This window comes from Rattus norvegicus (genome assembly GCF_036323735.1).
Source record: "Rattus norvegicus strain BN/NHsdMcwi chromosome Y unlocalized genomic scaffold, GRCr8 chrY_unlocalized_45, whole genome shotgun sequence".
NCBI lineage: Eukaryota > Metazoa > Chordata > Mammalia > Rodentia > Muridae > Rattus > Rattus norvegicus.
The window spans coordinates 41,044-113,132 of NW_026947406.1; the positions used below are offsets into that span (position 1 = coordinate 41,044).

Below are 72,089 nucleotides of genomic sequence, written 5' to 3' on the forward strand. Positions count from 1 at the left end.
AAAAATTCTCATTTTATTTTAGTAAGATGTTAATAATTCTTTCTTCATTCTAATGAAATGACTTAGCTATAAAATAATCTGAAGGCACCGAAAATGTAAGAAAAGGTGCTTTACATCACTATTCCCCTTAAACTATAAGTTGAATTTTTATTAAATAAACCTATGTAAATACACTTTGAAGGCTTTTCTGTGATTAGCTAAAGGGCTTTTACATTGTGAATTAAGAATGGTGAATTTCAGGCCAATCTTGAAAGGTCATCACTAAGGTGTAGAAGCATATTAAGCATACAAAATCAAATATAAAATTTTGCACAATAAAGAATGAGAACCTTTAATTGGTTTTCCTCTAATGTAAACACTTTCTTTTTGTTGAGTGAAGATTTTATGATTTGAACTAATTTTATGAGAAATACCACCTGCTTTCAGAAGATAAGAAACAGAGAAAGATGAGGAAAAACATATGCTAAGGAACAATGAACTGGGATAGAGTATTCTAGGTAATATATAGATCAATAAATTTGACCCGTCTGTTACTGGTAAGGTGGGGACTTCATTACGCATATTTATGTACTTAAAAATGTTTTCTTTTCTTCTTAAGTTTGTATGGTTGCTCTGAAAACACTGGGTTTTGTGTTAAGATCTTTGCATATTTAATGATAGTTTTGAAATATTATGTTATAATCAAAAGCCGTGCTTTGTACAAACTTTTTAAGCAACAAAAAAGAGAATTGTCGGCTTGAGTTTTATGAAGAAAGTTAGTATGTTAAACATGAATAAATTTTTCTGATATATGCCTTCTCTTCATATACCATGCTTATTGATGAATCCTTAGCACATAGGAATGAATAGTAACCATCTTAGTATAGTTTCAGGATTTTATAGTATATTGTTTGACATGTGCATTTCTATTAAAATGCTATCACTTTTCTAATTCTCTTAATTTAACTGAAGAGGTTTTCCATAACTTCTAGTCCGTTTTTAATTAATTTAACAGGTCTTTGGTGTTATTATTGAATTTTATGACAGTATCTTCTTAATGTTCTTTATTTTTAAGGTAAATAGGTAAATATATATATATATATATAACAAAAATATTTTATAAAAAAATTAAATTATTAGTGGAAAATCACTTAGTGATGGACAATTTTATAAACATTCTCTAAAGTATGAATATTCTACAATTTTAATTAGTATTAAAACATTATATATACCACAACCTTTATTAACCTTAGCATACACTGATCTAGTTAACATAATCACAAATTTTTATCTGTAAAATTTTTTTCTTAGTTTGTCAGTAATTAATCTTGACTTCTCTATCTGAGCTTTCTCATCATTATTCACAAAAAAATCTATTGTTGTTTTATTGAGAATAGTAAGGAATGTTCATTGATATGTAGATACATAAGAATATGACAATATACGAAATGGTATTTCATTAAGCCCTAGGAAAACTAAACTATCATGGTTTCAGGAAAATAAACATAACTAGAAAATATACCGAGTAAGGTAGCAAAGACTCAGAAAGGCAAATACCATGTGTTCTTCCTCATATAGATCATAGAATCTCCTTCTAATATACTTGTATTTATGTGAAGCTGTGGATGGTTTGAGTTTATTTAACTGATATAGGTCGCAGATATTAGAAAGTTGGGTTTTAAACAGTGTGCCATGGAAGATATTGAACATGTGGGATATGGATGTAGATGTAAGAATAATGAAGTGAGACTAGTATAAGTGGTGAGGGACATAGGACAGGAAGGAATAAAGAACTGAAAAAGCGAGGATGAGGTTGATTGTCAACAAGAATAAAATAAGACAACCTGTTACTTTATAGGTTAGGTTAAAATAAATATTAAAATTTAAATCTAATACCATTATGTTTAATGCTATATACATCATGTTTGAGGAAAAGTGCCAGCAAGTGATATCAAAATGGAAATAATATATTTATCTTATTTGATCTTAGTCAAATTATCCATAATTATTTGGTAAAAACATCATTTGTCTGCCAAATTTATTGTACCACTTAAAAAATTGCCTGTGATATAATCAAACTTTATGATAGTAGACAATTTTATTATTAGGTCAACTTTTAAAATCTGTGATTTGATCTATGTTTTAAGTTTTTTTTTACTTAAATTTGTTCCTCCAGACATTCACACATATTAAATTATCATTTTCAAAGTTGAATACTAATATAAAAGTATGATCCAGCAGGGTTTTTGAAATTGCTCAATTATAAGTAATATTATCCGTAAACTACAGGACATTCTCCACTAAGCTCATAGAGACAAAGAAGATACACAAGAAGAATGCCCCAAGTGCATATGATTGAGTCTCATGTAGAATGGGCATAAAATTGTCTAGGAGGCCGATTGAGGGAAGGAACTAGATGGGAGATGGAAGGAAGAGGAGAATGGATCCTGTGTGGGAAGGGACAGGAGATATGATCCAATAGTCAGGAGAAGGAAAGGAAATCTTGAACCTTTAGAGATGAGGAGGTAGGGGAAATCTCCAGGAAGAGAAAGAGTCCGGGATAATGAAGGTACGCACGAATCAATGGGGTTTAACGAAGCTGTGACTTACATTGGTGATATGGAACATTAAGAGGCCAACTCCTGTAGCCCGGAAGGACACCAGTGGAGGGATAAAGACACAAATACAACTACAAAACTTTCTAGGCAAAATTTTTCAAGCCTAAAAGAAATTTAGAACCGTATTCTAGGGTCTATGTTCTCCTTTGCTTTATTGATGGCTGGTAATTTTTGTATAAAATAAGGATTTGGGACATTATCATTAGAAGTAGGTATACAATATTTATATTGTTATATTCATGCTTTAGCTGGGCCCACTTTGTTGCCAATATCATTACAAAAATATAAAATTATAATTAATAATTTTTATAATTATAATTTTATAATTATAATTATAAAATTAGAAAACAGAATTTTTGAGTACACATTCAGGAATATATATAAAGTCCTCTTTCAAAGAATGTACAATAAGAAAATGTAATACAATATTCATTCAATTTAACGTCTGGAGGGAAAATATTGGACTTTAGGAAACAGAGAAAACCTAGGAACTTGAATTGTATGTCACAGGAATGGACGTGGAAGTGAAATTATTATCCAGAATATTCTCCTCCACACCATGTTCCTAGATCTTTTTTACCCATGCCAAGCCCCTGACCAACATTCTCTATTCCGAACATGTAAGTACTAATGAAGCAAAGAGAAGTCTCTAGCTTTAAAGATATATAATATGTAAAGGTTTCCAGTATGTCACAGGAGACACTCTTGGAAAGGGCACCCTCAAATCTGGTCCATGGGAAAGTTCAGTGAGTCTTGGGTACGTATTGAGTGGGATTGCAGAAGTAGTAGCCTTTATCTGAGCCTTCCACACATGGGAATCAGGTGCTGCGATCTTCTTAGAATCATCTGGACTTCCCTGCTTGATATGGTTCCTGGAAGTCAGAGCGTTTATGTAATCAATTTCTTCAATACAAAAGCCAGTTGTTGGGAAGGGCACATTTGTTCTTCTCAGAGCTCGTGGCTTTTACTCTTTTTGCTCTGAAGAAAAAGGTTCAAAGAAACAAAGGAAAGAAAAGTATGGTCTCCTCAGCAGTGTAAACACCTCCATGCTTTGGATTCCTATTGTGTAATTTGTTTATAACACTGATATCTGGAGGAGAAGAGCTTCTAGTGGAGACTTCATCATCTCAGTCTTTCCACTTGTATTACTCTGAATACCATTCTCTGACAGTGACTCTTTAGATTTCTGAGTCAATAGGTTTGATTAGCTGGCAGATTTCTTTTCTTTCTTTCATTGTTTTTATTTTTTATAAAATTTTATTGCTTTTTTAACTGGATATTTCTACATTTGAATTTCAAATGTTATTTCCTTTCCCAGTTTCTTTTCCATAATTAGCCTATACAATTCTGCTCCCCTTCTTCTATAACCCACCTTACTGCCCCCTGACATTGCCTTGAACTTGGAGTCAAACCCAATGACTTCTCCTTCCATTGGTGACCCCAAGGCCATCCTTTGCAACATATGCAGTTGGAGCCATAGTTCTTTCCATGTACAGTCTTTGAATATTGGTTTATTACCAGAAATCTCTGTTGCATTTGCATTGTTGTTCTTATGGTGTTGAAAGCACCTTTAGCTCTTTTAATCCTTTTTCAAACCCTACCAACAAGATGTCAATTTTCAGTTCACTGGCAGCATAGACTCCTTAGCTTCATCACTCTTATCTACATCTGGTTGCTGAATGTGTGTGTGTGTGCGTGTGTGTGTGTGTGTGTGTGTGTGTGTGTGTGTGTGCGTGTGTGTGTGTGTGTGTTTCTGTGTCTGTAGAGCTAAACAATGAATTCTCAAATGAGGAATATCAACATCCTTTGCCATCAGGTAAATGGAAATAAAGAAAAAAAATCCTGAGTTTGCACAGCACACCAATCAGAATGACGAGGATATATTTGGTCCCTTGTACAGCTATGGTGTTTGGTGGATTTTTAACATGGATTCTGCACTACTAGGTTAAGATTTTAGAATCCACAAATGACAATGCCATATAGACTCCTTCCTATTCTTATGAACCTAATGAAGTAGAAGATTCACTGGACTTCAAGCCACTCCTCTCCCAGCCCATGTCATGAACTTTATGTTTGGACTGAATAAAGAATCATGGTAAAACATCCAAAACCCTCAAATCTGGCCATGGAAACACTGGAAGGTAGATATTAGAGAACTGCTATCTAATGCCACTGCAGAACCACATTATATAGTCTATGTTGTCCTTTCCTTTACTAATGTCAGGTAATTTTTGGATAAAATAAGGATTTAGGAGTTTATCATTTAAGTAGATACAGAATATTTACACTATTATATTCACTTTAGAACTGGGCCCCCTTTTTTTCTAAAATCAGAGCAAAAAAATGGAATAGGATAATAGAACATTGGAGTACACATTCAGCAATATATATAAAGTCCACTATCAAGGAATGTACAATAAGAAAATGTAATAAAATATTCACTCAATTAAAGGTCTGTAGGGAAAATATAGGCCTTTAGAAAAGAGAGATATCTGAGGAAATTGAACTATAGGCCAGAGGAATGGAACTGGGAATAAAATTATTATCCAGTAGAATCTCCTGCACTCCATATTCCTAGATCTTAGAGACCCAAGCCATGCCTCTGGCTAACTTTCCCCATTCAGAGCATGTGACCATTAGTGGAGCAGAGATAAGTCTCTACCTTAAGAGTGATTGAGTACATAAAGGTTTCCAGTGTGTCACAGGAGACATACCTGGAAAGGACACCTTCGAATCTGGTAAATGTAAGGAAAGCTGTTTAGCATGTAGGAGATGGCCGTTCTCAGTGACATCATAAATAGGACCTCCATGACAAATTTGTTGTAACTAGGAGAGCCCTAGCTTCTTCTGTGATGTAACAATTACTGTCCTGACAGGAACTGCCTCTCACATATTCCCTCAGTAACTCTCCGGTTTGCTAATTGGCCACTAATTCAGAGTAAACAGCCATTTGGGAGTGAGAACAAAAAGGATAAAGAGATCAGAGATGGGGAGAAAGAAGCTGACCTTCTGTCTTTGTATGAAAAAAAAGGAAAAATAAGTGGAACTTTGAAAAGTTCAGGGAGCCCTTGGAAGGGTTGGAGTGGTATCGCTGAAGAGATAGACTTGATCTGAGACTTACACATATGGGAATCAAGAGCTGGAAGCTTCACAGAAGCATCTGGACTTCCCTGTTCTTATGGTTCCTGGATGTCAAAGGTTTTATATCATTCATTTCCTAATTACAAAGCAAAATTTTGAGAGGGCACAGTTGTTTTTCTGAGATCTATGACCTTTTTTTCTTTTTGCCCAGAAGAAAAAGGTCCTAAGGAAGGAGGTAAAGACAAGTATTGGGTCCTCAGGTCAGAGTAAACTCCTCCAAGCTTTGGATACCTATAGTGCATTTTGTGTCTGACACGGATATCTCGGAGAAAGAAGTGCTTCTAGTTGAGACTTCATCATCTTTGTCTTACTACAAGTATTACTCTGAATACCAATTTAGATTTCTGAGTAAATAACTGTGATTAGTTGGAAGTTTTCTTTACTTTTATTTCTTTCTTTTTTTAATTTTTTATCAATTTAAGTGATTTTTAAACTGGATGAGGCTATATTTACGTTTAAAATATTATTTCCTTTCTCAGTTTCCTGCCCATTAAATCACAACCTGTTCACAATCCCTTCTTCTCTAACCATAATTCTGCCCTTTGACATTCCCTTAAACTGGGAGACAAACCAAGGTAGAACCAAGGGCTTCTCCTTCCATTGGTGCCAAAAAAGCAATCCTCTGCCACATATGCATTTGGAGCCATATTTCTGTCTATGTTCATTCTTTGAATATTGGTCTAGTACCAGAAAGCTCTGGGTCATTGAGAATGTTGTTCTTTTGTAGTTAACAGCACCTTCAACAATTGTAATACTGTCTCAAAATCTACCAACAAGATGTCCGTTTTCAGTTCACTGGTTTGCCACTAACATTCACTTCTGTATTAGACATTCTCTAACTGTGTCTCTCAGGAAATATCTATATCCAGTTCCTGGTAGAATGCACTTCTTAGCTTCATAAATCTTATCTAGTTTTGGTGGCTGATCACCATATATATATATATATATATATATATATATATATATATATATATATATATATATATATGTGTGTGTGTGTGTGTGTGTGTGTGTGTGTGTGATATACGTATGATATATATATATATATAATGATATATATGTATATATATACATATATATATATATGAATATACTTTTGGTGGTTCCAACAGTTATGAAGTTAGGGGGAATTTTAACATGGATTCAGTGAAACTAGGTCAAGAATGTAGAATCCACAAATTGCATTGACATATAGATTCCCTCCTGTTCTTATGAAACTATTGAAGATGAGGTCTCCCTGATCCTGAAGCCATTCTTATCACTTCCTATCCTTCTCTATCTTATGTTTGGCCTCAAGAAAGAATCATGGTAAAACATCCAAAAACCTCAAATCTAGCCCTGAGACACTGGAACAGAAGAACCGAGATCAAAACGGACCTGAGAACCAAATTCTATACTACATGTGGTCTTATGCTTTACTTATATGTGGAAATGTTAGGATTTAATAGTAATTTGGTGTTTACCACTTGAAGTAGGTACACCCAATTTACAGTGTTATAATCACTCTAGAGCTGGGTGCCTTTGTTACGAAAATCATTGAAGAAAATAGAAGTGGAAAAAAGAATTTTCAGTACACATTCAGGAATATGTATAAAGTCACCTATCAAGGAATATACAATATAAATTGAAATACACATGCATTCAATTAAAGGTCTGTAGGGAATAACTGGCCTTTGGGAAAATAGAAAACGAAGAAAATTGAACTGTGTCACAGGAATGAACCTGAGAATGAAAATATTATCTAGAAGAATCTTCTACACTCCTGTTCCTAAATCTCATCGACCCATGCCAAGACCCTGAATAACTTTGTCCATTCAGAGCATGTAACCACTAATGAAGCAAAGAGAAGTCACTAGCTTTAGAGAGATGGAGTATGTAAACATTTCCACTGTGTCACAGAAAACATACCTGGAAAGGGCACCCTCAAATCTAGTCAATGTAAGGAAAGCTCTTTAGCAGATAGGCCATGGCAGGTCTTAGAGACATCATCATTAGTTCATTCATGAAAAATCTCTGGTATCCTTGAGAGCCAAAGCTTCTTCTGTGATGTCACAAGTATTGCTGTGACTGCAACTGATCTTCAGATGTTCCTTCATTACCTCTAGGGTTTACTAATTGGCCTCTAATTCAGAGTAAACAGTTATTTGGGCGTGAGAAAAAAGAAGATGAAGAGATATGAGAAGGGGAATAAGCTGGCTTTCTGTCTTGTTTTTTTTAAAAAAAGAAAGGCATATGTGGTCCTTGGAAAGCTTAGTGAGTCCAAGGTAGGATTTGTGTGGGATCGCTAAAGAGATAGCCTTTTTTGAACCTTCCACATATGGGAATCATGAGCTGCAAGTCTCTTAGAAGCATCTGAACTTCCCTGTTCTTATGGTTCCTAAAATTCAAATAGTTTATATCATTCATTTCTTTATTACAAAACCCAAGTATTGTGAAGAGCACAATTGTTTTCCAGAACTCATGACCTTTACTGTTTTTATCAAGAAGAAAGGTACTAACGAAGAAGGGAAGTACAAATATTGTGTTGCTATCTCGAAGTAAACAACATGCTTTGGACAACAATAGTGATTTTTTTGTCTGCCACTAATATTAACGTGACAGAAGTGCTTCTAGTTGAGACTTCATCATCTCAGTCTTTCCACTAGTATTACTCTGCCACTTCACATTTACGAGTCAATATGTGTGATTACTTGACAGCTTTTACTTTCTTTTATATCTTTCTTTTTTATTTTTAGCAAATTTTATTGTTTTTTTTTAACGGGATGTTTCTATATTTAAATTTCAAATATTATTTCCTTTCTGAGTTTCCTGAGCATAAGATCCCTACACATTCCCATTTCCTTTTTCTCTAACCAGCCTTTCTCCCGCATGACATTCCCTTGAACTGAAAGATGTACAAGGGAGGAAAAGGGCTTCTCTTTCCAATGTTGATCAAAAATTACATCCATTGCCATATATGAATTTGGAGCCATTCCTCAGTCCATGTACTTTCTTTGTGTATTCGTACAGTAAGAGAAAGCCCTGGTTCATTGGCAGTGTTGTTCTTATGGGGTTGAAAGTACCTTAAGCTCTTCTAATTCTTTTTTTAAGTTTACCAAGAGCAGGTCCGTTTTTAGTTCACTGGTTTTTTACTAGCATTCACTTCTGTATTTGACATGCTGTATCATTGTCTCTCAGGAAAAATCTTTTTCCCGATTCCTGGCAGAATGCAATTCTTACCTTCACCTATCTTATCTAGTTAGGTTGGCTGGTATATATATATATATATATATGCTATGATTTTGGTGGCTCCTACACCTATGTGGTTAAGGGGAAAGTTAACATGGGTTCTGCCCAACTATGTCAAGAATCTAGAGTTCACAAATGACAGTTTCAAATAGTCCTCTTGTGTTTACCTATTGAAGTAGATAATTTACTGTTCCTCAAGCCATGTTTCTCCCTTCACATCATCCAATATCTTAGGATTGGCCTGAAGAAAGAATCATGGTGAAACATCCTAAACCCTCAAGTCTGCCCATGGGAAAACTGGAAGCTATGTAGTCTAGTACTGATATCAAATGGGAGTAGAGAACTGAATTCAACAGTGAAAAATGTCCTTTGCTTTCCTGATGTCTGGAAATTTTTTGATAAAATAAGGATTTGGGAGTTTATCATTTGTAGTAGGTTCACAGTATTTACACTTTTATAATCACTCTATAGCTGGAGTCACTTGTGACCAAATTCATTGAAGAAAATGGAATTGGCCAACAAAATTTTTGAGTACACATTGAAGAATATTTACAAAGTCCCTTATCAAACAATATACAGTAAGAAATTGAAATACAATATTCATTCTATTCAAGGTCTGTAGGTAAATGCTGACCTTTGAGAAACGGAGAAACCCTCAAATATTGAACTGTGTGTCACAAGAATGAACCTATGATATATAGAATAAAAATATTATCTAGAAGAATCTCCTACACTCCATTTTCCTAAAACTTTTTTACCCATGCCATGCCCCTTAATAACTTTCTGCATTCAGAACATGTAACCACTAGTGAAGCAGAGAGAAGTCTCTCCTTTAGATAGATGGAGTACATAAAGGTTTCCTCCGTGTCAAAGGAGACACACCAAGAAAGGGCACCCTCGAATCTTGTCAATGTAAAGAAAGATGTTCAGGATGTAGGACATGGCATTTCTCAGTGACATGACCATTAGGCCCTCCCTGAAAACTCTCTTGTAACCTGGAGAGCCCTGGCTTATTCTGTGATGTCATAACTGTTGCCATGACTGCAACTGTCTCTCAGATATCCTTCAATACCTCTAGGGTTTACTAATTGGCCTCTAATTCAGAGAAAATTGGAGAGTGATAACAAAGTGGATGATGAGATAGGATGGGGGGAAGGAAGCTGGCCTTCTGTCTTGGTATAAAAAACAAGGAAGAAATATGTGGTCCTTTGGAAAGCTCAGTGAGTCCTTGGTAGGAATTGAGTGGGGTCTCTGAAGAGATAGCCTTGATGTGAGCCTTCCACATAAGGGAAATAGGAGTTGGGAGACTGTCAGAAGCTTCTGGACTTCCCTGGTCTTATGGTTGCTGGATGTCAGAGGGTTTATATCATTTATTTCTTTATTCCAAAACCAAGTGTTATGAAGGACACAGTTGATTTCCTGAGAGCTCATGACTGTACTGTTTTTGTCAAGAAGAAAAGGTCCTAAGGAAGAAGGGAAAAACAAGTATTGTGTCCCTAACTCAAGTTAAACTCCTCAATGCTTTGGAAACCTATAGGGCACTTTGTGTCTGACACTGATATCTGGGAGAGAGAACTGCTTCTAGTTGAGACTTCATCATCTCAGTCTTTATACTAGTATTAACCTCACTACCACTTCAGATTTCTGAGTCAATATGTGAGATTGCTTGGCAGCTTTCTTTTCTTTTATATCATTCATTTTTTTTATATTTTAACAATTTTTTCTTCTTTAAGTAGATGTTTCTACATATACATTTAAAATATTTCCTTTCTCCATTTCCTTTCCATAAGATCCCTACCCATTCCATTACCTTCTTCTCTAACCAGCCTTTCTGCCGCATGAAATTCCCTTGAACTGGGAGACAAACTGTGGAGGACAAGGCCTCTCTTTCCAATGTTGCCCAAAAAGGCCATCTCAGCCACATATGCATTTGGAGCCATAGGTCAGTCCATGTACTTTTTTTGTATGTTGGGCTAGTACGAGAAAGCTCTGGTCATTGGTATTGTTGTTAGTATGGGTTTGAAAACACCCTCAGCTCCTCTATCTTTATTCAAAATTTACCAAAAAGAGGTCCATATTCAGTTCACTGGCTTACTACTAGCATTAACTTATGTATTTGACATGCTATATCTGTGTCTCTCAAGAAATATTTATATCTGGTTCTTGGAAGAATGCACTTCTTACTTTCGTCAATCATATCTAGTTTTTTTGACTGATGTGTATATATATATATATATATATATATATATATATATATATATATATATATATATATATTTGATGGCTCCAACACCTAAGTGTTTAAGTGGAATGTTAACATGGATTCTGCCCACCTATGTCAAGAACATAGAATTCACAAATGACCATTTCAAAAATACTCCTTCCTGTTTTTATAAACCTATTTAAGTAAATGTTTAACTGTTCCTCAAGCCATTCTTCTCCCTGCCCATCATCTGGTATCTTATGTTTTGCCTTAAGATAGAATCATGTTAAAACATCCTAAAACCTCAAGTCTGGCCATAGGAATTCTGGAAGCTCAATAGTGTAATACTGATATCAAATGGGACAAGAAAACAAATTCATTAGTCCATGTTGTCTTTTGCTTTCCTGATGTCTGGTAATTTTTTTTATAAAATAAGGATTTGGGAATTCATCATTTGAAATAGGTACACCATATTTACAATGTTATACTCACTCATTACCTGGGTCCCCTTTGTGACCAAAATCATTGCAGAGAATGGAATTTGAAAACAATATTTTTGGGTACACATGGAGGAATATTTACAAAGTCCCTTATCATGCCCAACCTCGACTAACAAGGAAGACATGACCAATGAAGATCTTCTTCAAGCAGTTTTACTCAGGAACCTTGATACAATTTTCAGACACTAGGGAACCCCCGGAGCACACTTAAATAGCTAGTGCTGGCCAATCCCAGCAAGCAACGTGGGCCATGCCGGTAGGCTGTCACTATGCAGAAGCTAGCAGACCAGGCAGGGATAGACAAATAAGAACCTGCTTACTACAAGGAGAGCGCACCATTGGGAGGGTGGAAGGTGGAAACCAGTGCCATGTTTGAGGCGGACCAAACACCGCTGCCTATAGTTCCCCCTTTTATTTAATTAACCAAGCAGGCAAAGGAACCACTGAGCATGGTGACCCCCCCAACCACGTGTCTTAGGATCATCTCTTCATTAAACCAGTCTTAGGACAACTCATCTTCCACAAGTTTCCATGCCATAGATAGAAGGTAGGTTGCCCATCACTGTGCACAGTCACTCACACATACTCGGGCGTGAGGGACAACAAGGTCTTCTGAATGACCCTTAGACAGGCTTGAGGGGACTGTCCTGCTTCAATGGCTGCAAACTGTGTGCCACCTCTGAACAAACCTCATTCTAAAATAGAAACCACAGGCACACTAGGGAGACCAGCAGCAAGAGTCCAGCTAGGGTTTCCATACCCACCCATACCCTCAGATGATTCATAGCATTAGCAATCCAAGATGACAATGTTGTAGCCAGTCTAGCATCTGCACGTGTGGAGTTCATCTTCAGGATGGCTACATGTAGCTGATCCATTTAGGAGTCGAATTCTCCTGCCCAATTGCCTTGAAGATAACGTGACAACTGTTTAACCAAATTAGAGGAGTGGGCTTAAAAGTCATGACGTATCGGCATGAGTCTTGGGAACACCAATAGTATCCCCCACCAGGGCTCTGTTTGAACCAGCATTTGGGTCACACCGAGGAGTGTCAGCAACAGCAGGATCATCATTCTTGTAGCACCTCCTGGTCAATCTTTCAGGGACCTACAAAGGATCTTGCAGATCCGGAGGAAACACACAAACAGACCCTCTTGCCCATGCCAACATGGGATCTGGTCCATGCTATAAGCCAGTGATCACATCTTTCCCTTTCACATAACTTTCAATGTGCCCGCCCCACACTGATTTCGGTCAGCAGCAGAAAGGCCATCATCATTCAAAATTAAGAATAAAAGGGGCTAAGGATATCTGTTCCTTGCGGCTTCTACCATGGCCTATTCCCCTTTTTTGTTTAATTATGCATTCCTTCAAGGTACGATGTGCATGCTCAACAACACATTGATGTTGGGGATTATAAGGCAGGTCATGGCACATTCATCTGTTTATAAAAGGATTTGAAAGATTTGGCAGTTTATGCTGGGCCACGATCAGTTTTTAAGTGTTGAGGGTTTCCCCAAGCAGCCCAGGCTTAGAGGCAGTGTCCAACAACATTGGGTCCATTTTCTCCACTCGTAGGGGTAGCATGAATGACACCTCAACAAGTATCCACAGAAACATGAATGTATTTTAGGCTCCCAAATCCAGATATGTGAGTTACATCCATTTGCCAAACCTTTAGGGGCAAAAGTCCTCTAGGATTAACCCCTACACTATGGGGATGGTGAAAAGTGATACACTGTTGACATCCTAAAACTATCTGTCAAGCATCTGCTCAAGACAAGTGAAACTTCTGCTCTAAGGTCTTAGTAAGCACATTAAATTGTTTATGAAACTGTTGGGCTTCATCCAATGATGAGCTTAGGAATATGAACTCCATTCGGGTACATCTATCCACAAGATCATTTCACTCACTGAGAGGAGCAGGCAAACCTTTATGTGCTCTAATATTTTGGACAAAAAACTTGTGACCTCTTTCTCAGATCAATTTCTGAAGTTCCCTCAGCAGCTGGCATACCGTGCTGCTAATTTTAATAGGGCCAGCCACTTCTAATATCTTAACTGCATTAACATATATGACGAATCAGAGAGAAAATTAAAGCAAAGGAACAATTTTGTACACTTCCTGCACAATCTTGAATTCAATTATTTGTGGAGAGCCGGGTTGATATTGGCACAAAATTGTCTCTTGATGGTTAATCACATAAGCTCCACAGCCATTTTTGGATCCATCTGTAAAAATGTTTGGCGCCCCCTATATAGGAACACTGAAAGATCACGGGATGTTCTTTAAAGAAGGTTAGCAAAGAGTGCTTTGGATAATGATTATCTATCTCTCCATGGAATCCACAGCATGATATAGCCCAATCATCCACAGTGCCACACAAGATCTTCATCTGCTGACCTGTATAGGGCACAATGATTGAGGTTGGGGAAACAACAAATTATTGTACGCACTGTTGGATCGCATTCAGGGCTAATCATGCAACTGCTGTATTGTAATACTCTACTGATCTAGCTGGAGAAGCCTTGGGATAAACCCAAAGCAGAGGACCATCTTGCCACAACAATATTGTGTGCTGCCTGTGGGTGGCTAGAATGCATAGCACCCTCCTTCCATCGATGTAAAATTGTGCCTTGTAATCCTTTTTCAACCTTCTCTAAAGCTTCCTTTGCGTCATCAGTCAATTGTCTTGGAGATTACAAGGCCGAATCCACAACTAAAGTATTATACAATGGTTTTAATTCATTATTTGGTAATTTTAAATGACATCTGACCCAATTAATATCTCTGAGTAATTTTTCAAAATCATTAAGAGTCTTAAGATTATCTTTCCTCAATTCAACCTTCTGGGGGATAAAGGTATAAGGACTTAGTTTTGTTCTTAAATAATTTACAAAATTTCCCTTTTGTACCTTTTCTGGGGCAGTAATCAAATCCCCTACCTTCTAGCAATTTAACTAAATTTCCATATACTAAATCTAAAATCTCTTCATACTTTGCAGTTAAAAGGATATCATCTGTAAAATTGGGTGCAGGAAACTTCTGTCTTATTGGGGCAATGGCATTGCCCACAAAAAGTTGACACACAGAAGGGCTATTGGCCATACCCTGTGGTAAAACTACCCATTGTAGTCGTTGATCAAGTTCTTCATGATTGCATGATGGAACAGTAAAAGCAAATCTTTCACTATCTCTTGGACAAAGAGGTATGGAGAAAAAGCAATCGTTTATATCAATCACTACAACAGGCCAACAGTCTGGCAGAGAGGATAAAAGAGGAAGCCCGAGTTGCACTGGGGCCCATGATTTGCATCTGTTCATTAATAACTCGTAAATCATGCAACAGTCTCCATTTCCCTGACTTCTTTTTAAACACAAAAATTGGGGTATTCCAAGATAATACTGATGGTTTTATAAGCTTGGCACCCAGCTTTAGTTGTAGCAAACTTCTCAGAAGAAAGCAGCCACTGAGGAACCCAAACCGGCTCCTCTGTTTTCCAGGTAATGGGGACCCTTCTTCAGTGGCCCCATGGAAAAACCCAGGACCTGATTCCTTTCTCTCTGTTGGGCAGTTATAGGGTTAGTCATACCCTGCAGGTGTTTCCCTATTCCAATACCAGGAAAATAGCCAATATGTTTCATAATCTTTAGTGAAGTTTCCGAATACTCAGTGGTCAATTTGAAACCCATATCTTTCAGCAAATATCTCCCCCAAAGGGAAATGGGCAAATCCAACCCATAGGGTTGCATAACTCCTGAATGCCCTTCCTGATCTTTCCAACTGAGTTGTCTTGCCCTCATATCAGGAGCTTTTGTCTAATGGAGACCTTGTAATGTTTGAGATGAGGCCTGTACTGGTCTTCCAGAGGGCCAATCTTTCTTAGCTATTATACTTCTATCGGCCCCTTTATCCAACACTCCTAGGATCCTTTTACCATCTACCCTTAGCTCCATTACTGGGCGTTGGTTTAAACCCAAGGCTAAAAATGTAAGGTCGGGGACTGTGGAATGGAAACCATTCTCTCCTCTCCCTCTAGAGTGGGCTACAAATCTTTCATGAAGTCTAGGCAAAAGTAATATTTGGGGTATTCTGTCCCCAGGGGAAATGGTACCAATACCTTTCAGTGATTCTACCATGATCTTGACTACCCCAGTTTAATCTGGGTAAATAACTCCTGGATGGACATGTAGTCCTTTTAAATATGTAGATGATCTCCCTATAAGTAACCCTACTGGCCCAGGTTCAAGGGGTCCTTTAAAATCAGATTCTATCAACTAGACCCCCATTCAAGGCGTTAGTACAGGTCTGCTGGTGGAGCAGAGGTCCAGTCCTGTGGAGCACTTAGTGGCTCACCTTGTCCTCTCGGATGGCGAAGGGACGGCCATATCTCGTGACTCTGTTATACGTCCTGATTCTCCACTGGCCCATATATTTGTAGGTCCTGGTGTCCTGGAACCGGCTGTCCATTTTTTGGACCTGCTCCACCAAAACCCGAGCTAAGAGGCTGCCCATTGATGTCTTTTACCGAGTGGCACTCATGAGCCCAATGGTTCCCCTTTTTGGACTTGTGGCACAGACCTTGTTGCCTTGGGCGTTGGCCAATTCCTGTACTGAATAGACTTCTCCTTTCTCAACATTGCCTTTTTAGGTGCACCTGTTGATCACACTTAACACACACTCCTGAACTTCCTCCTTTTCTCTGCGTCTTCTGCATAACAGCATCCACAAGTCCAGCATTAGACAAGGTCACCCTATTTCCCTACAGACCTTCATCCAAGCTTCAAGTCCCTTATTCTTGTAAGGAATGATAGCAGCTCGACATTCCTTTGTGCACTGTTCATAGGCCAACTGTTTAATCAACGCCATAGCCGTATCGGGGTCGCCAAAGACTCTCCCCGCTGCTTCCACTAATCAGGCTACAAAGTCAGAGAATGGCTCCATAGGTCGTTGAAGGATCTTGATTAGGTTTCCACTCACTTCTCCCTTATTAGGTAAGGATTTCCATGCCTTTGTTGTAACTTCTTAATCTGCTGGTAAACCTGTCCTGGATACCCTGTCTGAGCATTGGCAAAGCGTCCCTGACCCAGCAGCATATCTCTATCCCAGACAGACTGGCTGCCCCTCGCCCTGCTGCCAAGTTAGAGTCAGCATGTTCATTGGGAAACTCAATAAGACAAGTTCTCCAATACAAATACTGTCCCAGTCTAAGACAGGCCCTAGTAAGTTTAATCCAATCACTAGGAGTCATGCAAAATCTGTGTCAGACCTCAACCTAAGCTATGGTAAATGAGGCCATAATGCCATAAGTGTTACTGATTCCTTCAGGGACTTGATCACCTTAAAGTCTAAAGGCTCATGATACCTTTGTTGATTAGCATCCACATAAACAGGATAGGCCAGATTCACTTCTGTGCGGACTGGCTCCCACACTTCTGGACAGAATGGACTACCTGGTTGTTGCATGCCCAATGTCTCGCAAGAAGAAGCCGTGGCTACAGGATTCCTCTGCGAACAAGCCTTTATTGTACAGCTCTCTTGAACAGGGACAGTGGGACCTCAAGCAGCAAGAGGGCTCACCTTATATAGACAGCAGCAGAGGCTATGCTAATTGTCCTTCAGGGATTGGTGGAGCATGAATTACCTCATTAGCATTGTGCTGCTCCCTCATTAGCATATTACTAGCCAATTGATGCTGGGTGAAAACCCTGCACATGTACAGTGCCGTTGTTAACCACAGGAGGACCCCCTGCACCTGAAACTTTATTTTCTCCCTCTACAACTTTGCAGGGAGGAGGAGCTAAGGGGACCCTCCTACGGAGTTCGTCCACCATTTTAGACTTTTTCCTTTTCTTCTTCTTAATCTGTTTCGTCTGTTTCTTCCTCTATATCTGTCTTTTCTGAGTCTGTCTCCTTTGTACTTCCCTGGTTTTCTGTACTTTCCTCTTGAAGCATTTCATGGGCAGCTTTCCCCTTCTCTATAGTTGCCTGACAACATTTTTGATCCTCAGGACAACTATGCAGTAAATGCCACACTGGATGGACCCCAGGTCTTAGAGTCCCCTGTTCCAATGCAAAATCAAGGTCTTTCCCTATTTTTTCCCAACTTGCCACAGTAAGGTTACCAGAGTCTGAGAACCAGGGAGCAAAGACATGGCATTCACACAAAAATCTCTCTATGGTGCTCCTTTTTATTTTTAGTTCCTTATGCTCAAACAGCTCTTGAAGAGCCAGAAAAATTGGATGAGACTGTGAGGTCCTCAGGATCAAAACTTTCTAGGCTGCTGTGACTTCCTAAGCGTCTTCCTAATTTCAGTTTGTTTCTACCGAGAACTTACTTTTTAACTACCCTGAGAATTTAAAACCACTTATTTCCCACGGTCCTTATGGTCCCACCTTACCTTGGGAAATTTCCAGCGATGCCCCGACTGCAAGAAGTTCTGATATCAGGAGGTCACTTTACGGGTCACCACTTGCCGTGTCCACCCTCGACCAGCATGGAAGACACGAATAGTGAAGATCTTCTTCAACGAGTTTTACTCAGGAACGTTGATACAATTTTCTGACCACAGGGAACCCCCAAACCAAACTTAAATAGATAGTGCTGGCCAATCCTAGCAAGCCAAATGGGTCATGCAGATAGGCTTTCAAAATGCAGAATCTGGCAGGCCAGGTGGCACAGCCAAATAAGGAATAGTTTACTAAAAGGAGAGCTCACCATTGGGAGGGTGGAAGGCAGAAACTAGCACCAACTTAGAGTCCTGGCACGTCGCAGCTGCCTACAGTTGCTTTTCAAGGAATTTACAATAAGAAATTCAAATACAATATTCATTCAATAAAAGGTCTGTAGGGAAAATACTAGACTTTGGGAAACAGAGAAAACCTAGAAAATTGAACTGTATGTCACAGGAAAAAATCTGTGACATACAGAATAATAATATTCTCTAGAAGAATCTCCAACACTCCATGTTCCTACATCTTTATTACCCATGCCAAGCCCCTGAACAAGTTTCTCCATTCAGAACATGAAACCACTAGTGAAGCAGAGAGAAATCTCTAGAATTAGACAGATGGAGTACATAAAGTTTTCCACTGTGTCAGAGGAGACATACTTTGAAAGTGGTTACTGTTTGACATGTAATTCAGAGAAATTGGGGAGTGATAATAAAGAGGATGAAGAGATAGGAAATGGGTAGAAGGATGCTGGCCTTCTATCTTGGTATAAAAAAACAAGGAAGAAATATGTGGTCCTTTGTAAAACTCAGAGAGCCCTTGGTAGGTGTTGAGTGGGATGGCTGAAGAGATAGCCTTGATCTGAGCTTCTATATAAGGGAATAAGGAACTGTGAGGCTCTTAGAAGCTTGTAGACTTCCCTGTTCTTATGGTTCCTGGAAGTCAAAGGGTTTATATCATTTATTTCTTTATTCCAAAAGCCAAGTGTTGTGAAGGGCACAGTTGTTTTCCTGAGAACTCATGACCTTTACACTTTTTCGCAAGAAGAAAAGGTCCTAAGGAAGAAGGGAAAAACAAGTATTGTGTCACTAACTAAAGGTAAACACATACATGCTTTGTATACCTATCATGCACTTTGTGTCTGACACTGATATTTGGGAGAGAGAAGTGCTTCTAGTTGGGACTTCAATAACTCAGTCATTCCACTAGTATTACTCTACCACTTCAGATTTCTGAGTCAATATTTGTGATGGCTTTGCAGCTTTCTTTTCTTTTATATCATTCATTTTTTTATATTTAAACAAAATTTATTGCTTTTTAATTAGATGTTTCTATATATACATTTAAAATATTATTTCCTTTCCCAGTTTCCTGTGCATAAGATCCCTACCTGTTCCATACCCTTCTTCTCTAACCAAACTTTCTGCGCATGACATTGTCTTGAACAGGGAGACAAATTAGAGGGGACAAGGGCTTCTCTTTTCAATGTTGCCCAAAAAGGCCATCCTCTGCAGCATATGCATTTGTAGCCATAGACTACTCCATGTACTTTCTCTGATTATTGGTCTAGTTATAAAAATCTCTGGTTCATTGGCATCATTGTTCTTATGTGGTTTAAAGCACGTTCAGTTCTTCTAATCCTTTTTTTTTTTAATTTAACCACATGTCTGTTTTCAGTTCACTGGTTTGCTACTAGCATTCACTTCTGTATTTGACATGCTGTATCTGTGTCTCCAGTAAATATCTATATCCAGTTCCTTGCAGAATGCACTTCCTACCTTCATCAATCTTATCTAGTTTTTTTTTTTTTTTTGGTCTGATGTATACATATATACTTTTGGTGGCTCTTACACCTATGAAGTTAATTGGAAAGTTAACATGGATTCTGACCAACTAGGTCAAGAATATAGAATTCAAAAATGACAATTTCAAAGAGACTCCCCCTGTTTTTATGAACCTATTGAAGTAGACTTTATTTTTCTCTTTTATTCAGAGCTGGGGAAGGAACCGAGGGTCTTGCGCTTGCTAGGCAAGCGCTCTCCATTGAGGTAAATCCCAAACCTTAAGTAGACGTTTAACTGGTCCTCAGGTCATTCTTTTCCCTGCACATCATCCAGTATCTTACGTTTGGCCTGAAGAAAGAATCATGGTAAATCATCCTAAACCCTCAATTCTGGCCATGGGAACACTGGACGCTAGAGAGTGTAGTACTGATATCAAATGGGACAAGAAACAGAATTCAATAGTCAATGTTTTCTTTGTTCTCCTGATGTCTGGTAATTTTTTGATAAAATAAGAATTTGGGAGATTACATTTGAAGTAGGTACACAGAATTTACACTATTATACTTACTCTATATCAGGGCCCCATATGTGACAATATCATTGCAGAAAATGGTACTTGAAAACAGAATTTTTGAGATCAATTTCTGAGAAAAATTTATAAAGTCACCTAACAAGGAATTTACAATAAGAAATTGAAATACAATATTCGTTCAATTATACATCTGTAGGGAAAATACTGGTCATTGTGATACAGAGAAAACCTAGAAAATTTAACTGTGTGTCACAGGAATGAACCGGGGATTAAAAATATTATCTAGGAACATCTCCTACACTCCATGTTCCTAAATCGTTTTCACCCATGCCACGCCCCACAGCATGTAACCACTAGTCAAGCACAGAGAATTCTCTAGCTTTAGAGAGAAGGTGTATATAAAGGTTTCCACTGTGTCATAGGAGACATACCTATAAAGTGCAAACTTGAATCTGGTCAATGTAAGGAAAGGTGTTCATCAGGTAGGCCATGACAGTTTTCAGTGACATCATTGTCAGGCATTCCCTGAAAACTCTCTTCTAACCTGGAGAGCACTAGATTCTTCTGTGATGTCACAAGTGTTGTTGTGACTGCAACTTCCTCTGAGATATTCTTTCAGTACTTCTAGGGTTTACTAATAGGCCTCTACTTCAGAGCACATTTGGGAGTGATAACAAAGACGATGAAGAGAATAGAAATAGGGAGAAAAAAGCTGATCTTCTTTCCTGGTATAAAAAACAAGGAAGAAATATGTGGTCCTTTGGAAAGTTCAGTGAGTCCTTTGTAGGGTTTGAGTGATATCGCTGAAGAGATAGCATTGATCTGAGTCTTCCACATAAGGGAATCAGGAGCTGGGAGACTCTCAGAAGCATTTGCACGTCTCTGTTCTTATCTGGACTTCTCTGTTCTTATGGTTCCTTGAAATAAGAGAGTTTATATCATTAATTTCTTTATACCAAAAGCCAAGTGTTGTGAAGGGCACAGTTGTTTTCCTGAGAACTCATGACCCTTACTCTTTTTTTCAAGAAGAAAAGGTCCTAAGGAAGAAGGGAAAAACAAGTATTGTATCCCTAGTTCTGAATAAACTCCTCCACACTTTGGATACCTATAGTACAGTTTGTCTCTCACACTGATATCTGGGGTAGAGAAGTATTTGTAGTTGAGACTTCATCATCTCAGTCTTTCCACTAGTATTACTCTGAATAACACTTCAGATTTCTGTGTCAAGATGTCTTTTTACTTGGCAGCTTTCTTTCTTTCATATCATTCTTTTTTTATTTTTTACCAAAATTTATTGTTTTATAACTGGATGTTTCTATATTTACTTTTAAAATATTATTTCCTTTCCCAGTTTCCTGCCCATAAGGTTCCTACCCGTTCCATTTCCTTCTTTTCAAACCAGCCTTTCTGCCGCAATGCATTCCCTTGAACTGGGAGACAAAGTAGGGAATACAAGAGCTTCTCTTTCCAATGTTGCCCAAAAAGGCCATTTTCTGCCACATATGCATTTGGAGCCATAGGTTAGTCCATGTACTTTCTTTGTAAATCTGTCTATTATAAGAAAGCGCTGGTCACGGGCATTGTTATTCTTCTCGGGTTGAAAGCACCTTCAGCTCTTTGAATCCTTTTTCAAAATTTACCAACAAGAGGTCTGTTTTCAGTTAACTGGTATGTCCCAGCATTCACTTTTGTATTTGACAGGCTGTATCTGTATCTCTCAGTAAATATTTATACCTGGTTCCTTGCAGAATGAACTTCTTACCTTCATCAATCTTATCTAGTTTGGTTGGCTGATGAGTACAAATATAATTTTGGTGGCTCTTACACCTATTTTGTCAAGTGGAATGTTTACATGGATTTTGCTGAACTATGTGAAGAATGTAGAATTAAGGAATGACAATGCAAATAGATTCCGTCCTGTTTTTATGAACCTATTGAAGTAGACGTATAACTGGTCCTCAAGCCATTCTTCTTCCTGCCCATTATCTGGTATCTTACATTTGGTTTTAAGAAAGAATCTTGGTAAAACATCCTAAACCCTCAGTTCTGGCTATGGGAAAACTGGAAGCTAGATAGTGTAGTACTGATATCAAATGGGATTAGATAACCAAATACAATAGTCCATGTTGTTTTTGATTTCCTGATGTCTGGTAATTTTTTTGTTAAAATAAGTATTTGTGAGTTTATCATTTGAAGTAGTTTTACAGTATTTATGCTGTTATACTCACTATATAGCTGGGCCCACTTTGTGACAAAAATCATTGCAGAAAATGGAATTAGAAAACAGAATTATTGAGTACACATTGAGGAAAATTTACAAAACCCCCTATCAAGGAATTAACCATAAGGAATTGAAATACAATATTCATTAAATTAAAGGTCTGTAGGGAAAATACTGGCCTTTGGGAAACAGAGAAAACACAGAAAATTGAACTTTATATCAACGGAATGAAACTGGGAATAAAAATATTATCTAGAGGGGCTGAGGATTTAGCTCAGTGGTAGAGCGCTTACCTAGGAAGCGCAAGGCCCTGGGTTCGATCCCCAGCTCCAAAAAAAAGAACCAAAAAAAATATTATCTAGAATTATCTCCTACACTCCATGTTCCTAAATCTTTTCTACCCTGTCTAATTTTCTCCATTCAGAGCATGTAACCACTTGTGAAGCAGAGAGAAGTCTCTAGCTTTAGAGAGATGTGTTATGTATAGGTTTCAACTGTGTAACGGGAGACATACTTGGAAAGTGAAAATTCGAATCTGGTCAATGTAAGGAAAGGTGTTCAGCAGGTAGTCCACAGCAGTTCTCAGTGCCATAATCATTAGGACCTCCCTGAAAACTCTCTTGTAACCTTGAGCGTCCTAGCTTCTGTGATGTCACAACTATTGTCGTGACTGCAACTGCCTCTCAGTTATTCCTTCACCAATAGGTTTTACTAATATTCTCTAATTCAGAGCAAATTGTGGTGTGGTAACAAAGAGGAAGAAGTGTTTGGAAATGGGGAGAAGGAAGCGGGCCTTCTGTCTTGGTATAAAAAATAAGGAAGAAAAATGTGGTCCTTTGGAAAGTTCAGTGAGTCCTTTGTAGGGCTTGAGTGATATCGCTGAAAAGATAGCCTTAATCTGAGCCTTATAAATAAGGGAATCATGAGCTTGGAGACTCTCAGAAACAACAGGACTTTCCTGTTCTTATGGTTCCTGAGGGATTATATCATTCATTTCTTTATTCCAAAAACCAAGTGTTGTGAAAGGCACAGTTGTTTTAATGAGAGCTAAGGACTTTTACACTTTTTGTCAAGAAGAAAAGGTCCTAAGGAAAAGGGAAAAACAAGTATTCTGTCCCTAACTCAAGGTAATCATCTCCTCTGTGCTTTGGATACCTATAGTGCAGTTTGTGTCTGACACTGATATTTGGGAGAGAATGTTCTTCTAGTTGAGAATTCATCATCTCAGTCTTTCCACTAGTATTACTATGACTATGACTTTAAATTTCTGAGCCAATAATTGTTATGACTTTGCACATTTATTTTCTTTTATATCATTCATTTTTTTATATTTTAGCAAAATTAATTCCTTTTAACTAGATTTTTAACTAGATATAAACATTTAAAATATTATTTCCATTTCCAGTTTCCTGATTAAAAGTTCCCTACGCATTCCATTTCCTTCTTCTCTAAACAGCCTTTCGGACTCGTGACATTCCCTTGAACTGGAAGACAAACTAGGAAGGACAAGTGCCTCTCTTTTCAATGTTGCCCAAAATGACATCCTTAGCCACTTATTCATTTGGAGCCATAGGTCAGTACATGTATTTTCTTTTTATATTATTCTAGTACAATAAAGCTCTGTATCATTGATATAGTTGTTCTTATGGTGTTGAAAGCACCCTCAGCTCTTCTAATCCTTTTTCAAGATTTAGCAACAATAGGTCCGTTTTCAGTGCACTGGTTTACTACCACCATTCACTTCTGTATTTGACATGCTGTATCTGTGTCTCTCAGTAAATATCTATATCTGGTGCCTGGCAGAAAGCACTTCTTACCTTCATCAATCTTACCTAGTTTTGTTGGCTGATGTATACATATATACTTTTGGTGGCTCCTACACCTAAGTGTTTAAGTGGAAAATTATCATGGATTCTGGCCAAATATGTCAATAGTGTAAAATTCACAAATGACAATTTCAAATAGACTCTCTCCTGTTTTTATTAACTTATTAAAGAAGATGTTTAACTGGTCCTCAAGACATTTTTCTCCCTGTCCCTAGTCCAGTATCTTACTTTTGGACTTAAGAAAGAATCATGATAAATCATCCTACCCTTATGTCTGGGCATGGAAACACTGAAAACTAGATAGAGTGTACAGGAATGACCTGTGAATAAAAATATTGTCTATAAGAACTTCCTACACTCTGCACTTTTCTGTTCTTATGGTTCCTGGAAGACAGTGGGTTTATATCATTCATTTCTTTATTCCAAAAGCCAAGTGTTTGAAGGGCATATTTGTTTTCCTGATAAGTCATGACCTTTATACTTTGTCAAGAAGAAAAGGTCCTAAGGAAGAAGGGAAAAACAAGTACTGTATGCTTAGCTCCAAGTAAACTCATGCTTTGGATATCTATAGAGCACTTTGTGTCTGACACTGATATTTGGGAGAGAGAAGTGCTTCTAGTTGAGACTTGATCATCTCAGTCTTTCCACTAGTATTACTCAGACTACCACTTCAATTTCCTAGGAAATACATGTGATTACTTGGCATCTTGCTTTTCTTTTATGTCATTCATATTTTTTAGAAAATTTTATTGCTTTTTTTAAACTGGATGTTTTCTATATTTACATTTAAAATATTAATTCCTTACCCAGTTTATTCCCTTAAGATCCCTACATGTTCCCTTTTCTTACTTCTATAACCAGACTTTCTGTCCATTGACATTCCCTTGAACTGGGAGACAAATTAGGGAGGACCACGGGCATCATCACCATTTTTGCCCAAAAAGGCCATCCTCTGCCACATATAAATTTGGAGCCATAGATCAGTCCATGTACGTTCTTTGTTTATTGGTCTGGTATCCGAAGGCTCTGGTTTATTGGCATTGTTGTTCTTATGAGGTTGAAATCACCTTCAGCTCTTCTAACCTTTTTCAATATTTACCTACAAGAGGTCCGTTTTCAGTTCACTGGTTTGCTACTAGCATTCACTTCTGTATTTGACATGCCGTATCTGTGTCTCTCAGTAAATATCTTTATCCAGTTCCTGGAAGAATGCACTTATTAGCTGTATCAATCTTATCTAGTTTTGGTGGCTGATGTATATAAATAATTTTGGAGGCTTCTACACTTACGTTGTTAAGCGGAATGTTAACAAGGATTCTCCCCAACTATGTCAAGAACGTAGAATTCACAGATGACAATGTAAATAGACTTCCTCCTGTTTTTATGAACCTATTGAAGTAGACATTTAACTGGTCCTCAAGCCATTCTTCTCCCCTGCCCATCATCTGGTAGATTACATTTGGCCTTAAGAAAGAATCATGGTAAAACATCCTAAACACTCAAGTGTGGCCATGGGAACACTGGAAGATAGATAGGGTAGTACTGATATCAAATGGGAGTAGAGAACCGAATAAAAAATCCATGTTATACTTTGCTTTCCTAATGTCTGGTAATTTTTTTGATAAAAAAATGGAATTTGGGAATTCATCATTTGAAATAGGTACACAGTAGTTACAGTGTTGTACTCATTCTATAGCTGGGCCCCCTTTGTGACCAAAATCATTGCAGAAAATTTAATTGGAAAACAGAATTTTTGATTACACAATAAGGAACATTTACAAAGTCCCCTATCAAGGAATTTACAGTAAGAAATTGAAATACAATATTCATTCAATTAAAGGTTGTAGAGAAAATGCTGGCATTTGGGAAAGAAAGAAAACACAGAAAATTGAACGTTATGTCACAGGAATGAACCTGGGAATAAAAATATTATCTAGAATTATTTCCTACACTCCAGGTTCCTAAATAGTTTCTACCCATGCTAAGCCCCTGCCTAACTTTCTACATTCAGAGCATGTAACGACTAGAGAAGCAGAGAGAAGTCTCTACTTTAGAGTGATGTAGTACATACAGGTTTCCACTGTGTTTCCTGAGACATACCTGGTAAGGGCACTCTTGAATCTGGTCAATGTAAGGAAGTGTTCAGCATGTAGATCACGGTAGTGCTCAGTGACATTATCATTAGAACCTCCCTGAAAACTCTCTTATAATCTGGTGACCCCTAGCTCCTTCTGTTGTCATGACTGCAACTGCCTCTCATATTTTCCTTCAATACCTCTAAGGTTTACTATTTGGCCTAATTCAGAGACAATTTGGAAGTGAGTAAAAAGAGGATGAAGGATATGAAATGGAGACAAGGAAGCTGGCCTTCTGTCTTGGTATAAAAAAAAAAACGAGGAAAAATATGTGGTGCTTGGGAAAGCTTAGTATGTCCTTGTTAGGTGTTGAGGGGTATCTCTGAAGAGATAGCCTTTATCTTCGTCTTCCACATAAGAGAATCAGGAGCCGGGAGCCTCTCAGAAGCATCTGGACTTCCCTGTTCTTTTGCTTTCTGGAAGTCAGAGAGTTTATATCATTCATTTCTTTATTCCAAAGCCAAGTGTTGTGAATGGCACAGTTGTATCCCTGACAGGTTATGGACTTTATACTTTTTGTCAAAAAGAGAAAGTTACTAAGGAAGATGGGATGGACAAGCATTATGTCCTCAGCTCAGAGTAAACTCTTCAATGTTTTGGATACCTATAGTGCAGTTTCTGTCTGATACTTCTATCTGGGAGAGAGAAGTGCTCTAGTTCAGATATCATCATCTTAGTCTTACCACTTGTATTACTCTGACTATCATTGTAGATTTCCAAGTGAATAGGTATACTTAGTTGGCAGTTTACTTTTATTTTATATCTTTCATTTTTTAGCAAATTTTATTGCTTTTTTTAACTGGATGTTTCTATATTTTCATTTAAAATGTTATTTCCTTTCCCAGTTTCCTGCCTAAAAAATCCTTTACTGGTTACACTGCCCTTCTACTATAACCCTCCTTATTACCCCTTGACATTACCTTGAACTTGGAGTCAAAGCTAGGGAGGACCAAGGACTTCTTCTTCCATTGGTGCCCACCAAGTCCATCCTCTTCCACATATGCAGTTGGAGCCATAGCTCTGTCCATGTACATTCTTTGAATATTGTTCTAGTATCAGAAAGCTCTGGTTCATTGGCATTGTTGTTCTTGTAGTGTTAAAGCCCTTCAGCTCTTGTAATCTTTTTTTTTAAATCTAAAAACAAGAAGTCCATTTCCAGTTTACTGGTATGCCACTAGCATTCACTTCTGTATTTGGATAATCTAGCTGTGTCTCTCAGGAAATATCTATATCTGACAGAATGCATTTCTTTTTTTTTTCATGTGTATTTATTTGATTTATTCATCCCTTCTGACAAAAGGCATTCATATTCTCTATTGTCAAGCTGATGATTAATATGCAACACAGTTAATAATCCTAACAGTATTATTTTTATTCTTTTGTCCAGTGGTCTCTGGATTCCTTAGTTGGGTGCTTTCCTTTTGGAAAGATACGAGCAAACAGCCCTACTGAAACCTTTACGTTGGGTCCTTACACTGACTAGCAGAATATATCTTTTCTACAGCAAAATGCTTTGTGGCAACAGAAAAAGCATTATCTTTCAAATTGAAATTATAAACATGCCTTATGTGAATAATTATACCTATATTCCCCTCTATCTTTGTATAAATTTAAAATCGACAGGCATTTATCTTTTTTTTTTTTTATTAACTTGAATGCATTTCTTACCTCCATCAATCTTGTGTAGTTTCGGTGGCTGATGTATATATATATGTACTTTTGTTGGCTCCTACAGCTATAATTTTAGCTGGAATTTTAACATGAATTCTGCGCATCTAGGTCAAGACTGTAGAATCCACAAATGGCAACACCAATTAGACAAATTAGACTCCATCCTGTTCTTTTGAAACTACTTATATTGAGGCTTCATTGGTCCTCAAGTCATTCCTCTCACTTTCCATCCTCCTATATCTTATGTTTGACTTTAATAATGAATCATGGTAAAATATCCAAAACCCTCAAGTATGGCAATGAAACACAGGAAGGTAGATATTGTGGAACTGATATCAAGTGGGACTAGAGAAACGAATTAAATAGTCCATGTGGTACTTTCCTTTATTAATGTCTGGTAATTTTTGGATAAAATAAGGATTTGGGAGTGTGTCATTAAAGTATGTATACAGTATTTACACTGTTATGCTCATTCTATAATTGGGCCACCTCTGTTGCCAAAAATCATTGCAGAAATGGAATTGGAAAAAAGAATTTTTGACTACACATTCAGGAATATTATAAAGTCCCCTATCATGGAATGTACAATAAGAAAATATAATATAATAGTCATTCTATTACAGGACTATAGGGAAAATCCTAGTGTTTTGAAAACAGATAAATCTGAGAAAATTGAACTATAGGCTATAGGAATGGACCTGGGAATAAAATTATTATCCACATTAATCTCCTCCACTCTAGGTTCCTAAATCTTTTCTACCCATGCCAAGTCCCTAGCTATCTTTCACCATTCAGAGCATGTAATCATTAATGAAGCCAAGAGAATTCTCTAGCTTTAGAGATACAGTAGGTAAAGTTTTCCACTGTGTCACAGGAGACACTCCTGTAAAGTGCACCCTTGTATCTACTCAATGGTAGTAAAGCAGTTAAGAGGGTAGTCCATGGCAATTCTCAGTGATATCAACATTAGTCCCTCCCTGAAAAATCTCTTATATTCTGGAGAGCCCTAGCTTCTTCTGTGATGTCACAAGTATTGTTGTGTCTTCAACTGCACCTCGGATATTCCTTCAGTACCTATAGGATTTACCAATTAGCCTTCTGTTCAGAGTAAACAGCCATTTGGGAGGGAGAACAAAGAGGATGAAGATATAGAAATGGGGAGAAGGAAGCTGGCCTTCTGTCTTGGCATAAAATTAAAGAAGAAATATGTGGATCTTGGGAAAACACCCTGGGAAGATGGCTTTAATTATTTTTTTCTATGGGTTCACCAAGCTCATGAAGAAGTTGCTGAACCTTTTGCCAGATGGTAAAGTTTCTAGATACCCCTTATTTGATTTTGATGGTCCTGGGGATTGTATGATTGATGGTAAATGTTTCCCAGAATGAGTGCTAGAGCCAGGTTGATGTTTAGATGCTTTAGAAGACATGGAAAATTTTTTTATATTCTTGGGCTAATGGCACAAGGTCTACATGATTTTTTTTTCGATGTGGACTGTCCTTCAGACCTTTGTAAATATAAAAATGGTTTTGTATCTTTGAAGTCTAATTTGCACAGTGACAAATCACTTTGAGCATGGAGAACACTTTCTGGAGCACTAGCGAGGGGTGAAGAAATTCCGTGAAACCTAGGGCAGATGGTGAACATGCCTTTTCAGTTGAAGGAGGAGTTACTTGAGCATCTTGGGACAATAAGGAATGTCTGGCATGCCCTTGTAAGGATTGGCAACCTTCCACAATTCCTTAGTATTTTTTGAAAATTCCACGTCCCTTTAGGCAGATGGAGAAGGTGTGAGACTCACCTGAGGAGTAGTTGTAGCTTTTGGTGTCTCTTTGGCAGCAAAAGATGGCACAAGATCCCTTTTGGCAGAAGGGGTAAGGTTGAAACAGTCTCCCTTAGAGGAGAAATTCCTAAAGACTCCATCAAAAGGATAAAATCTTAACCCTTTGTTTCTAGAAACTCGATGCCTGTGGTCCAATTTGGTATACGGAGAATGTCAAGTATTTCTCCACAGAGTGGACATGTGAAATAAATCTAATGGGGTAGATGGGGATAGTTGTAAAGCATGCTTTTCAGATGCAGTATATCCTACGACATCCTTCTCACATGAGGAAGGTCTTAATGTATCGTGTATATATGTGGAAATCCTGACTGTGATGTCAGAATGGGGGGAATGTATTAGAGCTACCTCTGAGATGTGACCTCTCCTAGAGAAACAGGGGCATATGTGAGAGGTCTGAGACACTCATGTGCAGATAAGGAGGTTCTAGACATCGTTGTGTAACTGTGTAAGTTCCAAGAAAAATTTCCTCTGCAGGAAAAATGGAAAGAGACTTTCATATTGAAGTATTGAAGTGTCAGGTTCCCTACCCTGCTTGATAGGCAAAACAAGTTCCAAGGCCCCTTCAGGAGATAAGGTAAAATTGAAAGGCTTTTAGGTATTTGGCAAGTGTCTGGGTCAGTTTGTGGGTATAAAGAAGGACTGGAAACCCTTTGTGCATATTTGGAAGAGTGTGTAGCATCTTCTGTAGTTGGGGAAGATGGCTGATCTTGAGGAGATTAAGAAGTTCCTATAGTCATCTGTGAAGTTTGCGGAGGTCATATCCATTCTTTGCACAAATGGAATCCAAGGAATCCCTTTCCTCAGATGTCGAGGATGCTACAGACACTGGTGTTTGCATATCATGTTCCCCTACTCCTTGTTCATATATGGTTGGATCCATGACCTTCTCTACATATGCAATATGTCCTAGAACATATTTTGTACATGTGTTGCGTCCACAAGCCATTTCTAAATATGTGGCTGTGGGTAGAACTCCTTTTGTAGATGTTTCTTGTCCTGCAGACTCTTTTTGAGATAGAGTACTACTCAGAGAATCATGCTCAGTTTTGGGAAATTCTAGCATCTCTGATGTACATGTGGAAAATTTTGGAGCCCCTCTTTTCAGGACAGAATGACATAGAGTCCCCTGAGGAGGAAGGGTATGTTTTATCTTCTCTGTACATTGTATCAATATGGAGTCTGCATGACTCCTTGACAGTGTGTTATGATAAAATTGTCTCTTTTGTGCTTGATGACAAGTCAGGAGGGTCCTTTTTGGTGGTAGAGGATATTTAAATATTTCTCTGTTTTATAGGGACATTGGAAGTACTGGGGGAGATGGTGAGGGTGCTAGATCATATTTTTTATGTGAAGAAGGCACAAGAGTTCCTTAGGTGGACTCACAATTTTCTAACATATCTTGTGTGGGTGTGGAACTCTCAAGAGCCCCTTCAAAAACAGGCAGTCATTCTTGATCTAATGGTGTACATGCAGAAAGTTTTGTCACTCCTCTTCTGTTATGTGTGTTATGAGGTTGACTTGAGGATTTGTGACTGTATTTTGCCCCCCTTGGATCATAAGTGATGATTTAAGTCCTTTTTTAATAGTAGAGGACTTTGAAGTTCCTCTTGGATTAATAGGGATTTCAGAAATCCCCGTTGTCAGCAAAATCAGTTTTCAACTCATTTTACCCGAAGCAGATTGCATAAGGCACTTTGGTGGAGATGGGGGACATCTTTGAGTGTCTTTGTGAGTGGACAAAGCTCTCTGCCAAGTTTTGGCAGTTGGCGAAGGTATTAAAGTCTCATGCAGAGAGTGGGCAGGACTTAATCCATTTGTGGAATATGGAAATCATTGAGATTACCTTTAAGAGAAGAAGATGTGCAGACCATTTTGTTTGATGGGGCTTTTTGTACCTCCCCTCGACCAGAGGGGTCTTCTCCAACACATTTGGAGGAGAATTGGAAAGACTGGAGACCTGCAGGATAGGGAATGAACATTTGAAACTCCTTTGGAAACTCTGTGAGACAGAAGAGTGGACAATACTGAGACCTCAGGGAAGGAGAGACTGCTACCTCCGCCCACTTGTTCCCACAGTCCTAGCCCAAGAGGAAAGTGCATAGTGCATCTGGACACATGTATATAGAAGCAGTCAAGCTGCAGGAGCCCTGCAGTTCAAACTGCAACTGGATCTGAACTGGTCCTAACAGCATCCTACTCCCAAATCTCGTGTGGTGTGGTCAGACTGAGACCATCGGAGGGACAGAAACCCCTGAGAATTCTGCTCACATTCCTGACTTAAAAAAAAAAAACAAAAAACACCTAGCTCCATCTGGGCCTCCTGTGCATAGGGACATAGGAGCAGTAGGGGCTGGATGTTTCTTCGTGCCTCTCATAAAGAACTGAAAGTCAGCCTGATTGATTCAGATTGGCTGTAAGCAAATAATTTTCTGTGCCTAGGAAAGGGTTTAAAATATTTTCATTAACTTTTGATATGAAATTAGTTAGGACTTTGAGAAAAGTGGGCAGAGAGGCCCTAGAACGTATGTATTTAATTTTTTTTTTTGCTTTCTAGAATCTAACTTCTTAAGTTGTTTGTACATTTTGAATATTACCCACTATCAGATAAAGGATTGGTAAAAATATTTTCCCAATCTGTTGGTTACAGCTTTGCCCAAATGATGGTGTCTTTTACCTTACAGAAGCTTTCGTGTTTTATTAGGTCCTATTTGTCAATTTGTGATCTTAGAGCCTACATCATTGGTGTTTTGTTCAGGAAACTTTCCCTGTGCCCATGTGTTCAAGACTCATCCCAACCTTTTCTTCTATTAGTTTGAGTGATTCTGGTTTGATGTGTAGGTCCTTGATTCACTTGTACTGAAGCTTTGTACATGGTCATAAAAATGGGATAATTTGCATTCTTGTACAAGCTGACTTCCAGTTGAACCAGCACTAATTGGAAAATGCTATGTATCTTCCTTTGGAAGGTTTTATCTCCTTTGCCAAATATCAAATGATAGGTGTGTGGGTTCATTTCTGGGTCTTCAATTCTATTCCACTAGTCCATCCATCTGTCTCTTTACAAATACCAAGCAGTTTTTATCACTATTGCTCTGTAATACTGCTTGAGTTAAGGAGTGATGATTCCTCCAGAAGTTCTTTTATTGTTGAGGATAGTTATAGCTGTCCTGGCATTTTCTTATTCCAAATGAATTTGGAAATTGCTATTTCTATCTCTATTAAAGAATTCAGTTGGATTTTTGATGGATATTGCATTGCATTGAATGTGTACATTGCTATTGGGAAATAGTCATCTTCCCTATATTAATCGTGTCAATCCATGAGCAAGGAAGCTCTTTCTATCTTCTGAGATCTTTCTCAATTTCTTTCTTCAGATACTTGAACTTCTTGTCATACAGATAATTCACCTGCTTGGTTAATCTCACACCAAGATACTTTACATTATTTGGGACTATTGTGAAGTGTGTGGTTTCATTATTTTCTTTCTTAGCCTGTTTATCCATTGAGGAGAGGAAGGGTCCTGGTATGTTTGAGTTAATTTTATACCCTGACACATTATTGAAGTTGTTTATCAGGTTAAGAAGTTCTCTGGTTAAACTTTTGGGGTCAATAAGTGTATACACCTCATCTGGCAAGGAAGACACAACATTGTCGGATTCTTCTCTACAGCCTTTATGGCAATACCACCTCTTTGGTGATACAGGGACCTCTAGCAGCAAAAGCACTTGCCTTCTATACACAACAGGCTGTGGCTATGCTAATTGTCCTTCAGGGATTGGCGGAGAATGAATCACCCCACTATCACCCCTGCTACTTTTCCTTCAGGTATTGGCGGCGCATGAATTCCTCATTAGCTTATTACCATCCCGTCAAACTGATGCCAGGGGCAAAACCCGCACATGTGCAGTATCTTTGGTCACAACAGGAGGGCACCGGATCACCTAATTACCCTACAGCCACCCTGGCAAGGAGACAAGCCTGTGCATATGCAATAAATCGTTTACTTCCAGACGGGACTGGATTTCGGCACCATTTATGCTTTACCTCAACGCTCCCTACACTGAAGTGTTGTTGAAATTTGTCAAATGCTTTCTCAGCATCTAATGAAATGACCATGTGTCCTTATCTTTGAGTTTGTTTATATGTTACATAACATTGACGATTTTCTGTATATGAAAACATCTCTGCATCCCTGATCATGATGGATGATTGTTTTTTAGATTCGGTTCACAAGAATTATATTGAGTATTTTTGCGTCAATATTCATAGAGGAAATTGGTCTGAAGTTCATTTTCTTTGTTGGATCTTTGTGTGGTTTAGGCAGTTAACATGATCTACCTGTGTCTCTCAGGAAATATCTATATCTGGTTGCTAGCAGAATTTACTCTTTAGATACATCAATCTTATCTAGTTTTGGTGGCAGAGGTATATATATATATATATATATATATATATATATATATATATATATATATATGTACATACTTTTGATGGCTCCTACAGCTATGTGGTTAGATGGAAGTGTAACATGGATTCTGCGCAACTAGTTCAAGAATGTAGAGTTGAGAATTGACACAAATAGAATCCCTCTTGTCTTATGTTTCTACTGAAATTGAGGTTATACTGGTCCTCAAGCCATTCTTATTTCTACCGATCTTCTCTTATCTTATGTTTGGCCTTCAGAGACAATGATGGTAAAACATCCGACCCTCCAGTCTAGCAATGGGGACACAGGAAGATAGATAGTGTAGTACTGATTCCAAAAAGTGCTAAAAAAGTGATTTCTATAGTCATTTTGTCCTTTGCTTTGATGAAAATGGAATTAGAAACAATTTTTGAGTACACATACAGGAATATTAAAGTCTCTTTTCAAGGAATGTACAATGAGAAAGTGAAATACAATATTCATTCAATTAAGGTCTGTAGGCAAAATAGTGGACTTTGGGAAATAGAGAAAACCTGGGATACTGAACTGTAAGTCGCAGGAATGTACCTGGGAATAAAATATTATCTGGAAGAGTCTCCTCCACTCTATGTTCCTAAATCTTTTCTTGCCATGCTAAGCACCTGACTAACTTTGTTCATTCAGAGCATGTACCCACTAATGAAGCAAAGGGAAGTCTCTACCTTTAGAGAGAATTAGTATGTAAAGGTTTCCACTGTGTCACAGGAGAAACTTCTGGAAATGGCACCCTCAAATATGGTCAATGAAGGGAAGCTGTTTAGTAGGTAGGCTATGGCAATTCTCAGTGACATCATCATTAGTCCTCCCTGAAAAATCTCTTGTATCCTGGAGAGCCCAAGCTTCTTCTGTGATGTCACAAGTGTTGTCATGACTGCAACTGCCTCTCAGATTCTCCTTCAGTACCTCTAGGGTTTACAAATTGGCAACTAATGGGGGGTAAACAGCCATTTGGGAGGGAGAACACAAAGGATGAAGTGACCAGACATGGGGAGTAGGAAGCTAGCCTTCTGTCTTGGTATGAAAAAAGGAAGGAATATGTGGTCAATGGGTAAGATCTTTAAGTATTGTGTAGGGGTTGAGTAGGTTCACTGAAGAGATAACATTTATCTGAGCTTCACACATATGGGAATCAGGAGCTGGGAGCCTCTCAGAAGCATCTGGACTTTCCTGCTTGTTATTTTTCTTGGGAGTCAGACAGTTTATGAATTTCATTTCTTTATCCCAAATGTCAGGTTTTGGTAGGGCACTCTAGTTTTTCCAAGGAGCTCATAGCTTTTATCCTTTTGCTAAGAAGGAAAGGTCCTAAAAAAGAAAGTAAAGCAAGTATTGTGTCCTCAGCACAGAGTAAACTCCTGCATGCATTGGATTCTAATAATGCAGTTCGTGTCTGACACGGAGATGTGGGAAGGAGAAGTGCTTTTAGATGAAACTTAATCATATCAGTCTTTCCACTTGTATTACTCTGAATACCATTCCATGACAGTGACCCCTTAAAATACTGAATCAATTGGTGTGATTAGCTGGTACATTTATTTTCTTTTATTTCTATCTTTTTTTTTAGTTTTTAAACAAATTTTATTGCTTTTTTAATTGGATATTTCTAAATTTACATTTAAAATATTATTTCTTTTCCCAGTTTTCAGACTATATGATTCCTTACCGGTCCCCTTACCCTTTTCCTATAACCACCCTTACTGCCCCTGGACATTTACTTTACTGGGAGCCAAACCTAGGCAGGACCAAGGGTTCTCCTTCCATTGTTGTCCAACAAGGCCATCCTCTACAACATATGTAGTTGGAGACATAAGTATGTTCATGTACATTTTTTGAACATTGGTCTACTACCAGAAAGCTCTGCTTCATTAGCATTCTTGTTCTTAAGGGGTGGAAAGCACCTTCACCTCTTCTAATCCTTTCTCAAAATCTACCAACAAGAAGTCCATTTTCAGTTCACTTTTTGTCCACTAGGGTTCATGTTGTGGTTTGCCCTGAAGTTATCTGTGTTTGATACTAATTCCAATGCCCCAAGGTCAGCTGCATAGTCCTGTACTCAGGACTCAGGTTACTTCACCAGAACAACTTGCCTATTGAATTTGTGAAGTATATGTGAGTGGCAGGAACAGGATAGAAGGAGGGTTGTCATGGGAGGAGAAGGAAGAATGGGCGGGAGAGAAGTTTGAAAGAAGAGGAGAAGACTAGAGGAAAAAGGAGAGAAAGGAAGATGACAGAGTGAGAAGCCATTGTAAGTGAATTTAAGATTTTGCTCTGTGTATTTACATGTTATTATTAATGTTCCTAAGGGATGGATGGTACCCAGATTTGTATGTTTAAGTGGGCAATTATATCTATTCTACTAGATCAAAGATTATTGTGTTGTGTGTTTTTTATGTGAGGGTTTGTGTATAGGAAAGTGTGTGGTGGCAAAAAACACTGTGCAGCCGAGGAGTGGGAATGTGTTTCCTCCAAGATATCTAGCAGAGAATTTCAGACATATTGGTGCCAGAGTTAGCAGGGTAACAGGAAATTTTACTTTTTTATTTTCATATTTTTACAAAACACATTCTTTTCTGTATATAATATGCTCTAGCTGTGTCTCTCAAGAAATATTGGGGTTGGGGATTTAGCTCAGTGGTAGAGCGCTTGCCTAGGAAGCGCAAGGCCCTGGGTTCGGTCCCCAGCTCCAAAAAAAAAAAAAAAAAAAAAGAAATATCTATATCTGTTGCCTGGCAGAATGCACTTCTTAGCGTCATCAATCTTATCTAATCTTATCTTATATATATATCCTTTGCGTGGCTCCTGCCGCTACGTGGATAAGTAGAATTTTCACATGGATTGTGCTTAACTAAGTCAAGAATGTAGAATCCACAAAGGACAATGTCAAATAGACTCCCTCCTTTTCTTATGAACATATTGAAGTTGAGGTTTCCCTGGACCTCAAGCCATTCCTCTCCCTGTCCTTCTTGTATCTTATTATTCCAGAAGAATAAATAATTGTAGAACAACCGCAAACCTCAAGTCTGGCCACGGGAACACAGTAAGGTAGATAATGCAAAACTGATATCAAATGGGACTAGAGAATCAAATTCTATAGTCCATGTTGTCCTTTGCTTGACTGATCCCTGATAATTTTGGGATAAATTAAGGATTTGGGAGTTTATCATTTCAAGTAGGTACACAATATTTACACTCTTATACTCATTCTATAGCTAGGCCACATTTGTTGCCAAAATCATTCCAGAAAATGGAATTGGAAAAAAAAAAGTTTTGAGTACACATTCAGCAATATTTATAAAGTCCCATATCGAGGAATGTACAATACGAAAGTGAAATAAAATATACATTCAATTGAAGGTCTGTAGGGAAAATACTGGCCTTTGGGAAACGGAGAAAACCTACAAAATTGAACTGTATTTCACAAAATGTACCTGGTTATAAAATTAATATCCAGAAGAATCTCCTCCACTCCATGTTACAAGGTCTTTTCTACCAATTCCAGGACCTTGACTAAATTTTCCCGTTCAGAGCATGTATCCACTAATAATGCAAAGGGAAATCTCTAGCTTTAGAGAGATGGAGTAAATGTTTCCACTGAATCATAGGAGACAAACCAGGAAAGGGCACCCTCAACTCTGGTCAATGTAAAGAAAACTATTTAGCAGGGAGACAATGGCAGTTTTCAGTGACATCATCATTAGGCCCTGCCTGAAAAATCTCTTGTAACCTGGAGAGCTTTGTCTTCTTCTGTGATGTCACAAGTGTTGTCATGACTGCATCTGCTTCTCAGGTATTCCTTCAGTACCTCTAGAGTTTAGTAAATGGCATCCATTTCAGAGTAAACAGCCATTTGGGAGTGAGAACCAAGAGGATGAAGAGAACAGATATGGAGATAAGGAAGCTTCCCTTCTGTTTTGCTCTAAAAAAAGGAAGAAATATGTGTGCTTCTGAAAGCTCAGTGACACCTTGGTACGGGTTGAGTGATATTTCTGAACAGATAGCACTGATCTGAGTCTTCCACAAATGGGAATCGGGATTTGGGGTCGTCTCAGAAGCATCTGGACTTCCCTGTTCTTATGGGTCCTGGAAATCAGAGAGTTTAAATCATTCATATATATCAAAAGCCAAGTGATGGGAAGGGCACAGTTGTTTTCCTGAGAGCATATGGCCTTAATTCTTTTTGACAAGAAGAGAAAGGACCTAAGGAAGAAAGGAAGGACAAGTATTGTGTCCCTAGCTCAGAGTAAACTCCTCCATGCTTTAGATATCTATTGTGCAGTTTGTGTCTGATACAGATATCTGGGAGAGAGAAGTGTTTCTAGTTGAGTCTTCACCATCCTAGTCTTTCCACTATTATATCTGTAACTACCATACCCTGACAGTGATCCATTAGATTTCTGAGTCAACATCTGTGTTTGTGTTTAGCTGTCAGTTTTCTTTTCATTTATTTCTTATATTTTTTTTTATTTTTGCAAATTTTATTTGTTTTTTTAAACAAATAAATATGTACATTTACATTTAAAATATTATTTCTTTCAAGAGTTTACTACCATAAGATATCTAACTGGTCCCTCTCCTGTTCTTCTATAAACTACCTTACTGTCCTTTCACATTTATTTTAACTGTGAGTCAAACCAAGGGAAGGACCAAGGCCTTCTACTTCTATTGGTGCCCAAAAAGCCATCCTCTGCTACATATGCAGTTGGATTCATAGGTCTGTCCAAGTACAGATTTTGAATATTGGTTTAGTACCAGAAAGCTCTGGTTCATTAGCATTTTTTTTCTTTCGGTGTTGAAAGCTCCTTCAGCTCTTGTTATTCGTTCTCAGAATCTACCAACAAGAGGTCCATTTCAGTTCACCTGTTTGCCACTAGCATTCTATTCTTTATTTGAAATGCTCTAGCTGTTTCTCTCAGGACATGTGTATATCAGTTTCCTGGCCAATAGCAATAGCACTACTTAGCTTCATCACTCTTATCTAGTTTTGGTGTCTGAAAAGAAAATATATATATATATATATATGGTGGTTAGGTGGAATGTCAACATGGATTCTGTGCAACTATGTAAAGAATGTAGAAATTGTAGAAATTACTAATGTCAATGTCTAATAGATTCACTCCTATACTTATGAAGGTATTGAAGTTGAGGTTTCACTGTCCTTCAGGCCTTCCTTTTCCTGCCCATACCCCTGTTTCTTTTATTTGGCCTTTAAAAGAATCATGGTAACACATCTAAAACTTTCAAGGCTGGCCATGGGACCACAGGAAGGTACATAATGTAGTACAGTTATCAAATTTGATTAGAGAACCGAAATGTATAGTCCATGTGGTCCTTTGCTTTATTGATGTATGGATATCTTTGGATAAAATAAGGATTTGGGAGTTTATCATTTGAAGTAAGTACACAGTATTCACACTATTATACTCACTCTATAGCCGGGCCACATTTGTTTCCAATATCATAGCAGAAAATGGAATTGGAAAACAGTAATTTAGAGTACACATTCAGAAATATTTATAAAGTCCCCTATCAAGGAATGTACAATAAGAAAGTGAAATACAATATTCATTCACCTAAAGGTCTATAGCGAAAATACTGGCCATTATAAAACAGAGAAAACCTAGAAAATGGAACTGTATGTCACAGGAATGGACATGGGAATAAAAATATTATCCAGAAGAATCTCCTACACTCCCAAGTTCCTACATCATTACTACCCATGTCAGGACCCTGACTAACTTTCTCCATTCAGAGCATGTAACCACTGTCGAAGCAAAGAGAAGACCCTAGCTTTAGAGAATTGGAGTACATAAAGGTTTCCCCTATGTCACGGGAGACATACCTGGAAAGGCACTCTTGAAACTGGTCAATGTAAAGAAAGCTGTTTACAGGTAGGCCATGGCAGTTCTCAGAGACATTCATCATTAGGCCCTCCATGAAAAATCTCTTGTATCCTGGAGAGCCCTAGCTTCTCCTGTGATGTCACAAGTGTCTGCAAATGCCTCTTGGATATTCCTTCAGTGCCTATAAGGTTTACTAATTCTCCTGTATTTCAGAGGAAATATCAATTTGGGAGTGAGAACAAAGAATATGAAAAGCTCAGAGATGGGGAGAACAAAGATGGTCTTCTTTCTTGGTATAAAACAAAGGAAGAAATATGTTGACCCCGGGAAATCTCACTGACTCTTTGCTAGGAGTTGAGTAGGTACGTTGAAGAAATACAATTGATCTGACCCTTCCACACATGGGTTCAGGGGCTCGGAACCTGTCAAAACTAACTGGACTTCTCTCCTTCTAATGGTTCCTTTAAGTCAGAGAGTTTATATCATTAATATATTTATCCAAAAAGCCAGGTGTAGGGGAGGGCACTGTCCTTTTCCTTACAGCTCATGCCTTTTATTTTTTTGCCCAAAAGAAAAGGGTCCTAAGGAAGAAGTGAAAGACAATTAATGTGTCCTCAGCTCAGAGGAATCTCCTTGATTATTTGAATACCTATAGTGCAGTTTGTGTTTGATACTGGGATTTGGGAGTGAGATGTGTTTATAGTTCATCATATCAGTCTTTTCGCTAGGATTACTCTGACAGCCATTGCCTGATTGTGACCCTTTAGATTTCTCATTCAATATGTATGATTCGATGGCAGTTTTCTTATTTTTAACTTAGTTAATATTTATTATTTTTAGCAAGATTTTTTTTGCTTTTTTAATTTGATTTTCCATATTTACATTTCAAATATTTTCCTTTCCCAGATTGCTTTCCATGAGATCCCTAACCGGTCCCTATGCCCTTCTTGTATAATCCCTCTTATTGCTCTTTGACATTCCATTGAATTGGTAATAATACCTAGTTTAGACCAAGGGCATCTCATTCCATTGGTGACCAACAAGACCATTCTCTGCTACATATGAAGTGGGAGCCATAGGTCTATCCATGTACAATCTTTGAATATTTGTATACTACCAGAAAACTCTGGTTTGATGGCATGTTTTTCCTTATAGGATTAAAAGCTCCTTCAGCTCTTGTAACCCTTCTCAAAATCTACCAACAAGAGATCGGTTTTCAGTTCACTGGTTGGCCACTACCATTCACTTCTGTATTTGACATGCTCTAACTATGTCTCTCAGGATAGACCTATATCCGTTTCTTCTAATCATGCAATAATAAGATTCATCCATCTTATCTAGTTTTGCTGGCTAATATATCTATCTCTATCTCTATCTATATCCATATCTATAATCTGTATATCTATATATCTGTATATCTATATATCTATATATCTGTATATCTATATATCTATAAATCTATATCCGTATATCTATATATCTATATATCTATATGTCTATAAATCATATATATATATATCATCTATATACACACACAGACACACAAACACACACACACACACACATATATATATATATATATATATATATATATATATATATATGATATAGCTATGAATTTAGATGGCATTTTAACATGGATTCTGGGATACAAGATCAAGAAGGTAGATTCCACAAATGACAGTGCCAAATAGATTCTCTCCTGTTCTTATGAACCTAATGAAGCTGAGGTTTCACTGGACCACACTCTATTCCTCATCCTGCACATCCTCCTGAATCTTATGTTTGGCCTGAGGAAAGAATCAGGGTAAAACATCCAAAACCCTCAAGTCTCGTCATGGGAATCCAGTAAGGTAGATAATGCAGAACTGATATCAAATGGGACAAGAGAACCGAATATTATAGTCCATGCTGTCCTTTGCTTTAATGATGTCTGGTAATGTTTGGATAAAATAAGGATTTGGGAGTTTATCATTTGAGGAAGGTACACAGTATTTACACTGTTATACTCACTCTATTGCTGTGCCCCCTTTGTAGACAAAATCATTGCAAAAAAATTAATTGGAAAACTGAATTTTTGAGTACACATTCAGGAATATATATAACGTCCCCTCTCAAGGAATGCAGACAAAATAATTAATACAATATTTATTCATTTGAAGGTCTGTAGGGAAAATACTTGCTTGGAGATACAGAGAAAACCTAGGGAATTGAAGTGTATGTCACAGGAATGGACCTGGGAATAAAATTATTATCCAGAAGAATCTCCTCCACTCCATGTTCCTAGATCTTTTCTTCCCATGCTAAGCCCCTAACTAACTTTCTCCATTCAGAGAATGTAACCACTAATGAAACAATCGAAGTACTTAGCATTGGAGAGATGTAGTATGTAAAGGTTTCCACTGTGTCACAGGAGACACTCATGGAAAGGACACCCTAGAAATTGGTCAATGTAAGGAAAGCTGTTTAGCATGTAGGCCATGGAAGTTCTCAGTGACATCATCATTCGGTCCTGCCTGAAATATTCTTGTATCCTGGATAGCCCTAGCAGGTTCTGTGATGTTTGTAGAGTTGTCCTCAAAGCGACTGCCTCTCAGATATTCCTTCAGTAACTCTAGGGTTTACTAATTGGCCTCTAATTCAGAGTAAACAGCCATTTGGGAGGGAGAAGAAAGAGGGTCAAGAGAATAGAGATGGGGAGAAGGAAGCTGGCATTATATCTTGGCATAAAGAAAAGAAAAACTATGTGGTTCTTGGGAAAACACCCTGGGAAGATGGCTTTTGTTCTTTTGTTCTATGGGTTAACCAAGCTAATGGAGAAGTTGCTGAACATCTTAAAGACCTTTGGGCAGATGATAAATATTCTAGATACTCCTTTTTTAGATCTTGATGATCCTGGGGATTCTATGGCTGATGGTAAATGTTTCCCAGGAAGAGTGCTAGAAACAGATTGATTTTTTTGATGCTTTAGAAGACATGGAATTTTTCTGATACACTTGGGCTAATGGCACAAGGTATAAATGAGTTTTTTTCGATGTGGAGTTTCCATCAGAACTTTGGAAGTATAACAAACGTTTTTGTGTTTTTGAAGTCTAATTTTCACAATGACAAATTACTTTGAGGACGGAGAACAGTTTCTGTAACCCTAGAGAGGGGTGATGAAATTCCCTGAAATCCTAGGGCAGACAGTGAACATGCCTTTTTGTTAGAAGGAGGATGTACTTGAGCATTTTGGGACAATATGGAATATCTAGCATGCCCTTGTAAGGATTGGCAACTTTCCACAATTCCTTCATAATTTTTGGAAAATTACAAGGCCCTTTGGACATATGGAGAATTTGTGCGACTCTCCTGAGGAATAGTTGTACCTTTTGGTTTCTCTTTGGCAGCATAAGATGGCAAAGGATACCTTTTGGCAGAAGGGGTAAGGTTGAAACTGTCTTCGTTCGAGGAGAAATTTCTCAAGACTCCATCAGAAGGGTCAAATCTTAACCCTTTGTTTCTAGAAACTGGATTCCTGAGGTCCATTTTGGTAGAGGGAGAATGGTGACCATTTCTCCCCAGAGTGGACATGTGAAATAAATCTACTTGGGTAGATGGGGATAGTTGTAAAGCAAGCTGTTGAGATGCAGTAGATCCTAAGACATCCTTCTCAGATGAGGAAGGTCTTAATGTACCGTGTATACGTGTAGAAATACTGACTGTGACGTCAGAATGTGGTATAGGTATTAGAGCGACCTCAGAAGATGTGACCTCTCCTAGACCATCATGGACATATGTGAGAGGGCTGAGAGCCTCATGAGCAGATAACGATGTTTCTAGATATTGTTGTGTAATTGAGAAAGTTCCAAAAAAAATTTCTTCTGCTGGAGAAGTGGAAACAGACTTTCGTGTAGAAGTGTCAGGTTCCATAGCCTGCTTGATAGGCAAAACAGATTCCAAGGCCCCTTCAGAATATAAGGTAAAATCCAAAGTCTTTGATGTATTTTGCAGATGTTCTGGGCCAGCTTGTGGGTATAAAGAAGGACTGGAAACCCCTTGTTCATATTTGAAAGAGTGTGTAGCATCTTCTGTATTTGGGGAAGATGGCTGATCTTGAGGAGATAAGGAAGGTCCTATAGCCCCCTGTGAAGTTTGCAGAGGTTGTATGCATTCTTTTGCCCAAATGAAAAAGAAGGAATCCCTTTCCTCAGTTATCAAGGATGCTGCAGACACTGGTGTTTGCATATCATGTTCCCCCACTCCTCGTTAACATATGGTTGAATCCATAACCTTCTCTAAGATAGAAAATGTCCTACAACATCTTTTTTTTTATTTTGTCACATCCACAAGTCATTTCTAAAGATGTGGCTGTGGGTAGATATCCTTTTGTAGATGTTTCTTGTCCCACAATCTCTTTATGAGGTAGAGTACTACTCAGAAAATCCTGCTCAGTTTTGGGAAATTCTAGCATCTCTGATGTATATGTGGAAAATTTTGGAGCCTCTCCTTTCAGGACAGAATGACCTAGAGTTCTCTGACGAGGTAGGGGGTGTTTTATCTTCTCTGTACATTGTATAAATATGGACAGTGCATGGCTCATTGACTGTGTGTTTAGATAAACTTGTCTCGTTTTGGGCCTGATGACAAGTCAAGAGGGTCCTTTTAAATTTTAGAGGATATTTGAGTAATGTTCTGTATAGGGACATTGGATGTACTGGGGGAGATGGAGAGTGTGCTAATCATATTTTTTATGTACAGAATGCACAAGAGTCCCTTGGGTGGACTCAGAATTTTCTACCACATTTTCCTTGGGTATAGAACTCTCAAGAGCCCCTTCTGAAGCTGGCAATGGTCCTTGATCTAAAGGTGTACATGCAGAAAATTTTGTCTCTGCCATGGCTGGTATGTGTGTTATGAGGTTCACTTGGGGATTTGTGACTGTATTTTGTCCCCCTTGGAACATAAGTGATGATTTAAGCACATTTTTTAATAGTGGAGGACTTGGAAGGTCCTCTAGGTTTAATAGGGAAGTTCTGAAATCCCCTTTGTCAGCAGAATCAGGTTTCAAACTCATTTTACCCAAAGCAGATTGCATAACGCACTTTGGTGGAGATGGGGGACACATTTGACTGTCTTCGTGAGTGGACATAGCTCTCTGCCCTGCTATGGCAGCTGGTGAAGGTAATACAGTTTCGTGTGGAGAGGGGGCAGGACTTAATCCATTTGTGGATTATGAGAAATCACTGAGATTACCTTTAAGATAGGAAGTTTTGCAATCCTCTTTGTATTATGGGGCCTGTTGTACCTCCCCTTGACCAGAGTTGTCTTCTTCACCACATTTGGAGGATAAGTGCAAAGACTGGAGACCTGTAGGATAGGGAATGAACATTTGAAACTCCTTTGGGAACTCTGTGGGACAAAGAAATGATCACTAGCCTGAAGATGCAGAAATGAATGCACACACCTATGGTCACTTTGTCTTTGACAAAGGTGCTAAAATTTTGAAATGGAAAAAAGACAGAATTTTCAAGAAATTATGGTTCAACTGGATTTCAGGACATAGAAGAATCAATTATGTAAATAAGCTCCTGGGGGGGAAATAAATGATCATCTTTATAGATGCTGATAAAATATTTTGAAAAATCAATATTTCTTCATGTTAATTGTCTTGGAAAATATTAGGAATTCAATGCCCATACTTAAACATAGTAATAGAAAATACATAAAAAAGTTGCCAACAACAAACTTACTGAAGAGAGACTTGAAGCACTACCACAAATATCACGAACTAGAAAATTTTGCCCAATATCTACTTACCCCAACAATATAGTACTGGAAGTCTTATCCACAAAAATTAGACAAAAACATGTAGGAAAACAGAAAAATTTAGAAAGCAAGAACTTAAAATATCATGATTTAAGATGATGTGATTGTATATTTTAGACCCCAAAATTCCACCAGGGTACTCGTTCATCTGATAAACAACTTCAGCAAAGTGGCTGGATGTAAACTTAACTCAAACAAATCAATAGCATTCTATTTCAAGGATAAACAGTTTGAGGAGAAAATAAGGAAATGACAGCCTTCAAAATAGTCACAAATAATAAAAAATACCTCATCTTGACTCTAAACAAGCAAGTGAAAGCTCTGTATGACAGGAATTTCAAGTCTCTGAAGAAAAATTTTGAAGAAGATCTCAGAAGATGGAAAAAATTCCCATGCTCTTGCATGTGCAGGGTTAATATTATAAAAGTGGCCATCTTGCCAAAAGTTATCAACAGATTCAAGGCAATCACCATCAAAATTCCAACTCAATTCTTCACAGAGTTAGAAGGAGCAATTTGAAAATTCAGTTGGAATAACAAGAACCCCATGATAGAGAAAAAGTTCTTCAACAATATAAGAACTTCTGGGGTAATCACTATTGATGACTTCAAGCTGTATTACAGAACAATAATGATAAAAATTGAACGGAATGGTAAAGGGACAGTCAGGTAGATCAATGTAATATAATTGAAGGCCCAGAAATGAAGGCACACACCTATGGCCACTTGATATTTGACAATGAATCGAAACCAACCAATGGAACGATAAAATTGTCCACAAACGGTTCTCATTCGACTGGAGGTTAGCATGTAGAAGAATGGAAATCAAACAATTCTTATCACCCTGTACAAAGATCAAGTCGAAGTGGATCAAGTATCTCCACAAGAAACATATAATCTAAAACTAATAGAAGAAAAAGTGGGGAAATTTACTGAACATAACACCAATGTCTTTGCTCCAAGATCAAGAATTGACAAATGGGACTTCATAAAGCTTTTGAAAATCATAGGGCACTGGAATTTGGAAAAAGGTAATAAAATAGTTTAAGGAAAGATCTTTGCCAAGCGTCCATCTGATAGAGGGCTAAAATGTATCTATAAAAGTCTCAAGGAGTTAGACTCCAGAATATCAAATAGTCCTTTCAAAAATGGTGAATAGCACTAAACAAAGAATTCTCTACTGAGGAATATCAACATCCTTAGCCATCAGGTAAATGCAAATCAACAAATTCTGAGGTTACACAGCACACCACTCAGAATGGTAAGATAAGAAATTCACAACAGATTCTGAAAAGGAGGTGGAGAAAGAGGAACTCTCCTCCTTTTTTGGTCAGATTGCAAGTTGGTATATCCATTCTGGAAATCAGTCTTGTATTTTTACAAGCTGGCAATACTGAGACCTCAGGGAAGGAAAGATTGACACTTCTGCCCACCTGTGCCCACATCCCTAGCCCAAGAAGAAACTGCACAATGCTTCTGGACACATGAATATAGGAGCAGTTAAGCTGAAGGAGCCCTGTAGTCCAAACTGCACCTACTACCAATTCTCATGTGGGGTGGGGAAGACTTAGACTGTCTGAGAGGCAGAAACTCCTGAGAACTCTGCTCACATTCCTGACTCAAAAAAAAAAAAAAGAAAAAAAAACCACCTAGCTCCATCTGGGCATCCTGCACATAGGGACCTACGTGCAATAGGGGCAGGACCTTTCTCGCTGAGGCTCTCATAGTGAGCTGAAAGTCAGCCTGAGAAGCAACTTCAGGCCTTAGACCAGAAGTGAATCCAACTTTTTTCCTCTAAGTGACCTGAGTGGTGGACTCAGGACAAGCAAAGAAACAACATCTCTGGTACCAGGCACTTCCAGTTCCTAGCAAGCTCCTGAACCTTGCTGATCCCAGCCCAGAGCTCCCTGCTCCTAAACACTGTGGGAGAGAGATGAACACCCAGGAGTGTGGGCAATACTGAGCCTAGAAGGCACAGAGACTACCATGTCTGCCCACCCATACTCTCATCTCTGGCCCTAGAAAAAACTCCATAGTGCCTCTGGACCCAGGAATATAGGAGGAGTAAAACTGCAGGAGCAGTTCTAGACTGTGAACTGGTCAAACACCTCCCTGCTCACAAATCCTGAGGGTGGGTGAACTAGATCTTCAGAGGAGCAGATACTCCTGGGAAACCAGAGGAGACTACTTTCTGCCCAGATTCCTGACTAAAGAGGAAAACACCTTGGGCATTCTGTGTCATCTACCCCCACAGAAGGACCTAGGAGAAGTATGGGAAGTTCTTTCTGGCTCCTGCCCACAGGGAGAGATGAAAGCCAGTACACAGGAGCAATTGGACGCATGAGAGCAGAATACTCTGTTCCCATGACTGGGGAAAAAAAAAAAGTAAAACAGATCTACAGCAGTCCTGACACATGAACCTACAGGATGGTCAAGCCACTGACAGAAAAAGCAAGACAAGCAAATTCCAAAGACAACCTGATGGCTAGAGGGAAGCACAGGAAATCAAACAACATAAATCAACACTACTTGGGTTCATCAGAGCCCAAATCTCCCACCAAAGCAAACACTGGATATCTAAACACACCAGAAAAGCAAGATCTAGATTTAAGTTCACATTTTATCATGACGATGGAGGATTTTAAGAAGGTCATAAATAACTCCCTTAAGAGAATACAGGATAACAGAAAATACAGAAGTAAACAGGTGGAATCCCAAAAAGAAGGAACACAAATACCTTAAAGAACTACTGGAAAAACAACAAAAAAGGAGAAGGAAATGAATAAAAGCATCCAGGAGTTAAAAAATGGAAATAGAAACAATAAAGAAATCACAAAGGAAGACAACCCTGGAGTTGGAAAACCTAGGAAAGAGACCAGGAGTCATAGATGTGAGAATCACCAACAGGATAAAAGAGATAGAAGACATAATCTAGTGAGCAGAAGTTTCCATAGAAAACATTGAGACAACTGTGAAAGATAATGTAAAACAGAAAAAGCTCCTAGCCCAAAACATACAGGAAATCCAGGACACAATGAGAAGATCAAACATAAAGATAACATGTACAGAAGAGAGTGAAGACTGCCAACGTCAATGGACAGTAATACCTCCAAAAAAATTAAGGAAGAAATCTTCCCTAATCTAAAGAAAGAAATGCCCGTAAACATACACAAAGCCTACAGAACTCCAAATAGATTGGACCAGAAAATGATATCCTCCCATCCCATAATAGTCAAAACACCAAATGCACAAAACAAATAAAAATATTAAAGGCAGTAAGGGGAAGATTAAATTACATATAAAGGCAAATCTATAAGAATTACACCAGAATTCTCACCAGAGACTATGAAAGCCAGAAGATCCTGGACAGATGACATAAAGACACTAAGATAACACAAACGACAGCCCAGGCAACTGTACCCAGCAAAACTCTCAATTAAAATAGATGAAGAAACCAAGATATTCAATGACAAAACCAAATTTACACAATATTTTTCTACAAATCCAGTAATACAAAGGACACTCACTGGCATGCCCCAACACATAGAGGCAAGTAAAATCATAGATAAAGCAAGAATTAATTTTCACAACAAATCAAAGAGAACCACACAATCCTAAAGTAACCACCATTTATGTAATTAAGAGAAAGTGGCCATCACTATTCATTAATATCTCTCAACTTCAATGGACTCAATTCCCCACAGAAAAGACACAGACTGACAAACTGGATACACAATGAGGATCCAGCGTTTTGAACTACAGGAAGCACACTTCAGAGACAAAGACAGACACTACCTCAGCATAAAAGGCTGGAAAAATAAATTCCAAGCAAATGGTCTGAAGAATCAAGCTTGAGTAGCCATTCTAAAATCATATAGAATCGACTTTCAACCAAAAGAGATCAAAAAGCTTAAGGAAGGACATCTCATATTCATCAAAGCAAAAATCCACCAAGATGAACTAGAAATTATAAATATCTATGCTCCAAATACATGAAAGAAACCTTACTAAACCTCAAAAAAAACATATTGCACCGAAAATAATAATCCAGGAGATTTAATCTCACTACTCCCATCACTAGACAGATAACAGAAACAGAAATTAAACAGAGACATATACAGACTAACAGAAGTTATAAACCAAATGGACTTAACAGATATTTTACAATATTCTATCATAAAACAAAAGGACAACTTCTTCTCACCACTTCATGGCATTTTCTCCAAAATTGATCATATAATCAGTCATAAAGCAAGCCTCAAAGGATACAGAAAAATAGAAATAATCCAATGCACCCTATCAGACCTCCATGGGCTAAGGCTCTTCTTCAATAACAATTAGGAAAGAACTACTCACATAAACATGGAAGTTGAACAATGCTCTACTCAATGATAACTTTGTCAAGGAAGAAATGAAGAAAGAAACTAAAGATTTCATAGAATGTAATGAAAATGAAGGTACAATATACCCAAACTTTTGAGAAAAAATGAAAGCTGTGCTAAAAGGAAAACTCATAGCTGTGAGTGTCTGCATAAAGAAACAGGAGAGAGCATATGTCACCAGCTTGAGAGCATACCTAAATCTCTAGAACAAAAAGAAGCAAATACACCCAGGAATAGTAGAAGGCAGGAAATAATCAAACTTATGGCTAAAATCAACCAAGTAGAACAAAATGGACTATACAAAGAATGAACAGAACCAAAAGCTGGTTGTTTGAGAAAATCAACAGGATACATAAACCCTTAGCCAGACTAACAAGAGGGCACACAGAGTGTGTCCAAATTAACAAAAAAAGAATTGAAAAGGGAGACATAAAAACAGAATCAGAGAAAATTAAAAAAGTCATCAGATCATCCTACAAAAGCCTATAATCAACAAAACTTGAACATTTGGAGAAAAATGACAATATTCTAGAGTAATGCCAGGTACCAAAGCTAAGTCAGGAACAGGAAAAAATGTTTAAACAACCAATAACTGCTAAGGAAATACAACCAATCATTAAAAACCTCCCTAACAAAAAGAGTCAAGGATCAGATGGGTTTTGTGCAAAAATCTATCCAGAATTCATAGAAATTTTCATACCAATACTGTCCAAACTATTCCACAAAATTGAAACAGATGGAGCACTACTGAATTCCTTTTGTGAAGCCACAATTTCTCTAATTCCTAAGCCACAAAATGACCCAACAAAAAAAGAGAACTTCAGTCCATTTTCCCTTATGAATATCGATGCAAAAATACTCGATAAAAGACTTGCAAAAAAAGTCAAAGAACACATCAAAACAATCATCCCTCATGATCAATTCGGTTTTATCCCAGGCATGCAGGGATGGTTTTGTATGTGGAAATCTTCAACCTAATCCATTATATAATCACACTCAAAGATAAAAACCCAATGATCCTTTCATTAGATGCTGAGAATGCATTTGACAAAATTCAACACCCATCATGACAAAAGACCTGGAAAGTACAGGAATTTAAGGCCCATACCTAAACATATACAGCTAATCCATAGCTAACATTAAACTAAGTAGAGAGAAACTTAAAACAATCACACTGAAATCAGGGACTAGACAAGGCTGCCCACTCTCTCACAACTTATTCAATATAGTTCTAGACATTTTAGCCAGAGCAAGTAGACACTGAAGGGGGTCAAAGGGATATAGATCGGAAAAAAAGAAGTCAAAATAGTACTGTTTGTAGTTGATATGATAGTATACTTAGTGACCTCAAAAAGTCCACAAGAGAATTAATAAGCCTGATAAACAATTTCAGCAAAGTGGCTGGGTATAAAAATAACTCTGCAGAAAAGCTAAGCAAGCAGAGAAAGAAACTAGGGATATGACACCCTTCACAATACCCCCCAAATAATATAAAATATCTCAGGGTTACTTTATACAAGCAAGTAAAAGATATAAGCATATGAGCAGAACCTCAAGTCTCTGAACAAACTGAAGCATACTTCAGAAGGTGGAAAGATCTCCCATGTCCATGGACTGGCAGAAATAATACAGTAAAAATGACCATTATACCAAAAGCAACCTACAGATTCTTTCCAATCCCCATCAAAATTCCAATCCAATTCTTCATAGAGTTAGAGAGAAAAGTTAATAAATTCATCTGGAATAAGAAAAAACACAGAATAGCTAAAACTGTCCTCAAAAATAAAATTACTTCCCTGGGAACCACTATCCATGAACTCGAGCAGTATTACAGAGCAACAGTGATAAAAACTGTACGGCATTAAGACAGAGGTAGGCAAATAAACCAGTGGAATAGAATTGAAGACCCAAAAATCAACCCATACACCCATGGTCACTTATTTTGTGAGAAAGGAGCCAAAACCATCAATGGAAAAAAAAAGATAGCATGTTTATAGAGTGGTGCTGATTCAACTGGGGGTCAGCATGTAGAAGAATGCAGATCGAACCAGTGTTACTACACTGTAGAAAGCTTAAGTCCATCTGGATTAAAGACATCCATTTCATCACAGATACACTCAAACCAATAGAAGAAAACGTGGGGAAGCATCTGGAACACATGGGTACTGAATATAATTTCCTGAACAAAACACCAAAGACTCATGCTTAAGATCAAGAATCGACAAATGCGATCTCATAAAACTGCAAAGCTTCTGTAAGGCATAGGACACTGCTGTTAGGACAAAACGGCAACCAACAGATTGGAAAAAAGATCTTTACCTATCCTACAACAGATAGAGGACTTACATCCAAAATATACAAAGAAACCATGAAGTTAGACTGTATGAGAAAAATAACCCTATTGAAAAATGGGGTTCAGAGCAAAACAAAGAATTCACAGCTGAAGAATATCGAATGGCAGGGAAATACCTAAAGAAATGTATAATCTTTAGTCATAAGGGAAATGCAAATCAAAACAACCCTCAGATTTCACCTCACACCACTCAGAATGGATATGATCAAAAACTCAGGTGACTGCAAATGTTGCGAGGATGTGTAAAGAGATGAACACACCTCTATTGTTGGTGGGATTGGAGACTGGAACAACAATTCTGGAAATCAGTGTGGAGTTTCCTCAGAAAATTGGACATTGAGATATCTGAAGACCCAGCTACACCTTTCTTGGCCGTATACCCAAAAGATGCCCCAACATTTAACAAAGACACATGCTCGACTATGTTCATAGCAGCCTTATTTATAATAGCCAGAAGCTGGAAAGAAATCAAATGCTCATCAACAGAGGAATGGACACAGATATATGGTACATCCTCACAATGGAGTGTCATTAAGAGATACCAAGTTAATATCAATGGAGAAAATAAAACTTTACTGGCTCTTTATCTGACGTATGGATCATATCTTTTAGACACAAAATACCTTATGCTTCATAAATAAAGTAATGCAATTAAATACGCTATATATTTGAATAAATGCTTAAAATAATGGCACAGTAATTATCAAAAATTACATGAAAAATACTAAACCCACAAATCATTGCTGAAGTACAATTACAAATAACAGTGTTTGTATAGTGTTGCTGGAACAAAGAACCCTGGTATAAGTTTGTTGGGTCTAAAATTTAATATAGTTATTAAAGAAATTAATATAAACCTGAAAACTGAAATTATTTGTGATCCAATAGTACCACTTATGGAATATCTACCTGAAGGAATCTGTCTACCCCAGTTTTAATTCCATGAATGTCTTTACCTTCTAGCTCTTCACAATATCCATGTTACAAAATTGGAAAAATAAATTATATAGGCACTAGACCTTTATTTAACCAACAAAAGAGCAAAATTATATCATTGGCATGGATATTGATGAAAATAGATATCATTGTGCCAGTTGAAAATTCAGAAGTATGAAGACAATTATCTAAATCTTATTAAAGTGGCCAACTGCTGTTTGTTTGACTTTGAAGCCTCTTCTATAGAAGGAAAGTCAGATGTCATGTTATAATCATGGTCACATTTTTCCCATGGTTCACATGGCCATAGAGAGGATTCTACTATTCCTGTTTTCCTAAATATCCATGTTGTCAAACTGCCTTCCAATTCTTATTGTTTTTGTCCATACATTACTGCTTTTATGAGCTGTGGTCAGAGAAATGAGTAGGTGTACTGTGCAGCAATTACTGTAGTTTGTGTAACTGGTATAAGTGCTAAGAAAGTGAGAAGAAGGGAGCTGAGTATAAGGCTAGGGAAACATTGCAGAAAAGGAGAAGGCAGAATTTGAGGAACGAGAAGATGAAATTGTCCCATCTAGACATGACACAGTTATTGGACCTATGGGCTCACTGCATCTACAGTCATATGACAAAGTCCTGTACATAATTAAGACAATGGATTAGGGAAGATCCAAGCAGGCAGTACTCAGTGAACCAATGGATTATAAAGAAAATAAAACAGGAAAACATAAAGAACATGAAGCTGAAAAGGGAATGTATCCAGAGAGTGTAGAACCAAGTTAAGGATCGGTGTGATCAAGGTACATTGTATACATGTGTGAGGAATAAATAAAAATTCTAAAATAAAAAAAAATTCTGAAAATATATTAATGATTTCTATATCCTATGGAAGTCATTTTTCTCAAAAATAGAATAGAGTATCCTAACTTTTTGTAAGTTGCAGAAAATTCAGTGAAAAAATTTAGTTACCTTAGTTCAGTGAATGCTGTCTGCATTATGGAAATATCAAACTTAGGCTCATTAATCTGTACAGTTAACTTATATCACCTGTTCAAATAAAATAAAATGAAACACTGCATAATGATCCACCAAAACCAAACTGCACACTAGAGATTGAAATCCAAATCGAAAAATGTCCTGTTCTTAACCTCAACAATTTTACTCTTCGAAACTCCAAATTCTTATGAATATAAAAGTTCTAACCTGATACTCAGCATATATTATGGTGTCTCTGTGACTTATGTGGTAAGACTTTTAGGGTGGCACATTGCCATCAATTATGTCATTCATTTTTAAAATCCTAGGACAACAAGATCTAAAATCCATGGGCTTTGGTTCTGACAGCCAGGGATTGCACTCTGTACATTATCACTTTATATTAATTAGCTAAACTATGAAAGGCAATTTGCTGCCTCACAAAATTATATTGATTCATTGCTATGGTTATGACAAGGGTTTCTTTTAAAAATAGAAATAAATTTCTCTTGACAAATTTTACTTTCTCTTCTGGTGTTTTGTGGGGTTTTGATGAGCTTAAACCTCTCCTTCCCAACATAGCACTGACAATAGATTATTTCTCACTGTAGATCCTAGTCACACTAAAGAAAGGAAAAACACTGAATATAGTATGTGCTTTGTACTCTGTCCCAACAGATCGTTTTTGACCTCTTCTTCATCATCTTCACCACTACCACCACCACCACTACCACCACCACCACTACCACCACCACCACCACCAACACCAACACCACCACCACCATCATCAACATCATCAACACCATCATTATCTAATTTACATGAAATTGAATTTGGAATTTTGATACACCAAAGAATGAAATGAGAAGTATTGTGCTTGAAGAAGATATATTAATGAATACTAAGTCCTGTACAGTCATTTTAATGTTATAAAGATATTGCAAAAGTTGCTTCAGATGATTGAATGAAATGCTAGTGCCCTATACAACAGGGTTTGGGAGTCCCTTAGTGAGAGAATGGTACTTTACAGCAAGGCCTTCATTATCAGATTTTGACTCAACAAATCTGACAACGAAGTGAAATTGTCCCAGAAATAGGATAGTGCCTCTCTAGAAACAGCATTTATCCACTAATATGCATTTACTTCTATTTCTTAATTGTCATGTTGATATGGGCTTAGGATACATTATGTTCTATTTATTAATGATATTTTAGTATTACTTGGTTTAATTTTGAAAATTAAAAAGGAACATACCTATGCCATGATTGTATCCCATAGAACTTTTAATTTGATCTTGAAGAGTTTCATGAAAACTGAAGTATCGAAAATGTATACCTTCCCATTCAAAACTTGTAACATCCATCATGTGAAACTCCCACTGAACCTCTGAGGATTGATGTCTCTGAAAGCATTTAAAGACTCTCCTACTGCATTTTTGCAACTCTACAGAAGCTTCACTCCCATATTGGCCGTTCCAGATTGGCTGTAAATAAATCATTTGCTGTGTCTTCGAAAGGGTTTTAAATATTTTCATTAACTTTTGATGTGGAGCTACTTAGGACTTTGAGAAAAGGGGACAGACAGGCCCTAGAAAGTATGTTTTTAAAATTATTTTCTTAAAATTAGACTTTCTCTTGCAATATTTTTGAATTATGATTTCCCTTCCCTCTACTACCCCATTCTTCTATGCCTCTCTAGTCATCTGTTTCTACATTCTTCTGACTCTCAGTAGAAAACAGTCATCTATGGGATAAAAATAAAATGAAAGTTAATGAACTGGAGTAGAACAAAACAAGCAGATAGAAAAGAGCCAATGCATGCTACAAGAATCAGATACAGACACAGAGACCCAGACTTCCATTCACATACTCATGAATTCGATGGAAACATAAAACCAGGAAAAAATATATACACAAAACATACAGAGAAAAAATTAATAAATAAATAAACAAATAACAAAAGGAAAAAAAAACATTCTGAAGAAAAAGTCCTAACAAGGATTTTCAAAAGATAATATTGAGTTCCCTTAGTGCTTTATATGCAGTCTACCCTTAAAATTAGTTTGGTTACCCAGTGAAATTGCCTTGGAGAAAACTAAGTTTTCATTTTCTAATGATAACCCATTGAAGATAACTTCCAGTTTAGAGAGAAGGTGAGATGCAGGGCTTGGCTTCTTTCAAGGGCTAATTAATAATTAAGGACATCTGTGAGATGCTGTCCTCTGAGCATGATACATTTGTGGCACTCAGGAACTCACAATAGTTACATCTATCTGAACAGACTCTATACAATATTGATACTGCCTATTCAAAGGAATTAAGCGCAGTGCTGGAAATAGAAAATGATGTAGCTACGGGCGTCTTACCAGGTGTTACATGTATAGCTTCATGCACATGTTCACAGAAGAGGCTCAGTTTATATCCAGGGGGTCATGAAGCAAAAAAGATAAAAGATATGCACGTTCTATGGGATTTGGTGTAAAGAGAGTATGTTGATTGGGAAAGATATTAGATTGAGAGTGTAGAGGGCTTCCATACATGTGTTGTGCAAGTGTGGAATTGTCAAAGAATAACTTGCTTTCTTAAAACTTTCAAATGTAACCACTAAGAACGGTTTGGCAGACATTCTTTCAAATCTACTCTATTTGTTTTTAAAATTGGGTCTCATAGTGTAGCTCAAATTGAACTAAAACTCCCAGTGTTCTATCTACTGCTTCCCATGCTCTTGTAGCAGGTTTGCTCTACATTGACAAAATTATAGAATATGTGTAAATCTTCTGTTTATGAAGTTTGATTACATAATGCAATATTCTGTCATGTGTTTTTCTTTTAACAATATATCTTGAATACATGTGCATGGGGAATTTCTTCATGGAACATCATCCATTTAATAAATGGTAGTATACTCATTTGTTTAAATAATAACCTCATGGTGGCTTTCATATTATTTTCATTTTCATTAACTAAAGTTAGCTACAGAAAATCAGCATGGACACTGACTCAGGCACTGTGCTCAGTGGTGATTATTTACATTATATTTTGTATAAATTACAAAACACGTTGTTGTAATGATGTCAAGGCTGTTAAGTAATGTAATATTTGTATAAATACTGCCAATTTCCATCTCAGAGACTATAATAAATACATATAGTAACCAATTTTATGTGAAAGAACCCATAGTATACCATTCAAAATTAAATGAGACATATATTTTAAAAGGGTATCAGTCTCTGACTTCTGTCATATTTTGAATAGGGGAAGTATTGACGAAGTTGAAGCAGAGGGCAACCTCTATAGGAAGACCACCAGTCTCAAATAACCCGGACCTCTGAGATCTACCAGACACTGAGCCACCAACCAGGCAGCATACACAAGCTGGTCTGATGCCCTGACACATGTATAGCAGAGGACTGACTGGTCTGGCCTAATCCTTGAGAGACTTGAGGCCACAGGGATTATGGTGTCTGGCAGGATTTGGGGAAAATCCTCTTGGAGTCAGGGAAGGAAGAGGTGGAATGGGATAAAGAATTCTGGGAGGAGACAAGGAGAGTGTACAATGGAAAGAATGTAAATAAATAAAATAATTTATAAATAGATTCACTTATAAATTCAAATGCTAGATTCTTTTTAACATCTACATTGCAATTCAATCATGAAGTTTAGCGTTTTATGCTTACTGAACTGTGTAAGCTTTAATCCTAAACTTCCTCTTCATACTATTTGCGAATTTTCTTTTTTATTACATTGCATCAATTCTGTTTGCATATGTAGAAGGCTTACTCTTTATAATTTGTGCAGAAAATAGATTTATGAATCTTTTTATATTAATGATCTGTTATGTGTGAATGTCTATGTATAGATTTGTGCATATGAACACAGGTACATGGGGAGACCAGGAGCTGCTTTTGTAGATGGTCACAAGTGGCTTCATGGGTGTTGGAAACCGAACGTGTTTGCTATTAAGAACAGTAAGTACTCTTAACCACTAAGCTAATACTACAGTACTCACTCCATAATAAAATCAACCTATTTATAATTTTCTGATGTATTTCAGGGTATCATTGAACTTGAGACATCTTGCCACGTTTTAAGTGCTATGACTACATACAAGCATTATTTTTTCCCAGTTTTCTTTTCTTTATCATCTTAAGATGTGTTGGATTAAATATGTTAATATTATGCACTAAATCCTTCAAATGTTTACTTACAAAACCTTGGGTTAGTGTCTGTTTCTTTCCTCTGCAATGACTATATTAATTTTACACCTTGCAGTTCTCTCTTTACACAGTCCATCTGATGTGTTTTTGCTTTCATATAGAATGAAGTAAGAGCTTTTTAGTTGTTCTTTGAATAGTTAATGTACTAAGAAAATGTTTTGAATTTTCTATTTGAAGGGCAATACATTAATTTTTAAAATATTCCTAGAGTTTTGTTTTTTTCTTAGTATTATTGTTCTCATTAGTCTCATTATTAATATTCTGTGTAAGCTTTTATGTGTTCTGTTCATATAGTGAATATAGAAGTCTCCCAAACATATATGAGTAGGTATCTAATTTAGGTTCTTGGCTTTTCATGCCATGAAATTTTATCTGCTAAACCACCTCACTGGAACACACTCTAACACTTTAAGGTGACATATAGCTCCAGGCTACTTTTATATATACAATGTTTTCATCATTTGGCTTTTAATAAATATTTTTGATTATTCTAATATATTTTATTTTCCATGTCCACTTGGTAACTCTAGTATGCTTATTTTAATATTTAATTATTTTAATCATAATTATGCATTTGATACCTAGATAATGTAAAATTATCTTAGATACAATTGAATACATGCAATTAGTTACCTAAAGCATGAAGCTTGGTACATAATTTTGTTCATTATTACTATGCATTTGCATAAAACAGGATATTTCAAAGTCACAATCCTGATGCCAATTTTACACAGTATGACAGCTAATAACTATCTGTGATTTTTAATCACTTAAAAGGATTTAGGATTATATTGTTAAATGATATTTCCCCAACATCAAGTAAATAGATTTTATTTTGCTTCAATTAAGTAAATGTGCTATAGCAGGAAAATTTTAATTTCCTTTTATTAGTTAAGACTAAATTTAACTTTTACATACTCCTGCCTATCAGAAAGTCAATATTCTATTACAGGAAGATGTGCCAGGCACTGGTCGAATTTCTAGTATAACCTGTAATTACAATCATCAGTCTTGTCAGTTTTAAGTGATTGTTCACAACATGCCTGGAGAACACAATGATCAACATGGCAGAATATCCACGATGGCAGGGCAGTGGCATAAATAGCTTGGTAATAGCAAAAAAACTCTCTAATTTTGCTTAAGTCCTGTTCAATGAACATGGATGGTACTGGTAATTTACCCATGTGTAGAAGGCTATTGAAGCTGTGGTTATGGGGTAGAATGAACAGCCTCTTACTTACTTAAGCAAGTATCTTACCTAACAACAATCAAAGCCATGTGTCCTTATATACAGAATTAATTAGTCTCTGCAACAAAGATCACAGGAAAAACCCCAGCCATTCAAACTGCAGGTTAGCAATTTCAAGTCCAGTCTCAATGGCTCTATCTACAAAATGTCACTTGATTCAAGGCTGAGAAACATTACAGAGGAGGGTGCGAGAAGATTGTAAAAGATTAAAGAGTACTACAAGATGGGTTCTCAAAGTAACACCAGAAATTACACTCATAATGTCTCACTAACATGACTGCCTACACAACAGCTGAGGAAGAGAGGGAATGGGGAAGAATTAAAGTTTAGTTTTCTTTCTGTTTCAACTCCTCCTCCTCCTCCTCCTCCTCCTCCTCCTCCTCCTCCTCCTCCTCCTCCTCCTCCTCCTCCTCCTCCTCCTTCTTCTTCTTCTTCCTCTCTCTCTCTCTCTCTCTCTCTCTCTCTCTCTCTCTCTCTCTCTCTCTCTCTCTCTCTCTCTCTCTCCCTTATTGGACTTAACCTTTGTACATGGTCATAAGAATGGGATATTTTTCAGTCCCCAGCTCCGAAAAAAAGAACCAAAAAAAAAAAAAAAGAATAGGATATTTTCCCTTCTTCTACACGCTGGCTTCCAGTAGAATAAGCCCTATTTTTGAAAAATGCTATGTTTCTTCCTTTGATGATTTTATCTCCTTTACCAAAGATCAACTGATAGGTGTGTGGGTTCATTTCTGGGTCTTCAATTCTATTCCATTGTCGATCTCTCTGTCTCTGTACCAACACTGTGCACTTTTTATCACTGTTGCTCTGTAATACTTGTTGAATTCTGGGTTGAAGATTTCCCCAGAAGTTCTATTATTGTTGAAGATAGTTTTCACTTTCCTGGCTTTTTCTTAATCCAAATGAATTTTAACATTGTTTCTTCTATCTATATTAAAGAATTCAGTTGGATTTTTGATGGAGATTGCATTGAATGTGTAGTTTGCTTTTGGCACAATGGTCACCTTTACTATATTACTACTGTCAATCCATGAGCATGGAAGCTCTTTCTATCTTCTGAGACCTTCTTCATTTTCTTTCTTCAGATACTTGAACTTCTTTCATACAGATCATTTACTATCTTGGTTAAATTCACACCAAGATATTTTATATTATTTTGGACTATTGTGAAGTTTGTGAAATCACTATTTTCTTTCTCAGCCTGTCTATGGATACATTGAGGAGAGGAAGGCTCCTGGTATGTTTGAGTTAATTTTATACCCTGACATTTTTCTGAAGTTGTTTATCAGGTTAAAAAGTTCTCTGGTGGAACTTTTGGGATCACTTAATTATACTATCATATCATGTGCCAATAGTGATATTTTGATTTCTCCCCTTTCCAATTTGTATCCCATTGTCTTCCATTTGCTGTCTGATTGCTCTGGCTATGACATGAAGAACTGTATTGAATAAGTGGGGACAGAGTGGGCAGACTTGTCTTGTCCTTTATTTTAGTGAGATTGCTTCAAGTTTCTCTCCATTTAGTTTGATCTTAGCTGGAGGATTTCTGTATATTTCTTTCACTATGTTAAGATACGGACATTCAATTCCTGATCTTTCCACGACTTTTATCCTGAATTGCTGTTGAATTTTGTCAAATGCTTTCTCAGTATCAAATGAAATGACCATATGTCTCTATCTTTGAGTTTGTTTACATGTTGGATCACATTGATTGTTATCTGTATATTCAAACATTGCTGCATCCCTGATCATGACGGATGAATATTTTGATGTTTTTTTTAGATTTGGTTTGCAAGTATTTTATTGAGTATTTTTGCATCAATATTCATAAGGGAAATTGATCTGAAGTTCTCTTTCTTTTTTTGGTCTTTGTGTGGTTTAGGTATTAGACTAATTGTGGCTACATAGAAGCAATTTGATAGTGCTCTGTTTTAATTTTGTGGATTAGTTTGGACAGTATTTTTACAAGGTCTTCTATGAAGGTTTAATAAAATCCTGTACTGAACCCAACTGGAACTGGGATCTTTTTGGTTGGGAGACCTTTAATAAATTCTTTTATTTCTTTAGGATTAATGGGGTTGTTTAGATGGTTTATTTGTTCCTAATTTAATGTTGGTACCTGGTATCAGTCTACAAAATTGTCCATTGCCTCCATATTTTCCAATTTTCTTGAATATAGGCTTTTATAGTGAAATCTCATGATTTTTGCAATTTCTTCAAATTCTGTTTTTATGTCTCCCCTTTCATTTCTGATTTTGTTAATGTGGATACAGTCTCTGTGACCACGGGTTTGTCTGGGTAAGGGTTTATATATCTTGTTGTTTTTCTCATAGAAACAGATTCTGGTGTTGTTGATTATTTGTAAAGTCCTTTTTGTTTCTACTTGATTCATTTCATTTCTGAGTTTGATTATTTCCTGCCTTCTACACCTCTTGGGTTTACTTATTTCTTTTTGTTCTAGAGCTTTAGGTGTGCGGTCAAGCTGCTGATATATGCTCTCTCCTGTTTCTTCTCCCAAGCATTCAGAGCTATAAGTTTTCCTCTTAGTACTGCTTTCATTGTGTCACATATGTTTGGGAATGTTGTATCTTCATTTTCATTAAGTTCTAAGAAGTCTTTAATTTATGTCTTTATTTCTTCCTTGAACACATTGTCATAGAGTAGAGCATGGTTCAAATTCCATGTATACATGAGCTTTCTATCATTATTGTTTTTGTTCAAGACCAGTCTTAGTGTATGGTGATCTTACAGAATGCATGGGACTATTTCTATCTTCCTGTATATATTGAGACCTGTTTAGTGACCGATTATATGGTTAATTTTTGAGAAGGTTCATTGAGGTTCTGAAAATAATGTATATATTTTTATATTTAGGATGGAATATTCTATAAATATCTGTTAAATAAATTTGGTTCATAACTTCTGTTAGTTTCTCTACATCTCTGTCCAAATTCTGTTTCCATGATCTCTCCAGTGATGAGAGTGGGGTGTTGAAATCTCCTACTATTATCTGTCATGTGAAATGCAATGTATGCTATGTACTTTAGTAAGGTTTTTTTTTTTTTAATGAATGCAGGTGCCCTTTCATTTGAAGATACATAGGATGGAGAGTTCATCTTGGTGGATATATCCTATGATGACTATGAAGTCATCATCCTCTTTATCCTCCTTAGAAAGGAATTTCCTTCCTTATCTTTTTTTAAAGACTTTTGGTTGAAATTCAATTTTATTTGATATTATAATCCAACTTCAGCTTGCTTGTTCAGGCAATTTTCTTGAAATTTGTTTTCCAGGCATGTACTCTGAGGTAGTATCCGTCTTTGTCTCTGAGGTGTGTTTCCTGCCTACAGCTAAATGCTTCATACTCTTTCTGTATCCATTCTGTGAGTCTGTGCCTTTTCATTGCGGACTTGAGTCCATTGATGTGGAGAGATATTTATTGTTCTAATTAGAGGTAGAATTATGTTTGTTTGTCTCTCTTTTCATTTCATTGCAAGGAAATTATATTCTTGTTTTTGGTATGATGTATTTTCTCTCCTTGTGTTGGTGTTTTCCGTGTATTTTCTTTTGTACGCCTGGATTTGCTGAAAGAGATTTCATAAATTTGGGTTTTTCATGGAATATCTTGGTTTCTCTGTCTATGTTACTTGAAATTTTTACTGGATACAATAACCTGGTCTGGCAATTTTGCTCTCTTAGGGTCTATTTGACATCTGTCCAGGATATTCTCACTTTCATAGTCTCTGGTGAGAAGTCTGGTGTAATACTTATAGGTCTGAGTATATATGTCACTTCGACCTTTTTCCCTTACTGCTTTTAATATTCTTTCTTTGTTTTGCACATTTGGTGTTTTGATTATTATGTGATGGGAGGAATTTCTCTTCTGTTCCAATCTCTTTGGAATTCTGTGTGCTTCTTGTTTGTTTTGGGGCATCACTTTCTATAGGTCAGGGAAGTTTTCTTTTTTAATTTTGTTGAAGATATTTACTGGCCCATTAAGTTGGGAGTCATATCTTTCTTCTATATCTATTAACCTCAGGTTTAACTTTTCATTTCCGTCTGGATTTCCTTTAAGTTTTGGGCCAGGAACTTTTTGTTTTTACATTATCTTCATCAGTTGTTTCGATGTTTTCTATGGAATCTCCTGCCCCTGAGATTCCTCTTCTATCTCTTGCATTCTGTTGGTGATTCTTGTATCTCCGGATCCTTGTCTCTTCCTTTGTTTTTCCATGTCCATCTTTGTCAACTTTTTGCTTTCTTTATTATTTCTATTTCTATTTTCAAATCGTCCACCTGTTTGGTCATGTTTCCTGTAATTGTTTCATGGATGTTTGTGTTTCCTCTCAAAGGGCTTCTACTTGTTCACTTGTGTTTTCCTGGATTTTTCTAATGCAATTCTTTAGGTATATCTCAAATTCCTCCGTCACTATCAACAAATGTGATTTGAAATCTAAATCTTGCTTTTCTGGTGAGTTTATATATTCAGTGTTTTCTTTGTGGGATAACTGGGCTCTGCTGATGCCAAGTAGTATTGGTTTTGTTTCTTAGGTTTCTACGCTTGGCCCTAGTCATTGAGTTGTCTTTGGTGTTCTGTTCTCATGTGTGTAAGCAGCTGTCACCCCTATGGGATTTGGGTACAGAGAACTGTTTGCCCATTCAGCACAGTCCTCGCTGCAGACCAGAATCCTGTGTACCAGTGGCAGACGGTTCCTATATCACAGTGTCCAGAAGCACTGTTCAATTTCTCCTTGCATCAGGGATCTGTGCTGAGGTGCGGAGATGTGTCAATATGTCCTGCAGCCTCAGGATTTCCCACGAATCATTTTTGTTGGACAAATTTAAATGTAAATATAACATTCTAGTTCTTGAGTTGATTTTCTGAAAATTTAACTGTGAGAGGAAAGGCCACACTCTCTACTTAAAGAGATGCCTATAAAAATACAGAACCTACTAATGAAAAGGAAGTTTCTTTATAAATATTTCAGATTTAAAAAAGTATTCATTTTCTGTGTTTTTTACTTCTTTTTGTTTGTTTGTTTTAATTTAATATTGAGAAATATTTACAGTACATCAAAATAAGTGTGAAATGCATCACAATAGAATCCTTTGCATTCCACAATTTTTCTACAATTTCAGAGTCCACTGAGATGTCAAGTATGTACAACAGACCTCCTGCTTCATAAATGTCAGAGCTTTAAGTATGTCTCATATTCTCTACACTTAGATTTTTATGAATGGATGCAGATCTAATTAATAGATCTAATAAACTGGTATACCTGATTATGTCTCCTGCCCCCATGAGAAATTATGTATTGCTTTGGTTTTTTTGTTGTTGTTGTTTGGGGAGCTGGGTTTTTTTATTATTCCCAATAGAAAATTAATCTAGTAATGAATTAGTGAATAGAAACGAAAATTATGTACGATGATGAGAAATTCCCCAAAACAGAGTGTAAGCAAATGTAAATCTGAAATGTGTGTGGGTAGACATGCACACATGCTCATGACCCATGTAGCTGACAAACATTCAATACCAGATCAACATAAGTGATTTGGGAAATTAAGTTATTTCACACACAAGCAAACTCATTGGGAATACATTGTTTTCTCAGGCATGTCTTTAAGTGACCAAATGGTGAAATGGGATGTAAACACATACTGTTACCCTGCATTGTTGTTTATACAAACATTTTAATACATGTACAATCTCCATGTGCTCTTTTTCTATTCTGTTTCTCTGTGTCTGTGTTTCTGCATGAATATATAGGCACACATATGTATGTGGCATACATGTGAGTATGTGTGCATGTGTGTGTGTGTGTGTGTGTGTGTGTGTCTTATATAGTATTTATAAACATAGGTAACATGTGTATTTATAATTTGGAAATACTGAAGCTCACATTTGATTTGTGGATCAACCATGCGACTGATCTACTCACATATCTTTGAAATTCCATTATATCAAGTAAACAGAGATAGAACCTAATAGGCTGGTGGTATCTCCTATTCTAACCTTGTCAGGAAAAAGTATTTTTTGGCAAGAAAACCCAATCTTCAGCAAAGACATATACAACCAACAAAACAGGAAAGGTTATATCATTTGAAGGGAAAAGATATCAGACTGGGAGAAAAATGAGTTAGCCACTTCTCCAATACTTGAGAGACATGAGATTAAACTTCAGAAGTTATAATGGGAAGGGACAGGCAGAATCCCAAAGGAGCCAAAATAAGCTAAACACTGGAGCTTCTCATTACATGAGAGCTCATTGATTGGTAAGGATGGTAAACATAATGATAAGAACTTTGCAGTCCATACTCAGTCTCCATATAAGGCTACAATGTGAACAAGATGAAAAGTAGTCGCCAGCGCAGTGCTTAAAGCTACTTTACAAGTTACAGTGTGAAAACAGAATGTGCCTGTAGAAAGAAGAGAGGGTGGTATATGAATACAGAAAAGGCTGTGCTGGAATTGAACATCTTTCCATGTAGGTTACCAAGCAAGCACACAGCAGCTGCCATATGCAAAAGTGAGCAAAGAGGAATGAACTGTATAGATACTATGTGTACAGAAATACAGGCAATTTGGTGGAATTCTAAGATGTTGAGATGAAAGGATAGGACGAAATTTCTATCAAGCCAGGCACCATGTCTTTTTGAATACTCACATTCAAAAGACTGAGGGAGAGGAATAAGGAATCAGGTTAGCCTGGAATACATATCAAGACAACACCTCATTTTTTCTCTTTTTTAAATTAAATCAATAGTCTGATTGATAGAATAACATGAACAATATTAAGAAAACAGAAATTTAATGCCTATGCAGTGATAGTTTCACTAAGAAAACATGTTCTATAAAGAGACAGAAACTTTTAAGTTACAGATAACAGCTGCCATAGTGAAAAATCCAGCATGAAGGGCTATGGTCCTGTTTGGTTGATCCTTCTTCTCTTTCATGGCTCAGATGCACCTCAGACCATGTCAATATTGTGCAGACATCTAGATGTTCCATGGCTTTAAATTTATGTATGTAAACCTGTAAACATTTTTTATCAAATGATTATTTGATTTTACATTATTTTCAAAAATAAAGGGTCTTGTGGAAATTATACCTTTACTGTGTGGGTTTCAATATTCATAAGAGCAATCAGAGAATAATCGGGGCCCAACACACACACACACGGTGGTTGGAGAGACTATACCTGTGGCAAAACGAAAGCGTAGAAATGACTGGGTTGATCTGTTTTTCTGCATAACATTTATAACTAGTTAGTGATTAGAATGGGTAAAAACTTGAGATACAGTCAAGGTTTTCTTTCCTTAATTTGAATGATTGCTTATACAGCATGTGAATCTGAACTCAGACCCATGGTAAACCTTCTGCCTGAGCTTCATTAGTGCCAAGAATACAAGTTTGCACCATCTTTGTAAATATTTGGACACTTTGCTCAATGCTTAGCACATTTTGGAAAATCCCCTGGTGTTAAGAAAGAAAGTATTAGATATGAAAATCTGTGAGAATAAATCATTTCTAAGTTTGATTTTTGTGACTACAGAGAAAGACTTTGACTCCGATGTAAGTGAGTGTCTAAAACTGTTAAAAAATCATTATCTCTCATCTGCAAGAATCCTTCTAATGGCTTACTGCTCTGTCTTCCAGGAGATGAGTGTCAATTGTGTCAATTGCTCTTTGTGGCAGGAAAAGGGATTGTTTTAAAAATGCTTTGCAATTACCAAGAACTTTGAGGTTTCTGGAGAATGCTTCCTCCTGTTAACCTTCATTCTGCTCTCATAGCATTAGCTATCTACATAAATCCATCTCTACACACCCCCATGCACTTCTTTCTGGCGAACTTATGTATCCTGGAAGTTGGTTACACTGGTTCTGTCATACCCAAGATATGGAGAGCCTTGTAAGTGAGATCTGAGGAGTCACTCAGGAGGGATGTGCCACACTTTTTCTTCACACTTTCAGGTATAACTGAGTGCTGCTTTGGCAGCCATGGCCTTTGACCACTGTATGGCCCTAATTAACTATTCAACACAAATGAGTCGAGAGGTATATTCCCATTTGGCAATTTTTCATCGGGAATAGGTTGCCTTGTAGGGTTGGGACAAAACTACTTGAGACCCACATGTAACCACCTACAAGTAGGTGATAAATTCTTGGTCATCTTCCATACCACAGTGATATCCATGCTGAACCCCATTGTCTATAGGTAATGAACCAAGAAGTCAAGGCAGACCTGAAAGAACTCTGGGTTGGAAGGAAGGTCTGATAATAAATAGGTAATTAAGGATCCCAAAGTGCTCTTTCAAAAAGGTGAAAAGTCTGTGAAAGAAAGAAAACAAAACCACTATGCTCTTTCTTGCTGTCTTCAAACAAACTTTAAGAAACATAACTTTGTTTTACAGTGTTCTCTTTATTCACCACCATGCTTAATTGCAATTAATTGTAAAGCATGCTTGCTACTAAATTACTTTAGTAGATTAGTCCAGTATTTAAACGTTTTCATCTGGGCAGAGTTTAAACCACAAACTAATATCTCAGGGGCCTTGAAAATTCCCTATATCCATTCTTAGCTCTTTGGAAATTTTCCAGAAATTGTTTGTAAATGATCTCAGCTCATTATGCTACAATTCCATATTCCTCGGTACTTGTAAATTCATTGCATTAGACTGGAACTGCTAAGTAGTTCTCAGGAGAGTGAATTGTTAGCCTCTGCTTTGTGTACCATTTGGTCAGTCCATACTTCAGTTCTGGGCACCCAGGGCCTACAATTTTGGAACATGAGTAGTCTTTCCTCCCCTTTTTGATTTCTAATAGGGCGGTATAAAAGAATTTCAACCAGGTGATTCTCAACATCAATATCATAGTTTCAGATAAACACACACACACACACACACACACACACACACACACAGATGAACAAACACACACGTACAAACACACAGATACACACACACATAAACACAAAGATACACACACACTAACACACACAGACACATGAAAAATTGCTCTTACTTCAAGTTTACTTAATTACTTACACACACACACAAACACACAAGCACCTGCTTCTTACATTCAAGTTTACTTAGTTACACACACACACACACACACACACACACACACACACACATATCTGCTTCCTACCTTCAAGTAGACTTAGTTATTTTCATAGTTATTTGTTTATATATTTACTGTACCTACTGCACACTGCCCCCCTCAGTCACAATCTTTCTCCTAGCCCTTTCTCCTCTGATCAGGAGTGGACCCCATGGGTATCTCCTCACCTTGGATATCTAGTCTCTGTTATCACATCCTCTGCTACAGAGGCCAGATACAGCAGCCTAGATGGATAGGGGTGTGGAGGTAGAAGTCATATCCAGAAAGTGGCAGAGACCTGGGGTAAGAGATGCCCATGAATCAATGAGTGTTTCCTTAGCTGAGACTCACAGCCTCACTGATATGGACCTGAAGAAGCCATCTCCTGTAGCCAGAGAGCAAACCAAATGGAGTGAGAGAGACACCAACTTTTGACACAAAATTTATTCTGACCACAAGAAATGAAAGGTCCGTGCATAGAGCAGAGAGTGTGGAATGATTGACCAATGGTTAGTGCAGATTAAGACCCACCCCGTGGATGAGCACTGATCCCTGACATTATTAATGAAACTCTGATATGCTTGGAGAAAGGAATCTAAGATGGCTTCCCTCTGAGAGACTCCACTAAACTGCTGACTCATAAAGAAGCAGACATCAACTAGCCAAACCATGGGTAGAGCTTGGGACACTGATGGAAGAATAGAATGAAAAGGATTATGGACTCTAAGGACATAGGCACTACAGAGTCTTCATGTGGGTACCGAACAACTAGAATTGGGCTTTCCCAAAACATGTTGACCATAGATGGGACATCTGTGTCTTTTTTCTTTTTTTTTTCATTTTATTGCATATTTTTTTTATTAACTTGAGTATTTCTTATATACAGTTCGAGTGTTATTCCCTTTCCCGGTTTCCGGGCAAACATCCCCCTCCCCCCTCCCCTTCCTTATGGGTGTTCCCCTCCCAACCCTCCCCCCATTGCCGCCCTCCCCCCATAGACTAGTTCACTGGGGGTTCAGTCTTAGCAGGACCCAGGGCTTCCCCTTCCACTGGTGCTCTTACTAGGATATTCATTGCTACCTATGGGGTCAGAGTCCAGGGTCAGTCCATGTATAGTCTTTAGGTAGTGGATTAGTCCCTGGAAGCTCTGGTTGCTTGGCATTGTTGTACTTTTGGGGTCTCGAGCCCCTTCAAGCTCTTCCAGTTCTTTCTCTGATTCCTTCAATAGGGGACCTATTCTCAGTTCAGTGGTTTGCTGCTGGCATTCGCCTCTGAATTTGCTGTATTCTGGCTGTGTCTCTCAGGAGCGATCTACATCCGGCTCCTGTCGGTCTGCACTTCTTTGCTTCATCCATCTTGTCCAATTGGGTGGCTGTATATGTATGGGCCACATGTGGGGCAGGCTCTAAATGGGTGTTCCTTAAGTCTCTGTTTTAATCTTTGCCTCTCCCTTCCCTGCCAAGGGTATTCTTTTTCCTCATTTAAAGAAGGAGTGAAGCATTCACATTTTGATCATCCATCTTGAGTTTCGTTTGTTCTAGGGATCTAGGGTAATTCAAGCATTTGGGCTAATAGCCACTTATCAATGAGTGCATACCATGTATGTCTTTCTGTGAATGGGTTAGCTCACTCAGGATGATATTTTCCAGTTCCAACCATTTGCCTACGAATTTCATAAACTCGTTGTTTTTGATAGCTGAGTAATATTCCATTGTGTAGATGTACCACATTTTCTGTATCCATTCCTCTGTTGAAGGGCATCTGGGTTCTTTCCATTTTCTGGCTATTATAAATAAGGCTGCGATGAACATAGTGGAGCATGTGTCTCTTTTATATGTTGAGGCATCTTTTGGGTATATGCCCAAGAGAGGTATAGCTGGATCCTCAGGCAGTTCAATGTCCAATTTTCTGAGGAACCTCCAGACTGATTTCCAGAATGGTTTTACCAGTCTGCAATCCCACCAACAATGGAGGAGTGTTCCTCTTTCTCCACATCCTCGCCAGCATCTGCTGTCACCTGAGTTTTTGATCTTAGCCAATCGCACTGGTGTGAGGTGAAATCTCAGGGTTGTTTTGATTTGCATTTCCCTTATGTCTAAAGATGTTGAACATTTCTTTAGGTGTTTCTCAGCCATTCGGTATTCCTCAGCTGTGAATTCTTTGTTTAGCTCTGAACCCCATTTTTTAATAGGGTTATTTGTTTTCCTGCGGTCTAACTTCTTCAGTTCTTTGTATATTTTGGATATAAGGCCTCTATCTGTTGTAGGATTGGTAAAGATCTTTTCCCAATCTGTTGGTTGCCGTTTTGTCCTGACCACAGTGTCCTTTGCCTTACAGAAGCTTTGCAGTTTTATGAGATCCCATTTGTCGATTCTTGATCTTAGAGCATAAGCCATTGGTGTTTTGTTCAGGAAATTTTTTCCAGTGCCCATGTGTTCCAGATGTTTCCCTAGTTTTTCTTCTATTAGTATGAGTGTGTCTGGTTTGATGTGGAGGTCCTTGTTCCACTTGGACTTAAGCTTTGTACAGGGTGATAAGCATGGATCGATCTGCATTCTTCTACATGTTGCCCTCCAGTTGAACCAGCACCATTTGCTGAAAATGCTATCTTTATTCCATTGGATGGTTTTGGCT

The 72,089-nt window shown here is 37.5% G+C and overlaps 2 long non-coding RNA genes across 3 annotated transcripts; one reads left to right on the forward strand and one right to left on the reverse strand.

Annotated features, from left to right (window-relative positions):
- Positions 1-4,494: 4,494 nt before the first annotated feature.
- On the forward strand, positions 4,495-6,106 carry LOC134484749 (uncharacterized). The gene is made up of 2 exons (XR_010062495.1): positions 4,495-5,795; positions 5,890-6,106. It is a non-coding gene; the product is annotated as an uncharacterized LOC134484749 (long non-coding RNA).
- Positions 6,107-19,074: 12,968 nt separating this feature from the next.
- On the reverse strand, positions 19,075-40,619 carry LOC134484750 (uncharacterized). 2 transcript variants are annotated; one of them, XR_010062496.1, is made up of 3 exons: positions 40,436-40,619; positions 27,543-27,756; positions 19,075-19,179 (listed from the first exon to the last, which is right to left on the reverse strand). It is a non-coding gene; the product is annotated as an uncharacterized LOC134484750 (long non-coding RNA). The 2 variants fall into 2 exon arrangements; XR_010062497.1 differs by lacking the exons at positions 27,543-27,756; positions 40,436-40,619 and adding an exon at positions 20,872-27,506.
- Positions 40,620-72,089: the final 31,470 nt, after the last annotated feature.